At 43.0% G+C, this 72,089-nt stretch overlaps 2 protein-coding genes and 1 pseudogene across 2 annotated transcripts; 1 reads left to right on the top strand and 2 right to left on the bottom strand.

The window, feature by feature from the left end:
* Window positions 1-36,796: 36,796 nt before the first annotated feature.
* Window positions 36,797-47,906, bottom strand: LOC124656438 (probable alpha-mannosidase At5g13980). The gene is made up of 29 exons (XM_047195184.1): window positions 47,694-47,906; window positions 47,255-47,338; window positions 46,892-46,980; window positions 46,627-46,801; window positions 46,016-46,135; window positions 45,817-45,903; window positions 45,670-45,741; window positions 45,168-45,281; window positions 44,461-44,561; window positions 44,282-44,375; window positions 43,993-44,160; window positions 43,821-43,910; window positions 43,657-43,722; window positions 43,508-43,564; window positions 43,097-43,316; window positions 42,873-43,006; window positions 42,632-42,700; window positions 42,481-42,540; window positions 42,291-42,362; window positions 42,057-42,104; window positions 41,804-41,923; window positions 41,511-41,576; window positions 38,777-38,889; window positions 38,167-38,251; window positions 37,750-37,860; window positions 37,551-37,646; window positions 37,232-37,279; window positions 37,082-37,150; window positions 36,797-36,997 (listed from the first exon to the last, which is right to left on the bottom strand). Exons 1-29 carry the CDS (start codon window positions 47,904-47,906, stop codon window positions 36,797-36,799), a joined length of 3,042 nt encoding a protein of 1,013 aa, XP_047051140.1.
* A 14,806-nt stretch (window positions 47,907-62,712) lies between these two features.
* On the top strand, window positions 62,713-64,794 carry LOC124656437 (putative pentatricopeptide repeat-containing protein At3g08820). Its single transcript, XM_047195183.1, has one exon. It carries the CDS (start codon window positions 62,713-62,715, stop codon window positions 64,687-64,689), a length of 1,977 nt encoding a protein of 658 aa, XP_047051139.1. The 3' UTR covers window positions 64,690-64,794.
* A 5,768-nt stretch (window positions 64,795-70,562) lies between these two features.
* LOC124656436 overlaps window positions 70,563-72,089 on the bottom strand; it is a 2,215-nt pseudogene continuing 688 nt past the window's right edge.

Genomic DNA, 72,089 nt, shown 5'->3' with positions numbered 1-72,089 from the left:
ATTTGTTCTAATGATAGAATCATAAGGTACCTTCATTCTCTTTCTAGGGAAGTGTTCCATACCTTTCTTGAGAGGAAATTGATATTTTATATTACCTTCCCTCATATCAATAATAGCACCAACAGTTCGAAGAAAAGGTCTTCCCAATATAATTGGACAAGATGCATTGCATTCAATATCCAAGACAACAAAATCAACGGGAACAAGATTATTGTTAACGGTAATGCGAACATTATCAACTTTACCCAAAGGTTTCTTTGTAGAATGATCAGCAAGATTAACATCCAAATAACAATTTTTCAGCGGTGGCAAGTCAAGCATATTATAAATTTTCTTTGGCATAACAGAAATACTTGCACCAAGATCACATAAAGCATTACAATCAAAATCTTTAACCTTCATCTTAATGATGGGCTCCCAACCATCTTCTAGCTTTTTAGGAATAGAGGCTTCGCGCTCTAGTTTCTCTTCTCTAGCTTTTATGAGAGCATTTGTAATATGATGCGTGAAAGCCAAATTTATAGCACTAGCATTAGGACTTTTAGCAAGTTTTTGCAAGAACTTTATAACTTCAGAGATGTGGCAATCATCAAAATTCAAACCATTATAATCTAAAGCAATGGGATCATCATCCCCAATGTTGGAAAAAATTTCAGCAGCTTTATCGCAAGCAGCTTCAGCAGCTTTAGCAGTTTCAGGCAGTTTTTCGCGCTTTGCATTAGAAGTGGAAACATTGCTAACACCAATTCTTTTATTAGTATGAGTAGGAGGTGCAGCAACATGTGTAGCATTATCATTACTAGTGGTGGTAATAGTCCAAACTTTAGCTATATTCTTCTTTTTAGCTAGTTTTTCATTTTCTTCTCTATCCCACCTAGCACGCAGTTCAGCCATTAATCTTATATTCTCATTAATTCTAACTTGGATGGCATTTGCTGTAGTAACAATTTTATTATGGTAATTCTCATTAGGCAAAACTTTTGATTTCAAAAGATCAACATCAGCAAGCAAGACTATCGACTTTAGAAGCAAGTATATCAATTTTACCAAGCTTTTCTTCAACAGATTTGTTAAAAGCAGTTTGTGTACTAATAAATTCTTTAAGCATGGCTTCAAGTCCAGGGGGTGAATTCCTATTATTGTTGTAAGAATTCCCATAAGAATTAGCATAACCGTTACCATTATTATAAGGATATGGCCTATAGTTATTACTAGAATTGTTCCGATAAGCATTGTTGTTGAAATTAGTATTTTTAATGAAGTTTACATCAACATGTTCTTCTTGTGCAACCAATGAAGCTAACGGAACATTATTAGGATCAACATTAGTCCTATCATTCGCAAGCATAGACATAATAGCATCAATTTTATCACTCAAGGAGGAGGATTCTTCAACAGAATTTACCTTCTTACCTTGTGGGGCTCTTTCCGTGTGCCATTCGGAGTAATTTATCATCATATCATCAAGAAGTTTTGTAGCCGCCCCCAATGTGATGGACATAAAGGTACCTCCAGCAGCTGAATCCAATAAATTCCGCGAAGAAAAATTTAGTCCAGCATAGAAGGTTTGGATGATCATCCAAGTAGTCAGTCCATGGGTTGGGCAATTTTTAACCAGAGATTTCATTCTTTCCCAAGCTTGAGCAACATGTTCAGTATCTAATTGTTTAAAATTCATTATGCTACTCCTCAAAGATATAATTTTAGCAGGGGGATAATATCTACCAATAAAAGCATCCTTGCATTTAGTCCATGAATCAATACTATTCTTAGGCAGAGATAGCAACCAATCTTTAGCTCTTCCTCTTAATGAGAAAGGGAACAATTTTAGTTTAATAATATCACCATCTACATCTTTATATTTTTGCATTTCACATAGTTCAACAAAGTTATTGAGATGGGCAGCAGCATCATCAGAACTAACACCAGAAAATTGATGGTTCATGACAAGATTCAGTAAAGCAGGTTTAATTTCAAAGAATTCTGCTGTAGTAGCAGGTGGAGCAATAGGTGTGCATAAGAAATCATTATTATTTGTGGTTGTGAAGTCACACAACTTAGTATTTTCAGCGTTGGCCATTTTAGCAATAGTAAATAAAGCAAACTAGATAAAGTAAATGCAAGTAAACTAATTTTTTTGTGTTTTCGATATAGCGAACAAGATAGCAAATAAAGTAAAACTAGCAACTAATTTTTTTTTGTATTTTGATTTAGTGCAGCAAACAAAGTAGTAAATAAAATAAAGCAAGACAAAAACAAAGTAAAGAGATTGAGAAGTGGAGACTCCCCTTGCAGCGTGTCTTGATCTCCCCGGCAACGGCGCCGGAAAAGAGCTTGATGGCGTGTATTTCACACGTTCGTTGGGCAACCCCAAGAGGAAGGTATGATGCGCACAGCAGCAAGTTTTCCCTCGAAAGAAACCAAGGTTTATCGAACCAGGAGGAGCCAAGAAGCACGTTGAAGGTTGATGGCGGCGGGATGTAGTGCGGCGCAACACCGGAGATTCCGGCGCCAACGTGGAACCCGCACAACACAACCAAGCTACTTTGCCCCAACGAAACAGGTGAGGTTGTCAATCTCACCGGCTTGCTGTAACAAAGGATTAACCGTATTGTGTGGAAGATGATTGTTTGCAGAGAAAACAAGTAGAAACAAGTATTGCGAGTAGATTGTATTTCGAAGAAAGAGAATTGGACCGGGGTCCACAGTTCACTAGAGGTGTCTCTCCCATAAGACGAACAGCATGTTGGGTGAACAAATTACAGTTGGGCAATTGACAAATAAAGAGAGCATGACAATGCACATACATATCATGATGAGTATAGTGAGATTTAATTGGGCATTACGACAAAGTACATAGACCGCCATCCAACCGCATCTATGCCTAAAAAGTCCACCTTCGAGGTTATCATCCGAACCCCCTCCAGTATTAAGTTGCAAAACAACGGACAATTGCATTAAGTATGGTGCGTAATGTAATCAACAACTACATCCTTAGACATAGCATCAATGTTTTATCCCTAGTGGCAACAAGCACAACACAACCTTAGAACTTTCGTCACTCGTCCCGTGTGTCAATGCAGGCATGAACCCACTATCGAGCATAAGTACTCCCTCTTGGAGTTAAAAGCATCTACTTGGCCAGAGCATCTACTAATAACGGAGAGCATGCAAGATCATAAACAACACATAAGCATAACTTTGATAATCAACATAACAAGTATTCTCTATTCATCGGATCCCAACAAACGCAACATATAGAATTACATATAGATGATCTTGATCATGATAGGCAGCTCACAAGATCCGACAATGATAGCACAATGGGGAGAAGACAACCATCTAGCTACTGCTATGGACCCATAGTCCAGGGGTAGACTACTCACTCATCACTCCGGAGGCGACCATGGCGGTGTAGAGTCCTCCGGGAGATGAATCCCCTCTCCGGCAGGGTGCCGGAGGCGATCTCCAGGATCCCCCGAGATGGGATCGGCGGCGACGGCGTCTCGGCAATGTTTTCCGTATCGTGGCTCTCGGTACCGGGGGTTTCGTCACGGAGGCTATTTGTAGGCGGAAGGGCAAGTCAAGAGGCGGCACAGGGGGCCCACACCACGAGCCGGCGCGGCCAAGGGGGGCCGCGCCGCCCTAGGGTTTGGCGCCCCGTGGCCCCTCTTCGTCTCTCCTTCGGACTTCCGGAAGCTTCGTGAGAAAATAGGCCTCTCGGGCTTTTATTTCGTCCAATTCCGAGAATATTTCTTTACTAGGATTTCTGAAACCAAAAACAGCGAGAAAACAACAGAATCGGCACTTCGGCATCTTGTTAATAGGTTAGTTCCAGAAAATGCACGAATATGACATAAAGTGTGCATAAAACATGTAGATAACATCAATAATGTGGCATGGAACACAAGAAATTATCGATACGTTGGAGACGTATCACTGCGTCACCTTATTTAATGGGCCAGGCCCATGTATTTTCGGATTAGGTTTTTTAGGGGATTTTAAGAGGCCATATAAGTGGAGGAAGGCCCATTTAGGGGTGTTTTTGGCCAACCCTAGCTGGTTGGACGAAAATCCCTTGACTTCCCCATATATATCCCTCTCGTAGCCGTCATTAGAACTTGGATTTTGATTAGATTAAAAGTTAGCCATCGCTGCAACTCTCGTGTACTTCTTTTGAGGCCAACGCCCGAACAAGACCGACTATTCGGAATCCCACCTTATTCAATAAAGCTTTCATCTTTCATCCGCAATATTCTGATTGCAATATTAGTTCTTACTTGTTCTCGATTTCAGGTAGGAATTAAGACCCTCGCTGGTCGGGCTGATCGTGCATCCGCAAGATCAGTAACTCCCGGAGATTGTCCTAGCGATTGCATTGGCGCACGAGCTTTGCACGTGTAGTCGGATCGTCAAGCACGAACTCCACCAACAAATCGACGCTATCATACTCTCATCGAAAGATCGGCCACCTTTGCCCTATCAAGTGGTATCAGATTTCAGGTTGCTCGGTGAGATTTACTGTTTTCCTAGTGTAGATTTGTTTTTACCTATAACCCAGAAAAAGCCCCACAAAAAGAAGTTTAGATTAGATCATCCGTCCCATAGCCCCTGCCAAGCCATTGCATGATCTTTTCAGTTTTTGCTTTTTGAGTCTTCGTCTGCAATCTCGTGTCGCGTGCTGGTCTTAGCGTCTAGAGTCGTTAGAGTTTCGAGTTCTGGTCATAGTAGTCACGTCGCCGCCGCACCATCTCCGCTTGCAGTCCTCGCCATATCACCGCCACCATACACTTCCGCCACATCTCGCCATCAACTCTTTGTTGTTCCCCTTTGATTCCCATCATCGTAGGGTCTTTCTTGATCTTTGTTTCTGAGTTTTTCCGGGTTTTAGATCCGTTTTCTTGGTCAATTTCGCGTTTTCCGTCGGAATTCTGATAGCAGTCTAGCTGCAAAAAAAAAAATCAAAAAAAAATCAAAATTTTTTTTTTTCTGGGCGCCCGACCATAGAGACCTCTATGGTCCCGACCATAGAGACCTCTATGGTCTAGCGCCAAAGGGAAGATTCTGAAAAAAAAAAAATCGAAAAAAAAAAATTCTGGGCGCCCGACCATAGAGACCTCTATGGTCTAGCGCCAAGGGGTAGATTTCGCAAAAAAAAAAAAAAAAATCCGCAAAAAAAAAAAAAAATCTGGGTGCCCTACCATAGAGACCTCTAGGGTCAGGCGCCAAGATTGAGTCAAAAAAAAAAAAACCTGGGCGCCTTACCATAGGTGCCTCTATCCTCAAGTGCCAGTTTCGCTGCCTCTTGTATCTTGTGCCGCGTCGTGATCTCGTTGGTGATTTAGGCTCGCGTCTCTAATACGATCTAGCCTAGGACCAGCACAGTACCGTCGTTGAGCGTTTACTCAATTTGCATCGCTGATTTGATTATCGTGCCACCATATCACTATACTTTGCCTTCCCGAACTCCACGGATATCTCCACGTGCACCGTGTCGACCCCTCGGTAATCGCTTTGGCAATCTTTGGAGAAGCTGATCTTTGCTGGTTGCCATATCGCCTTCCTCCTGTTTGGTAAGAACTCGTAAGAGCTTTGTATTTTGCTTGACGAATTGCGCGTGAACCACCATATTCCGTAGTTTGTAGGCATATATATTTGTGCTTTTTAGGTACTAACCATGACAGGAATTGAGGACCAAGCCATCGACCCGAGTACCATGACGACTACGGAGCTGCATGTGCAACCATTTACAAGAGATCATGATCAGGTTATATCTTTACCAGTTTATGAGGGTAGATATAATACGGATGGTTATTTTGATTGGGAGTTTGAGGTTGACAATATTTTTGGATGCCATGATTTTAATGAACATGAGAAAGTAAGAATTGCCGCCCAAACTTTTATTGATCTTGCTTCCATTTGGTGGGACTGGAATTATAAAGAAAATGTCGATAATAAACCTACTACTTGGGTAGATTTAAAATCTGTTTTGAGACGTAGATTTGTGCCGCTTTCTCATCAACGTGAAATGCTCCGAAAACTTGAACGATTAGAACAAGGTAGTAACACCGTGCATGTTTACTATCAGGAATTTAAATTTTACATGTACCGTTGTGATATAAATGAATTTGAGGAAAGTACTAGAAACTTGTTTTTCAACGGCTTAAACCCTTATATTAAGGTTATGTTTAGGTATATTCCTCGTTCTACTATTGGTATATATGTTCGCGCTTGTGCTTTTGAGAAACACATACAGGAGAAAACGTTGGACCATTCCAACTCCTTGAAGTCATGCACACTAGCACCGGTTGTTTCTTCCAACGTTCCACGCATGGATATTGTTGTGCGAGTCGCCCAGCCACAGACTTGTGACACATCGCTGCGAACATCTTCTACGTTGGAGTCCCAAGGTAAAAATAAAGGTACTGATTTTGTCCTTCCACATGTGACTGATGAATTCCATGATGATCTACATATGTCATGTGATGATTTGTCTATTGAGTTGATTGAGGATAGAGTTGTCACTTTGAAACAATCTCATGATCAAACAATGGAGATGCTTCCTAGTTTTGTTAATAGACTTGAAATTGGTCAATACCATGTTGATATTAATATACCATGTGTTGAGTTCGCTGATGATTTGGCCACACCGCCTATATTAGAGGATCATACTACTGATTTGCAAGTACCATGTGATCATACCACTGAAATTATCATTGATATGACTAGCAATCTTTTGGCTGACTCTAGTTATGACAAACCTACAGATTTGTGTGTACCATGTGCTGTTTTTCATTCCTCTATTGATATGAGTGTACCAACGGAGAATTTTGTTTCCAATGATGACCATGTGTTAGGAACTTGTGTAAATGATATACCAACTATGTTGAGTACACCTACTGTACAAGTTAATTCTTCCATATCTATGAGTGCACAAACTGAAATTCTTGCTCCTGATAATGAACCTTGTGACTTGAAAGATGACTCTAGTTTGGATCATATAAAACTGGTTATGAACAATGAAGTGTTGGCTAAGATTTCTCATGCTAATTCTTTGTTTTCTGTTGTGGTGGATCCACCTATATCTTTGTCACATGCTAGACATAAAATTGATGAACTTCCTTGTTTAAAGAGTGTCTACGCCCCTGATGTTACATTTAATTTGGTTGGGGAGTATGTCAGCACCAATGTTTTTTATGGTACATAGGATTTGCATCATGTGTGATGATTCTTCTAGTCGATGTTCCAACAAACCTGAATTTGTGTATATGCTTTCTCATTTTGATATGACCTCCAATGTTGGTATTCATTCTATACCAGATAACTTGCTGCAAAATTGTTTAATTCAACATTGTGTGGCTAGTAAATTTGAGACCTTACGTTTTGGTTTACCAACTTTGGGATGGTTTAATGATGAGCATTATAATTTGAAACGAGTTAATATGTGCTTCACTTATATCTGCAAACTGAGTTGTGATAAATGTTTAATGGGGACTAATAAGCTACTACGCTACTACAATACTGAAATATGTACAAACTTAAATGGGAAACATGAGAGATCTGTTAAAACGGATGACATATACATATACCATGCATATACCTTGTCTCTTTTGTTAGCATGTTTACAGAATAAACATCGCCGAGGACGGCTTTTCTTTCAAGAAAGGGAGGATGATGAGGACATGATTACCTGCGATTTGAAGGCATATCTTGGTGAAAGAGATGAGACTACGTCGAGGACGACTTCAATTCAAGTAGGGGAGGATGATGAGGACATCTCTATGATAGATACAACCAATACTCCTACAACCACATCTCGGGTACATTCGTTACTAGGAATCCTTCCCGATATATATGAGAATATGATGTTGCCTAAATCAAATGTATTTATATTATTTAGGAATGGATCTAGCATGGACGCCAAGCATTGGATTAGGAACGTGCATGGAGATGGCAGCGGACTCGCAAGGATTCGGGATGGCGTTGCAAGCGAGGATTTCAGAACATTGAAGCCACCATAGTGAAGCAACGATGCTTGGATGAATTATACAAGTTACTCCATCATAAAATTCGTCCAAAGAGTTATTTGTGGTGCTGCGTCACCTTATTTAATGGGCCAGGCCCATGTATTTTCGGATTAGGTTTTTTAGGGGATTTTAAGAGGCCATATAAGTGGAGGAAGGCCCATTTAGGGGTGTTTTTGGCCAACCCTAGCTGGTTGGACGAAAATCCCTTGACTTCCCCCATATATATCCCTCTCTAGCCGTCATTAGAACTTGGATTTTGATTAGATTAAAAGTTAGCCATCGCTGCAACTCTCGTGTACTTCTTTTGAGGCCAACGCCCAGAACAAGACCGACTATTCGGAATCCCACCTTATTCAATAAAGCTTTCATCTTTCATCCGCAATATTCTGATTGCAATATTAGTTCTTACTTGTTCTCGATTTCGGGTAGGAATTAAGACCCTCGCTGGTCGGGCTGATCGTGCATCCGCAAGATCAGTAACTCCCGGAGATTGTCCTAGCGATTGCATTGGCGCACGAGCTTTGCACGTGTAGTCGGATCGTCAAGCACGAACTCCACCAACAAATCGACGCTATCATACTCTCATCGAAAGATCGGCCACCTTTGCCCTATCAGTAGTGGACATCCATATGGATATCAATATGGCAGGGGTGGAGGACAGCAACACACTATATCACCCAAGGCACATATGGCAGCAACTTCAGAGCCAACTACCAGTACCTCTCAGGGACAATCAAAGGAAGAAGGACAAAATGAAGCAACCTTTGGAAACTTTGCTCACTATGTCTACAAAGATGAAGGTAATATTGATAGAGTTTCTATAGCCACTCATAATGCTAATTCAGATTGGATTCTTGATTCTGGAGCATCCAAACATGTTACTCGGAAATATTAGTGAGTTTGACTCTTATACTCGGTATCCTCCCACACATAGAGGCACTATCCAAACAGCAGATGGCACAAGCACAATCTATAAAAGGGGAGGGGTCGGTGCAATGTACACCCAACATAAAATTGTCATCGGTTCTACATGTTCTCGCTTTTCCAGTAAATCTGCTATCTCTAAGTGCCCTGATTGATCAGCAGGACTACCGTATAATAGTTGATAGATATATGTGTTTAATTCAGGAAAGGGAGAGCAGCAAGAAGATTGGGACTGCAACCAGGCATAGAGGTCTTTGGCACATAGATCGTGACAAGATGGGGCATGATGCTAGCTCTGTGCTTGCTGCGATTGTTGGAGGAAAGGAGAGTATGACACTAGTTCATCATTGTCGAATGGGCCACATGGCATTTGATAAAATGTTTCGAGTTTTTCCCGATGTAATGAATGGAGTGGACAAAATCAAATTATGTTGTGATGCCTGCGAATATGCTAAGCAGACGAGAACCTCTTATGTTAGTAGAGGGATCAGAAGTGTATCCCCATTTGTGTTAGTGCACTCTGATGTATGGACGTGTCCTGTTGTGTTAGTAAGTGGCATGAAGTACTTTGTGACTTTTATTGACTGCTATTCCAGAATGACTTGGATTTATCTTATGCGTCACAAAGATGAAGTGTTCACTTGTTTCCAGAGTTTTTGTGCCTATGTGAAAAACCAATTCAATGTTCTGGTGCAAGTGATCGGAACCGATAATGGTACTGAATATATCAACAAACCTTTTGCTACTTTCTTATCTTCGGAAGGTATATCGCACCGGACTTCATGTCCCGACACTCCTCCCCGAATGGAGTTGCTGAGCGGAAGAATAGGCACATTCTTGAAGTGGCTCGATCTCTTATGTTCACCATGAATGTTCCCAAATTCTTATGGAGTGAGGCAGTTATGACTGCTAAATATTTGATCAACAGAATGCCTTCAAAGATTCTAGGTATGCAGTCTCCTTGCCAACTCCTTCTACATAACAATGACTTTGTTGTACCACCCAAACTCTTTGGTTGTACATGTTTTGTAAGGGATCACAGGCCATCTGTTGGCAAGCTAGATCATCGGGCTATCAAATGTATCTTTATTGGCTATTCCTCCGGATGTAAGGGTTACAAGTGTTGGAGTCCCACCGACGGGAGGACATTTGTAAGCATGGATGTTACGTTTCGTGAGTCGGAACCATTTTATGACGGTGACGGTGATCTTAGTGGCTTGTTCCGAGGGCTTGACCATCTTGGTGATGCTCAAGAGGGGGAGCAACAGCAAGATGGTGATCAAGAGCAGCAAGATGGTGACCAACAACAACATCAACAAATTCCTATTGTTGCGGAGATTCCTGCAATTCCTGGTACACCTAGACCTGTACCACCACAAAGATGGCTGCAGAATCCACTTGTGTACTCTAGAAGACAAGTACAAAGGGAACAAGTAGATGCACTGGAGGAGCAACAAGACCAGGGGCAGGGGGAGCAACCCATTGGACCAGAAAATCAAGGAAGCACAAGTGTAGATTCTGCAGAGGAGAATCAATCTCAGACTGAGTCCAATAATAGCCTAGACTTGCCAATTGCAATAAGGAAAGAGATAAGGAAAGTTGGCCCCCCCAAGCGACTGAGTTCTGATGACTATGACATAGGAAATTATATTTCTTACGAGGCATTGTCACCCACTTTTCGAGCTTTTGTTGCTTCACTGCAAACTGTATCTGTTCCTAAGGATTGGAAGGCAGCTAGGTTGGACCCGAGATGGTGCAATGCTATGATGGAAGAGTTAGAGGATTTGAAGAAAAATAAAACATGGGAGTTGACAGATCTCCCTAAAGGAAAGAATACAGTAGGTTGTAAGTGGATCTATTCTGTAAAACAAAATGCAGAAGGAAAAGTGGAGAGATATAAGGCAAGACTTGTGGCAAGAGGATATAGTCAGACTTATGGCATTGACTATGATGAGACATTTGCACCAGTGGCAAAAGCACTGTCAGAATATTGATCTCTTGTGCAGCAAATTTCGGATGACCCTTGCATCAACTTGATGTCAAAAATGCATTTCTGCATGGTGATCTTCAAGAGGAGGTGTATATGGAGATGCCACCAGGATTTGTCGGACCTGAAACTAAAGGGAAGGTATGTAGACCGAAGAAATCTCTATATGGTCTCAAACAATCCCCACGGGCCTGGTTTGACGAGGTTCGGACAAGTGGTGTGTGGCATGGGTTATGGTCAATGCAATGGAGACCATACCTTATTTTACGTGACATTCGGAGCGAGAAAATCACTATCCTTGCTGTGTATGTTGATGATATTATCATCACGGGAGATGATGTTGTGGAAATTGCAAAACCGAAAGGATGCTTGAGTCGGGCCTTTGAGGTGAAAGATTTGGGAAAACTTAGATACTTCCTTGGAATAGAAGTTGCAAGATCGTCAAAAGGGATATCACTATCTCAAAGAAAGTATACATTGGATCTCTTAGATGATATGGTCATGTCGGGGTGCCGAGTGGCTTCAACACCTATTGACCGTAACACAAAAATCACAGCAGAAGTCCGGAGAACCCATTAACAAGGAGAAATATCAAAGACTTGTTGGAAGACTAATATACTTATGCCACACGAGACCAGATATATCATTTGCAGTGAGTGTAGTGAGTCGCTATATGCATGATTCGAGGGATGGACACTTGGAAGCAGCTCAAAGAATCTTGAGATACTTAAAGGGCACTTCGGGAAAAGGAGTGTTGTTTAAAAGTAATGGACACCTAAATGTAGATGGATATTGTGATGCGGATTGGGCTAGCTGCTTAGATGATCGAAGATCCACCTCAGGGTATTGTGTTTTTGTTGGAGGAAATTTGGTGTCATGGAGAAGTAAGAAACAATCTGTTGTCTCGAAATCAACAGCCGAAGCTGAGTACAGAGCTATGTCACAGGGCCTGGGTGAAGTGTTGTGGGTACGAAACCTTCTAAGAGAGCTGAAAATTTTAAGGCAAGAAAGCTTAAAAGTGTGGTGTGATAATATGTCTGCCATAAACATAGCAAATAACCCTATCCAGCATGAGCGAACTAAACATGTGGAGATAGACAGATTCTTTATTAAAGAAAAAATTGATGCAGGGATTATCTCATTGGCTTATGTGAGATCAGGACAACAAGTGGCAGACTGTTTAACAAAGGGACTGGGCTCAAAGGAGTATAATCTTGCTCGTGCCAAGATGGGGATGATTGACATTTATCACCCATCTTGAGGGGGAGTGTTGGACAAGCTGTTGGTGTATCCGTTGGGCTGTCTTCTTGTTCTCTCGTTGTGGCCCATTTGGCCCAGCCCAGTCCTGACCTATATAAGGTGCTTCCATCTCTGTAACCCTAAGAAGAGAGAGTTCCTCCCTGCAGCCTCCTTCTACCTCAGGTTGGGCCCTCACCTCTGTCCACATATCCCACCATCAAAAGACAGTGGTACATATGCTACATCATAGGATCTATTTCTTGTAACATTAATTTGGAAGATACAACTGCTACAGTTACCAAATTCAACATATATAAGTGTGTTTGTGATATGGATATTACCGGTTTATGCTTTGATTGTGAAGTGGGAGATGAAAGCACGACATGCACGCAAGGGCTTTGGGCATCTGATAACCCTGAAAAGCCGTGGGATTGGAAAAGGAAGCACAATGTGAGACATGAGAAGAGATCTGATAACCCTGATAAGACAATGGAATGGAGAAGGAAGACTACACAATGCGAGATACAAGAGCACCCTATTTCAGTTATCCTTATGGACCTGAATCTCAAGTGGCGAGTTCTTGAATGATACGAAGTCAAACGAGTCTAGTAAAGATGGAAATTTAGCGAAATGCAGCAAGAGCCAAAATTTCCATTCTCTTATTCGGGCTTAACCTTATCCTTAAGTAAACTATGTACAGTTTATGTGTAAATGAATTGTGGAGAGCACTCGCATGTATACTATTGCAATAAGAAGTAACTTGTACCAGTTCAGGCAGCAGAAATGCAATAACCCGAACGCCAGATTCTGAAAGTAACAAATAATTCTGTGGAAGGAAGGTTATGCAAAAGACTGAAACTGGTTGACAAAGACATGAGTAGAGCGCTAAAAATCTTAACCATCAACCAAACACCTAAAGAGAAACAAAAAAAAATCAGCAATATTTAGATTTTTTTATTTCTGTAATAAACTGAACCTAAGCATAAGAACAACCAAAACAGGGCTTTAAGTTTCAAAAAGAGGAAATACACTTCTCATTCCTTACAGCAGAAACAATCGAGTGATAGAAAAATTATCAATTTGTTAGTTTTTTGCTACAATTTTAGCAGTTAAACGGAGATGATTCCATGCAGAAGACTTGAACTGATAGAGTCTACAGGGTTGAGAATGACATGAGTTATACGATAAAACTCTTAACCATCAACCTAACACCTAAAGAGAGGCACAAAACAAGAACTTGTGCCTGAAATAAACTGAAGCTACACAAAGGAATAGATAAACCAGAAGTAAAAAAAATGATGTGTAGCTGCCATTTTGAGCAGTGTGTAGTCATCTCCATTTGGTGGGTAAATTTGAGCCAGAGAGATAGATGTACTTACAGAAAAGTCCATCAAATTGATGTTTTTTGTCTCACCGTTGGAAGGAATCAGATGTTTTCTCTTATTTTAAACTAAGGCACTACCAGTAGTCGTTGCAAGAACAACAGCCATCCCTAAACCAATTAAATCGGTTGTTATCTCGAATAATTATCTCCCTGTGAGCAATCCTCGATCTAAGTTTAATAGTGGTGTGACAATGCAAACTCTGAGGTTCTTGGTGACCCTAATGGCCTCCCCAGGTGCTGTGATGAACTAGAGCCTGCTCCTTCTCCTCATCTTCAACATCGAACATAACCACATCGGTAGTTGGTTTGTAATCCATGTTCTTCATTTCCATGACTAATTCATCGAGCTTTTGGTAAATTTGATCCATGAGGGCATGTGACTTGTCTCCAACACAGAACTCGTGAACCTTACCACTAAGCTCAACCCAGCTATATGCAGGGACCTTCTCGACCCCTTGCAGCATCCTCCCATCTACTGCTCTTAGAGTAGATGTTAGAGAGGATGACATAAGTCCCCAAATTCCGGTGCTCTAGCAGGATGAGCTGCTTCAAGACATGCTCTGCAAGCTCCGTGTCTCGGTGGATCTTGCAAGCACCAAGAAGTGCACCCCACACGACAGCATTTGCCTGCATTGCCATGTCATTAATAAGCTGATGCTCCTGATGTTGATGTGCTTCCTGCTTCCTGGAGCAACCCAGAATGGCTGAGCATGTCAATCATGCAACCGCAGTTCTCAACCCGAGGGATGATGTCGCATAACTGAATCAAGTTACGGAAGTACCGCCGTCCATCTTTTACAATGCCAGTATGAGCACAGCTGCAGAGAATGCCGATGAAGGTATTGACATTCAGTTTCACGCCGACTTTTCCATCTGGCCAACAAGGGCAGACGCACTCGTACCATTTTCCAGTGATGCCTAGCCCCAAGACCATCGTGTTCCAAACAAGAACGTCCTTCTTCCTCATCTGCTGGAACACAACCCATGCCTCTCCTGTGCTCCCACACTTGGCATACATATTTATCAGTGCAGTCTCGAAAACTCGATTGTCAAGAAACTCATCCCCGTCCACCACCCCGACTGCCTGCCGTCCCAGATCAAGGGCACCCAACCCAACCGCGTGCAACTGTGCAAGCTACGGTGTAGCAATCTGGCCTCACTCCCTGAGCCTGCATTGCGAAGAGGGAATCTGCGGAGCCGAAATCAAAGAGTACAAAACCCTTGGATCTGACGATCCCTCGCCGTTGACGGCCTTGGATGACGCGCCGCTAGCTTGACGGACTCCAAATTTCTCCCAGGTCGATGTGTTAGATTTCTAGGACCTCTAGTTGTTGCATCTAGTTAGTAATTGCATCTAGCCTAACCGGGATGAAACTAGAGGGGAAAACAGTGGGGTTCATACCGTCGGTCTTCGTCGACGAGGAACTCGCCATGGCGGCGACGGAGGGGCGGCGGTGATGTCGGTGGAGCTTCCCGCCGCTACAGCGCCTCACCAGATCAGGTGGCTTAGGGTTTGTATGTCGGTGGGGAGGACGGCAACAGACGAACCTTAGCGTCCGTGCCCCGGCCCCCACCTCTTTTATATGTGGCGCTGGCGACAGGGGCCCACCAACCAGACGTGGTTGGGCGCCCCCGATCAGGGCGCGAGATAGGGTCGTACGACCGTTGGGTCGTACGTGGAGATCAAACTAACATTCTCCCCTTGATCTCATCTTACTTTAATCTTAATCTTAGACTTAAACTTTTCTTGGTATCCATTTTATCACAGATTAGCATATAGAGCATGTCTCGTCATGATAGCCAGTTACGCACCATCAGATTCAACAGCTACTACACACCTTTCCATTTTAAAATAGATTCTTCCTCTAGGCCCTTAATATCCAGGTATCATAGGCTTTCCCGTAAACCCATGCCGGCTACGTGTTCTCTGATCACACTGGGTGGTAAGCCTTTCGTAAGCGGATCCGCGAGCATTCTCTTTGTGCTTATATGCTCTAAACTTATGGTATGATCCTGGATTCTATCTTTCACAACATAATACTTGATGTCAATGTGCTTGCCGGCATCACTTGACTTATTGTTGTGAGCATAAAATACTTGCTGGCTCATTGTCACAGTACATTCTAAGTGGTCTTTGAATGCTGTCTACCACTCTCAACCCGGGTATAAATTTCTTTAACCAGTTTGCCTGCCCCGATGCCTCATAACATGCTACATACTCAGCAACCATCGTGGACGGTTCCGTGATAGATTGCTTGAAGCTTTTCCACGATATAGCTCCACCTGCGAGAGTGAATACATAACCTGATGTGGATTTTCTGTCATCTACATCTCCCGCAAAGTCTGCATCTGAAGACCCTTCTATCTCAAGGGAATCAGTTCTTCTATATGTCAGCATGAGGCCGTTCGTGCCTTGCGCATAACGCAAAGCCTTCTTCACCATTTTCCAGTGATCTATTCCTGGATTACTTTGGAATCTGCCAAGTACCCCGGTAACAAAAGCTAAGTCTGGGCGCGTACATACTTGAGCATACATTAGGCTTCCAACAGCTGAAGCATATGGAACCGCTTTCATTTGATCGATCTCATATTGGTTCCTGGGACATTGAAAATCCCCAAATCTATCGCCCTTAACTATAGGAGCAGGCGTGGCATTACTCGCATGCATACCATACTTCTTTAGAACTTTCTCTAAGTATGCCTTTTGCGATAATCCTAAAACCCCTCTTTGTCTATCTCGGTGAATTTCAATTCCTAGAACGAATGAAGCTTCACCAAGATCTTTCATATCGAAGTTCGAGGACAAGAACTTCCTCCAATAGTAGACTAACATCACTACTAGCAAGCAGAATGTCATCCACATATAGGATAAGGAAAATGAATTTCCCTTTCTTAAACTTTGCATATACGCAATTGTCCTCTCTATTCTCATCAAACCCAAAACTTTTAATTGTCTCATGGAACTTGATACGTCTCAAACGTATCTATAATTTCTTATGTTCCATGCTACTTTTATGATGATACTCACATGTTTTATACACATTATATGTCATTATTATGCATTTTCCGGCACTAACCTATTGACGAGATGCCGAAGAGCCGATTCTTGTTTTCTAGCTGTTTTTGGTTTCAGAAATCCTAGTAAGGAAATATTCTCGGAATTGGACGAAATCAACGCCCAGGGGCCTATTTTTCCACGAAGCTTCCAGAAGTCCGAAGAGGAGACGAAGTGGGGCCACGGGGCGCCGCCACAGTAGGGCGGCGTGGCCTACAGGGGGTCCGCGCGGCCCTGTTGTGTGGGGCCCCCGTGACACCCCTTGACCTGCCCTTCCGCCTACTTAAAGCCTTCGTCGCAAAACCCCCAATACCGAGAGCCACGATACGAAAAACCATCCAGAGACGCCGCCGCCAATCCCATCTCGGGGGATTCAGGAGATCGCCTCCGGCACCCTGCCGGAGAGGGGAATCATCTCCCGGAGGTCTCTTCATCGCCATGATCGCCTCCGGATCGATGTGTGAGTAGTCCACCCCTGGACTATGGGTCCATAGCAGTAGCTAGATGGTTGTCTTCTCCTCATTGTGCTATCATGGTAGATCTTGTGAGCTGCCTATCATGATCAAGATCATCTATTTGTAATTCTACATGTTGTGTTTGTTGGGATCCGATGAATATTGAATACTATGTCAAGTTGATTATCAATCTATCATATATGTTATTTATGTTCTTGCATGCTCTCCGTTGCTAGTAGAGACTCTGGCCAAGTTGATACTTGTGACTCCAAGAGGGAGTATTTATGCTCGATAGTGGGTTCATGCCTCCATTAAATGCGGGACGAGTGACGGAAAGTTCTAAGATTGTGGATGTGCTTGTTGCCACTAGGGATAAAACATCGATGCTTTGTCTAAGGATATTTGTGTTGATTACATTACGCACCATACTTAATGCAATTGTCTCGTTGTTTGCAACTTAATACTTGGAAGGAGTTCGGATGATAACTCTGAAGGTGGACTTTTTAGGCATAGATGCATGCTTGGATAGCGGTCTATGTACTTTGTCGTAATGCCCCGATTAAATCTCATAGTACTCATCATGATATATGTATGTGCATTGTTATGCCTTCTTTATTTGTCAATTGCCCAACTGTAATTTGTTCACCCAACATCTGTTTATCTTATGGGAGAGACACCACTAGTGAACTATGGACCCCGGTCCAATTCTTTACATCTGAAATACAATCTACTGCAATTGTTCTTTACTGCTCTTTGCAAATAATCATCATCTTCCACACTATACGTTTAATCATTTGTTTACAGCAAGCCGGTGAGATTGACAACCTCACTGTTATGTTGGGGCAAAGTACTTTGATTGTGTTGTGCATGTTCCACGTTGGCGCCGGAATCCCTGGTGTTGCGCCGCACTAAACTCCGCCGCCATCAACCTTCAACGTGCTTCTTGACTCCTACTGGTTCGATAAACCTTGGTTTCTTACTGAGGGAAACTTGTTGTTGTGCGCATCACACCTTCCTATTGGGGTTCCCAACGGACGTGTCAACTACACGCATCAAGCAAATTTCTGGCGCCGTTGCCGGGGAGATCAAGACACGCTGCAAGGGGAGTCTCCCACATTCAATCTCTTTACTTTATTTTTGTCTTGCTTTGTTTTAATTTTTTTACTACTTTGTTTGCTCTCTATATCAAAAACACAAAAAAATTAGTTGCTAGTTTTACTTTATTTACTGTCTTGTTCTCCGTATTTAAAAACACAAAAAAATTAGTTACTTGCATTTACCTTATTTAGTTTGCTTTATTTACTACTGCTAAAATGAATACTCCTGGAAATACTAAGTTGTGTGACTTCACTAGCACAAATAATAATGATTTCTTATGCACACCTATTGATCCACCTGCTACTACAGCAGAATTCTTTGAAATTAAACCTGCTTTACTGAATCTTGTTATGAGAGAGCAATTTTCTGGTGTTAGTTCTGATGATGCTGCTGCCCATCTTAATAATTTTGTTGAACTTTGTGAAATGCAAAAGTATAAGGATGTAGATGGTGACATTATAAAATTAAAATTGTTTCCTTTCTCTTTAAGAGGAAGAGCTAAAGATTGGTTGCTATCTCTGCCTAGAAATAGTATTGATTCTTGGACTAAATGTAAGGATGCTTTTATTGGTAGATATTATCCTCCCGCTAAAATTATATCTTTGAGAAGTAGCATAATGAATTTTAAGCAATTAGATAATGAACATGTTGCTCAAGCATGGGAGAGAATGAAATCTTTGGTAAAGAATTGCCCTACCCATGGACTAACTACTTGGATGATCATCCAAACCTTTTATGCATGATTGAATTTTTCTTCGCGGAACCTATTGGATTCAGCTGCTGGAGGTACCTTTATGTCCATCACTTTGGGGGCGGCAACAAAGCTTCTTGATGATATGATGACAAATTACTCTGAATGGCACACGGAAAGAGCTCCACAAGGTAAGAAGGTAAATTCTGTTGAAGAAACCTCTTCCTTGAGTGATAAGATTGATGCTATTATGTCTATGCTTGTGAATGGTAGATCTAATGTTTATCCTAATAATGTTCCTTTAGCTTCATTGGTTTCCCAAGAAGAACATGTTGATGTGAACTTCATTAAAAATAATAATTTCAACAACAATGCTTATAGGAATAATTCTGGTAACAACTATAGGCCATATCCTTCTGCTAATGGTAATAGTTATGGTAATTGTTATGGGAATTCTTACAACAATAATAGGAGTGTACCCCCTGGTCTTGAAGCCATGCTTAAAGAATTTATTAGTACACAAACCGCTTTTAACAAATCTGTTGAGGAAAAGCTTGATAAAATTGATATTCTTGCTTCTAAGGTTGATAGTCTTGCCTCTGATGTTGATCTTTTAAAATTGAAAGTTATGACTAATAAGGATATTGATAATAAAATTGTTACTAGCGCAAATGCCATCCAAGTTCGAATTAATGAGAATATTAGATTGATGGCCGAATTGCATGCTAGGTGGGAAAGAGAAGAAAACGAAAAACTAGCTAAAGAGAATAATGTAACTAAAGTTTGGACTATTACCACCACTAGTAATGATAATGCTTCACATGTTGCTACACCTCCTACTATCAATGGTAAAATAATTGGTGTTGCCAATGTTACTACTCCTAGTGCAAAGCGTGCAAAATTGCTCGAAATCGCTAAAACTGCTGAAATTGATAAAACTGCTGAAATTTTTCAAAATATTGGGGATAATGATCCCATTGCTGTAGATCATAATGGTTTAGACTTTGATGATTGTCACATCTCTGAAGTTATAAAGTTCTTACAAAAACTTGATAAAAGTCCTAATGCTAGTGTTATAAATTTGGCCTTTACAAAACATATTACAAATGCTCTCATAAAAGCTAGAGAAGAGAAACTAAAACTTGAGACTTCTATTCGTAGGAAGTTAGAAGATGGTTGGGAGCCCATCATTAAGATGAGGGTCAATGATTTTGATTGTAATGCTTTATGTGATCTTGGTGCAAGTATTTCTGTTATGCCTAAGAAAATTTATGATATGCTTGACTTGCCACCATTGAAAAATTGTTATTTGGATGTTAATCTTGCTGATAATACTATAAAGAAACCTTTGGGGAGGATTGATAATGTTCGTATTATGGTTAACAATAACCTTGTCCCCGTTGATTTTGTTGTCTTGGATATTGAATGCAATGCATCTTGTCCCATTATATTGGCAAGACCTTTTCTTCGAACTGTTGGTGCTACCATTGATATGAAGGAAGGTAATATTAAATATCAATTTCCTCTCAAGAAAGGTATGGAACACTTCCCTAGAAAGAGAATGAAGTTACCTTATGATTCTATTATTAGAACAAATTATGATGTTGATGCTTCGTCTCTTGACAATACTTGATACACACTTTCTGCGCCTAGCTGAAAGGCGTTAAAGAAAAGCGCTTATGGGAGACAACCCATTATTTTACTTCTGCACTTTGTTTTATATTTGAGTCTTGGAAGTTGTTATTACTGTAGCAACCTCTTCTTATCTTTATTTTATTGCATTGTTGTGCCAAGTAAAGTCTTTGATAGTAAAGTCAATACTAGATTTGGATTACTGCGCAAGAACAGATTTCTTGCTGTCACGAATTTGAGCAGTATTCTCTGTAGAAAATTTATAAAAATTTGCCAATTTACGTGCGTGATCCTCAGATATGTACGCAACTTCATTCAATTTGGGCATTTTCATCTGAGCAAGTCTGGTGCCTCTTAAAAATTCTTCTTTACGGACTGTTCTGTTTTGATAGATTCTGCCTTTTATTTCGCATTGCATGTTTTGCTATGTTTGATGGATTTCTTTGCTCCATTAACTTTCAGTAGCTTTGTGCAATGTCCAGAAGTGTTAAGAATGATTATGTCACCTCTGAATATATGAATTATGCACTGACCCTCTAATGAATTTGTTTCGAGTTTGGTGTGGAGGAAGTTTTATAGGGTCAAGAGAGGAGGATGATACAATATGATCAAGAAGAGTGAAAATTCTAAGCTTGGGGATGCCCCCGTGGTTCATCCCTGCATATTTTAAGAAGACCTAAGCGTCTAAGCTTGGGGATGCCCAAGGCATCCCTTCTTCATCGACAACTTATCAGGTCACCTCTAGTGAAACTATATTTTTATTCCGTCACATCTTATGTGCTTTACTTGGAGCGTCTGTTTGTTTTTGTTTTTGTTTTTGTTGAATAAAATCGGATCCTAGCATTCTTTATTTGGGAGAGAGACACGCTCCGCTGTTTCGTATGAACACATGTGTTCTTAGCTTTATCTTTAATGTTCATTCCGAAAGTTGGACTATTTCATTCATTGTTATATGGTTGGAAACGGAAAATGCCGCATGTGGTAAATGGTATAATGTCTTGAATAATGTGATACTTGGCAATTGTTGTGCTCATATAGATCATGTTTATGATCTTGCATCATGTACCTTGTACCCATTAATGAATAACTACATAGAGCTTGTTAAAATTTGGTTTGCATGATTGATCTCTAGAGTCTAGATATTTTCTGGTTGAGGTGTTTGAACAAAAAGGAGACAATGTAAAGTCTTATAATAGTTACAATATGTTCATATGTGAGCTTTGCTGCACCTTTTATACTTGAGTTTGCTTCAAACAACCTTGCTAGCGTAGCCTTGTATTGAGAGGAATTCTTCTCGTGCATCCAAATCCTTGAGCCAATAACCATGCCATTTGTGTCCACCATACCTATCTACCACATGGTATTTCTCCGCCATACCAAAGTAAATTACTTGAGTGCTACCTTTAAAATTCTATCCTTTGTCTTTGCAATATATAGCTCATGGGAAAATAGCCTTAAAAACTATTGTGGTGAAGAATATGTACTTATGTGTCTTATTTCTTAATAAGTTGCTTGTTGAGCGGTAACCATGTTTCGGGGACGCCATCAACTTTTACCTTTGTTGAATATCATGTGAGTTGCTATGCATGTTCGTCTTGTCCGAAGTAAGGGCGATTTTCATGATCAAATGGTTTGAGTATGCATACTCGTTAGAGAAGAACATTGGGCCGCTAACTAAAGCCATGATTCATGGTGGAAGTTTCGGTTTGGACAATTAATCCTCAATCTCTTATGAGAATTTTAACTGTTGTTGAATGCTTATGCATTAAAGAGGAGTCCATTATCTGTTGTCTATGTTGTCCCAGTATGGATGTCTAAGTTGAGAATAATCAAAAGCGAGAAATCAAATGCGAGCTTTCTCCTTAGACCTTTGTACAGCCGGCATAGAGGTACCCCTTTGTGACACTTGGTTGAAACATATGCTATGCAATGATAATCCATGTTAATCCAAGCTAATTAGGACAAGGTGCGAGCACTATTGGTATACTATGCATGAGGCTTGCAACTTATAGGATATTTTATACATAACACATATGCTTTATTACTACCGTTGACAAAATTGTTTCTTGTTTTCAAAATGAAAAGCTCTAGCACAAATATAGTAATCAATGCTTCCCTCTGCGAAGGGCCTATCTTCTACTTTATTGTTGAGTCAGTTTACCTATTCTTTCTATCTTAGAAGCAAACACTTGTGTCAACCGTGCATTGATTCTTACATGTTTACCTATTGCACTTGTTATACTACTTTGTGTTGACAATTATCCATGAGATATACATGTTGAAGTTGAAAGCAACCGCTGGAACTTATATCTTCCTTTGTGTTGCTTCAATGCCTTTACTTTGAATTTATTGCTTTATGAGTAACTCTTATGCAAGTCTTATTGATGCTTGTCTTGAAAGTATTATTCATGAAAAGTCTTTGCTATATGATTCATTTGTTTACTCATTATCTTCATCATTGCTTCGAATCGCTGCATTCATCTCATATGCTTTACAATAGTATGATCAAGATTATGATAGCATGTCACTTCAGAAATTATCTTTGTTATCGTTTACCTACTCGGAGGCGAGTAGGAACTAAGCTTGGGGATGCTTGATACGTCTCAAACGTATCTATAATTTCTTATGTTCCATGCTACTTTTATGATGATACTCACATGTTTTATACACATTATATGTCATTATTATGCATTTTCCGGCACTAACCTATTGACGAGATGCCGAAGAGCCGATTCTTTGTTTTCTGCTGTTTTTGGTTTCAGAAATCCTAGTAAGGAAATATTCTCGGAATTGGACGAAATCAACGCCCAGGGGCCTATTTTTCTACGAAGCTTCCAGAAGTCCGAAGAGGAGACGAAGTGGGGCCACGGGGCGCCGCCACAGTAGGGCGGCGCGGCCTACAGGGGGCCCGCGCGGCCCTGTTGTGTGGGGCCCCCGTGACGCCCCTTGACCTGCCCTTCCGCCTACTTAAATCCTTCGTCCCGAAACCCCCAGTACCGATAGCCACGATACGGAAAACCTTCTAGAGACGCCGCCGCCAATCCCATCTCGGGGGATCTCCCAGAGGTCTCTTCATCGCCATGATCGCCTCCGGATCGATGTGTGAGTAGTCCACCCCTGGACTATGGGTCCATAGCAGTAGCTAGATGGTTGTCTTCTCCTCATTGTGCTATCATGTTAGATCTTGTGAGCTGCCTATCATGATCAAGATCATCTATTTGTAATTCTACATGTTGTGTTTGTTGGGATCCGATGAATATTGAATACTATGTCAAGTTGATTATCAATCTATCATATATGTTATTTATGTTCTTGCATGCTCTCCGTTGCTAGTAGAGGCTCTGGCCAAGTTGATACTTGTGACTCCAAGAGGGAGTATTTATGCTCGATAGTGGGTTCATGCCTCCATTAAATCTGGGACCGTGACAGTAAGTTTAAGGTTGTGGATGTGCTGTTGCCACTAGGGATAAAACATCGATGCTTTGTCTAAGGATATTTGTGTTAATTACATTACGCACCATACTTAATGCAATTGTCTGTTGTTTGCAACTTAATGCTAGAAGGGGTTCGGATGATAACCTGAAGGTGGACTTTTTAGGCATAGATGCATGCTGGATAGCGGTCTATGTACTTTGTCGTAATGCCCTGATTAAATCTCATAGTACTCATCATGATATATGTATGTGCATTGTTATGCCTTCTTTATTTGTCAATTGCCCAATGATACGTCTCCGACGTATCGATAATTTCTTGTGTTCCATGCCACATTATTGATGTTATCTACATGTTTTATGCACACTTTATGTCATATTCGTGCATTTTCTGGAACTAACCTATTAACAAGATGCCGAAGTGCCGATTCTGTTGTTTTTTGCTGTTTTTGGTTTCAGAAATCCTAGTAAAGAAATATTCTCGGAATTGGACGAAATAAAAGCCCAGGGGCCTATTTTCTCACGAAGCTTCCAGAAGACCGAAGACGAGACGAAGAGGGGCCACGGGGTGGCCAAACCCTAGGGCGGCGCGGCCCCACCCCTGGCCGCACCGGCCTATGGTGTGGGCCCCCCGTGCCGCCTCTTGACTTGCCCTTCCGCCTACTTAAAGCCTCCGTGACGAAACCCCCAGTACCGAGAGCCACGATACGGAAAACCTTACTGAGACGCCGCCGCCGCCGATCCCATCTCGGGGGATCCGGGAGATCGCCTCCGGCACCCTGCCGGAGAGGGGAATCATCTCCCGGAGGACTCTACACCGCCATGGTCGCCTCCGGAGTGATGAGTGAGTAGTCTACCCCTGGACTATGGGTCCATAGCAGTAGCTAGATGGTTGTCTTCTCCCCATTGTGCTATCATCGTCGGATCTTGTGAGCTGCCTATCATGATCAAGATCATCTATATGTAATTCTATATGTTGCGTTTGTTGGGATCCGATGAATAGAGAATACTTGTTATGTTGATTATCAAAGTTATGCTTATGTGTTGTTTATGATCTTGCATGCTCTCCGTTTCTAGTAGAGGCTCGGCCAAGTTTTTTACTTTTAACTCCAAGAGGGAGTACTTATGCTCGATAGTGGGTTCATGCCTGCATTGACACTAGGACGAGTGACGAAAGTTCTAAGGTTGTGTTGTGTCTGTTGCCACTAGGGATAAAACATTAGTGCTATGTTCAAGGATGTAGTCACTAGTTACATTACGCACCATACTTAATGCAATTGTCTGTTGCTTTGCAACTTAATACTGGAGGGGGTTCGGATGATAACCTCGAAGGTGGACTTTTTAGGCATAGATGCGGTTGGATGGCGGTCTATGTACTTTGTCGTAATGCCCAATTAAATCTCACTATACTCATCATGATATGTATGTGCATTGTCATGCTCTCTTTATTTGTCAATTGCCCAACTGTAATTTGTTCACCCAACATGTTGTTCGTCTTATGGGAGAGACACCTCTAGTGAACTGTGGACCCCGGTCCAATTCTCTTTACTTGAAATACAATCTACTTGCAATACTTGTTTTTACTATTTTCTCTCGCAAACAATCATCTTCCACACAATACGGTTAATCCTTTGTTACAGCAAGCCGGTGAGATTGACAACCTCACTGTTTCGTTGGGGCAAAGTGCTTTGGTTGTGTTGTGCAGGTTCCACGTTGGCGCCGGAATCCCTGGTGTTGCGCCGCACTACATCTCGCCGCCATCAACCTTCAACGTGCTTCTTGACTCCTACTGGTCCGATTAAACCTTGGTTTCTTACCGAGGGAAACTTGCCGCTGTGCGCATCACACCTTCCTCTTGGGGTTCCCAACGGACGCGTGTCGAACGAAAAGACAATACGTCAATCACGCGCATCAAGCAAATTTACTGGCGCCGTTGCCGGGGAGATCAAGACACGCTGCAAGGGGAGTCTCCACTTCTCAATCTCTTTACTTTGTTTTTGTCTTGCTTAGTTTTATTTACTACTTTGTTTGCTGCACTAAATCAAAATACAAAAAAATTAGTTGCTAGTTTTACTTTATTTGCTATCTTGTTTGCTATATTGAAAATACAAAAAAAATTAGTTACTAGCATTTACTTTACTTATTTCATCATGTTTCCTTTTAATTTTACCACAAAGAACATACCGGTAGGACGTGGGTCTATAGTTGGGAGAAATAACATAGAAGAATTCTTCAACCATGTTAGTACCATTGAAAATTTTGAAGATAGACACTTGGTAGACCTTGCGCCTACTTATGAAATTGCTGCTGCGCATTTAGTTCGCTTGTTGGAAACCAAATTTGTTAATCTTAATCCTATAATCCAACACATGTTTTTCACACTTGGTGATATGGAAGAAGGTGAAAAGAAAGATTTTGTTTTAGAAACCCTTCTTAGAGAATTTGGTTGTCTAGCAAGAGAAGCTAGAAAGGTCTTTGCTAAATTTAATATGCTTGGTTCTCCTACTAATTTTATTAGTTTCCTTGAAAAGATGGATATGGATAGAATAAGATACACTAATAATATTGATGATGGTGGGGAGATCAAGGCACCAATACCATGCAAGCTCCTAGCTATGAATGATGCACTAGAAAATAATTATGCTTGGCTTGTTCCTGAAAATTTGTTTGATGAGAGTAGCACGCCTAAGACTAATGAAAAAGGAGATGCTAAAACTTATGTATCTAATATAATATGCCTGGTTGAGAAGAGCCCACACCCCGCTGTAGAAGTACCACCCTTTGATAATACTTGATACACACTTTCTGCGCCTAGCTGAAAGGCGTTAAAGAAAAGCGCTTATGGGAGACAACCCATGTTTTTACCTACAGTACTTTGTTTTTATTTTGTGTCTTGGAAGTTGTTTACTACTGTAGCAACCTCTCCTTATCTTAGTTTTGAGTTTTGTTGTGCCAAGTTAAGCCGTTGATAGAAAAGTAAGTACTAGATTTGGATTACTGCGCAGTTCCAGATTTCTTTGCTGTCACGAATCTGGGTCCACCTCCCTGTAGGTAGCTCAGAAAATTATGCCAATTTACGAGCATGATCCTCAGATATGTACGCAACTTTCATTCAATTTGAGCATTTTCGTTTGAGCAAGTCTGGTGCCATTTTAAAATTCTTCAAAACGAACTGTTCTGTTTTGACAGATTCTGTCTTTTATTTCGCATTGCCTCTTTTGCTATGTTGGATGAATTTCTTTGATCCATTAATGTCCAGTAGCTTTATGCAATGTCCAGAAGTTTTAAGAATGATTGTGTCACCTCTGAACATGTGAATTTTTATTATGCACTAACCCTCTAATGAGTTGTTTCGAGTTTGGTGTGGAGGAAGTTTTCAAGGATCAAGAGAGGAGTATGATGCAACATGATCAAGGAGAGTGAAAGCTCTAAGCTTGGGGATGCACCCGGTGGTTCACCCCTGCATATATCAAGAAGACTCAAGCGTCTAAGCTTGGGGATGCCTTGGGCATCCCCTTCTTCATCAACAACATTATCAGGTTCCTCCCCTGAAACTATATTTTTATTCCATCACATCTTATGTGCTTTTTCTTGGAGCGTCGGTTTGTTTTTGTTTTGTTTGAATAAAATGGATCCTAGAATTCACTTTATGGGAGAGATACACGCTCCGCTGTAGCATATGGACAAGTATGTCCTTGGTTTCTACTCATAGTATTCATGGCGAAGTTTCTCCTTCGTTAAATTGTTATATGGTTGGAATTGGAAAATGATACATGTAGTAATTGCTATAAATGTCTTGGGTAATGTGATACTTGGCAATTGTTGTGCTCATGTTTAAGCTCTTGCATCATATGCTTTGCACCCATTAATGAATAAATACATAGAGCATGCTAAAATTTGGTTTGCATATTTGGTTTCTCCAAGGTCTAGATAATTTCTAGTTTTGAGTTTGAACAACAAGGAAGACGGTGTAGAGTCTTATAATGTTTTCAATATGTCTTTTATGTGAGTTTTGCTGCACCGGTTCATCCTTGTGTTTGTTTCAAATAAGCCTTGCTAGCCTAAACCTTGTATCGAGAGGGAATACTTCTCATGCATCCAAAATACTTGAGCCAACCACTATGCCATTTGTGTCCACCATACCTACCTATACTACATGGTATTTTCCCGCCATTCCAAAGTAAATTGCTTGAGTGCTACCTTTAAAATTCCATCATTTACCTTTGCAATATATAGCTCATGGGACAAATAGCTTAAAAACTATTGTGGTATTGAATATGTAATTATGCACTTTATCTCTTATTAAGTTGCTTGTTGTGCGATAACCATGTTTCTCGGGGAACGCCATCAACTCATTGTTGAATTTCATGTGAGTTGCTATGCATGTTCGTCTTGTCGGAAGTAAGGGCGATCTACACTGAGTTGAATGGTTTGAGCATGCATATTGTGAGAGAAGAACATTGGGCCGCTAACTAAAACCATGATTCATGGTGGAAGTTTCAGTTTTGGACAAATATCCTCAAATCTCTAATGAGAAAAGAATTAATTGTTGTCAAATGATTAAAGCATTAAAAGAGGAGTCCATTATCTCGTTGTCTATGTTGTCCCGGTATGGATGTCTAAGTTGAGAATAATCAAAAGCGAGAAATCCAAATGCGAGCTTTCTCCTTAGACCTTTGTACAGGCGGCATAGAGGTACCCCTTTGTGAAACTTGGTTAAAGCATATGTATTGCGGTGATAATCCAGGTAGTCCAAGCTAATTAGGACAAGGTGCGGGCACTATTGGTACACTATGCATGAGGCTTGCAACTTATAAGATATAATTTACATGATGCATATGCTTTATTACTACCGTTGACAAAATTGTTTCATGTTTTCAAAATCAAAGCTCTAGCACAAATATAGCAATCGATGTTTTTCCTCTATGAGGACCATTCTTTTACTTTCAATGTTGAGTCAGTTCACCTATTTCTCTCCACCTCAAGAAGCAAACACTTGTGTGAACTGTGCATTGATTCCTACATACTTGCATATTGTACTTGTTATATTACTCTATGTTGACAATATCCATGAGATATACATGTTACAAGTTGAAAGCAACCGCTGAAACTTAATCTTCTTTTGTGTTGCTTCAATACCTTTACTTTGAATTATTGCTTTATGAGTTAACTCTTATGCAAGACTTATTGATGCTTGTCTTGAAGTGCTATTCATGAAAAGTCTTTGCTTTATGATTCACTTGTTTACTCATGTCATACACATTGTTTTGATCGCTGCATTCACTACATATGCTTTACAAATAGTATGATCAAGATTATGATGGCATGTCACTCCAGAAATTATCCGTGTTATCGTTTTACCTGCTCGGGACGAGCATAACTAAGCTTGGGGATGCTGATACGTCTCCGACGTATCGATAATTTCTTGTGTTCCATGCCACATTATTGATGTTATCTACATGTTTTATGCACACTTTATGTCATATTCGTGCATTTTCTGGAACTAACCTATTAACAAGATGCCGAAGTGCCGATTCTTGTTTTACGCTGTTTTTGGTTTCGAAATCCTAGTAAAGAAATATTCTCGGAATTGGACGAAATAAAAGCCCAGGGGCCTATTTTCTCACGAAGCTTCCGGAAGACCGAAGACGAGACGAAGAGGGGCCACGGGGTGGCCAAACCCTAGGGCGGCGCGGCCCCACCCCCGGCCGCGCCGGCCTATGGTGTGGGCCCCCGTGCCGCCTCTTGACTTGCCCTTCCGCCTACTTAAAGCCTCCGTGACGAAACCCCCGCATCGAGAGCCACGATACGGAAAACCTTACTGAGACGCCGCCGCCGCCGATCCCATCTCGGGGGATCCAGGAGATCGCCTCCGGCACCCTGGCGGAGAGGGGAATCATCTCCCGGAGGATTCTACACCGCCATGGTCGCCTCCGGAGTGATGAGTGAGTAGTCTACCCCTGGACTATGGGTCCATAGCAGTAGCTAGATGGTTGTCTTCTCCCCATTGTGCTATCATTGTCGGATCTTGTGAGCTGCCTATCATGATCAAGATCATCTATATGTAATTCTATATGTTGCGTTTGTTGGGATCCGATGAATAGAGAATACTTGTTATGTTGATTATCAAAGTTATGCTTATGTGTTGTTTATGATCTTGCATGCTCTCCGTTTCTAGTAGAGGCTCCGGCCAAGTTTTTTACTTTTAACTCCAAGAGGGAGTACTTATGCTCGATAGTGGGTTCATGCCCGCATTGACACCGGGACAGATGATGTAAAGTTCTAAGGTTGTGTTGTGCTGTTGCCACTAGGGATAAAACATTAGTTCTATGTTCAAGGATGTAGTCACTAGTTACATTACGCACCATACTTAATGCAATTGTCTGTTGCTTTGCAACTTAATACTTGGAGGGGTTCGGATGATAACCCTGAAGGTGGACTTTTTAGGCATAGATGCGGTTGGATGGCGGTCTATGTACTTTGTCGTAATGCCCAATTAAATCTCACTATACTCATCATGATATGTATGTGCATTGTCATGCTCTCTTTATTTGTCAATTGCCCAACTGTAATTTGTTCACCCAACATGCTGTTCGTCTTATGGGAGAGACACCTCTAGTGAACCGTGGACCCCGGTCCAATTCTCTTTACTCGAAATACAATCTACTGCAATACTTGTTTTTACTATTTTCTCTCGCAAACAATCATCTTCCACACAATACGGTTAATCCTTTGTTACAGCAAGCCGGTGAGATTGACAACCTCACCGTTTCGTTGGGGCAAAGTACTTTGGTTGTGTTGTGCGGGTTCCACGTTGGCGCCGGAATCCCCGGTGTTGCGCCGCACTACATCTCGCCGCCATCAACCTTCAACGTGCTTCTTGACTCCTACTCGGTCCGATTAAACCTTGGTTTCTTACCGAGGGAAACTTGCCGCTGTGCGCATCACACCTTCCTCTTGGGGTTCCCAACGGACGCGTGTCGAACGAAAAGACAATACGTCAATCACGCGCATCACCCAACTGTAATTTATTCACCCAACATCTGTTTATCTTATGGGAGAGACACCACTAGTGAACTGTGGACCCCGGTCCAATTCTTTACATCTGAAATACAATCTACTGCAATTGTTCTTTACTGCTCTTTGCAAACAATCATCATTTTTCACACAATACGTTTAATCCTTTGTTTACAGCAAGCCGGTGAGATTGACAACATCACTGTTACGTTGGGGCAAAGTACTTTGATTGTGTTGTGTAGGTTCCACGTTGGCGCCGAAATCCCTGGTGTTGCGCCGCACTAAACTCTGCCGCCATCAACCTTCAACGTGCTTCTTGACTCCTACTGGTTCGATAAACCTTGGTTTCTTACTGAGGGGAACTTGCTGTTGTGCGCATCACACCTTCCTCTTGGGGTTCCCAACGGACGTGTCAACTACACGCATCAGAACTTCAAGTACCATTGCCTGGAGGCTTGTTTTAACCCATAAATGGATTTCTTCAGACGGCATCCCATGTGTTCTTTTCCTTCCACGACAAAACCCTTGGGTTGTGCCATGTAAACATTTTCCTCCAAGTCTCCATTTAAGAAGGCCGTCTTTACATCCATTGATGCAACTCTAAATCATAGTGTGCCACTAAAGCCATTATAATTCTAAAAGAATCCTTACATGAGACCGGAGAAAAGGTCTCATTATAGTCTATTCCTTCTCTTTGAGTAAAACCCTTTGCAACAAGTCGTGCTTTATATCTTTCAACATTCCCTCTAGAGTCACACTTTGTTTTGTAGACCCATTTACAGCCTACTATTTTGGCTCCTTTAGGAATTTCTTCTACATCCCAGATTTTGTTGCTACTCATTGATCTCATTTCATCAACCATGGCCTCAATCCACTTCGATGAATGAGCACTTCTTGAGGCTTCTTAAAATGTGGTGGGATCACCCTCCATTTGAACTTCTTCACTGACATAGATCTCAAAATCGTCAGGAATAGCTGGCTTTCTTGCTCTTTCAGACCTTCTAAGGTTCTCGATCTCTGGCGCACTTTCTATGTGGGGCTGTTGCAGCTCTTCCTCATGTGTGGTAACATTCTTTCTATTTTCATTAATTGTTGCCACAGGAGAACTAACAACAGGTGTCGCAATGACATTGTCCTGTGTCGGTGCAGCAGGTATCGAGAAAATGGTTCCTGGATCATCGGAGTGGGTGCATACACCCGCTTCTCCTCAAGGTTGATTTCTCAGGATACCGTGCTCCCCCTGATCATCTCATCCTCCAGAAACACAGCGTGTCTCGTTTCTACAAACTTAGCGAGTCTGTCTGGACAATAGAAACGATAACCTTTCGACTTGTCTGGATATCCAATAAAATGGCAACTTACTATCTTAGGATCTAATTTCCCAATGTTCGGGTTAAAGAGTTTAGCCTCAGCTGGACAGCCCCACACTCGCAAATAATTGAGTGAAGGTTCTCGACTAGTCCACAATTCATATGGTGTTTTAGACACCGACTTACTAGGAACTCGATTAAGTATGTGAATAGCGGTTTTTAACGCCTCCATCCACAAACTAACCGGTAAAGTGGTGTAACTTAACATGCTTCTCACAATATCCATCAGGGTACGGTTTCGTCTTTCAGCTACTCCATTCTGCTGAGGCTCGCCCGGTGTAGAATACTGGGCAACTATGCCATGTTCCTGTAGGAACCTTGCAAAAGGTCCAGGAACTTGGCCATATGGGGTGTGCCGACCGTAGTACTCCCCACCACGGTCAGATCTTACTATTTTAATCTTTATGCTATGCTGATTTTCTATTTCAGCCTTAAATATCTTGAATTTATCCAATGCTTCTGAACGCTCTTTAATTGGATAAATATAACCATAACGCGAATAGTCATCCGTGAATGTTATGAAGGAATCATAGCCATCCACAGATCTCACAGGAAACGGACCGCATATATCCGTATGAATTATTTCTAAAACTCCTGTGCTTCTTTTGGCGCCCTTCTTTATGTTCTTTACATACTTTCCTTTAATGCAATCGATGCATTGTTCTAAATTCTAAAATTCCATAGGCGGAAGGATTGATTCTTTTACTAAGCGTTCTATTATCCCCCTCGAAATATGACCTAAACGACAGTGCCATAATTTCGAAGAGACTTCATCAATTCTCTTATGCTTATTATTTTCATTCAGGGATGTGGAGACATTCTCATTATCAGCGCTTAAAACATTCACATTCTCATCACAAAATGACAATAAATAAAGCTTGTCTTGTCTGAAGGCAAGACCAACAATCTCATTATTAAACTTGATCTTACATTGACCATCACCAAAATGGCAAGCAAAACCATCATCATCTAAGCGCGATACACTTATTAAGTTCCGATGCAAAGAGGGTACATAAAGCACATCTACTAATAAAAGTACAAAGCCATTAGCTAATACTAATGGGAGATCTCCAATGGCTTCGACTTCAGTTTGGACGCAGTTTGCTACTTTAATGCATCTTTCTCCTCTTTGCAGGGTCTGTCTCATACGGAATCCCTGTAATAAATTTGCAACATGAACAGTTGCACCTGAGTCAATCCACCAAGTAGATTTTACATAACTTAAAAATAAGGATTCATCTACAAATGTAATTAAATCCTCACCTTTCTTGCACAGATGTAAACAAAAAAAAATTGAGCAGGTCTACGCCGAGGGCAATGCCGTCGGCATAGACCTCCTTCGGCGTAGACCCCCGCCTGGCAGCCGCGCCCAGCGTGACGCGTGCCCACTGCATGGGCCATGCAGAAGCCGAGGGCCTGGCCGTCGGCGTAGACGCCGCACGTGGCAGCCTCGCGACGCGCCACGTCGCCCCACGGCGCCCAGATGGCGTGGCTATGCCGAGGGCACGGCCATCGGCGTCTGATGGAGCACCGTTAACGGCGATGGCGCGCCGTGGCCAAACGTCGAGAGCAGATACGCCGAGGGTGAGGTCGCACCGTCGGCATAGGCGGCGTACGCCGACGGCCGAGCCTACGCCGACGGCACGGTGCCAGGTGCCGAGGGGCCTCGACGCCGAGGCGCTATGCCGAGGGCTGCCGTCGGCGTAGCCTACGCCGAGGGCCAGGCGTGGCTACGCCGAGGGCAGCCGGCCGTCGGCGTCTTCGTTGATTCCTGTAGTGAGCATTAATCTCCGAGCTGCAAAGGATCTGAGCCTCGGCAGGTGCAACAACGATTGTCGTTAAGATGCGCTAGATGGAGATGAGCAGGCGCTCGCAGGTGGAGGCGAGGCTGCTGGAAGCGGGTGGGGTTGGGAGATCGCCATGGATGGTGGATTTCTAGGTGGTCTCGAAACAAATAGCCATGGACGAGGTGGGCGAGGCACGCGCAGTCCTTCCGTACGACGGATTTCTAGCATCCTGTTTCCGTCTGCTCGCGTAGCTTTTTTTTTTTTTTTGAGAAGACTGCTCGCGTAGCTCTTGGCAGGACTTTTAATTTGGGCCTAATGACAACCACGGACCAATACTAACTGGCCCACTTCATTCTATGCGATTTCTCCCAACAGAATGGCGTGCACTAATTATTGTGGTAAAAATAAGCTCATATAAAATTAGGAAATTATCCTAATTAATTAGGCAACCATGCCCAAATTAATCCGATAATTGTTAAATAGGGTAATTGGACTAAATTAATTCAGAAATTACTACTCCCTCCGTCCTAGAGTGTAAAATTAGTCCAATTACCCTATTTGTACAAACGAATCTGGCAGTTCCAGCTAATTAATCGGGTATTTAGTGCTAATTAACCTGGCATTTATTTCTAATTAATGTGGAAACTGGTAAAGTAGACCTAATTAATCCGGTAATTATCACTAATCAATCTGACAAAATTACCTACTACCTCTGTCCATAAATAGATGTCTTAGATTTATCAAATTTTAGATGTATATAGACACTGTTTAGTGTATAGATTCATCTAAATTTAAACAAATATAAGACATCTATTTATGGCCAAGTCCCCCGATGCTCCCCTACGTGAAGATGGTGGCCACGCCCATCAACCCTTCGGACATCCCTAGATTAAACGCCGGAAACCTCTCGGAAGTAGCCCCCTCCTGCGCGGTGGCGCCCTCCCCACCGTGCTCGGCCGCGGCGCCCTCCCCGTCGTGCTCGGCCGCGGCGCCCTCCCCACCATGAATGACCGTGGCGGCACCCTCCCCACTGCTTCGAGCTTGGCCGCGGCGGTGCCCTCCCCATCGTGCAGGGCAGCGGCCGCTCTCTCCCCCGACGTGCATGGCCACGGTGGCCTCCTCCATCGTGCATGGCCGCGGCAGCCTCCCCTGCTGTGCTCCGTGGTGTAGGCGGAGCCAGACCCTGGCTGTGGAGCTGTAGAACGCCTCTGCGCGAGCGCTGAATCATGCACTTGCGTGCCAAGGACCTTCTCCTCAGCCACCTCTTGCAGCTCGGAGGCCTTCACGACAAGTTTGAATGCCTCCTTTTTGTCCAACCTGGGTGGCATGCGGGGGAGTTGGTCCTCCATGCCCTCTTCATTGGATTGCTTGTAGCGAGGTAGCCTAGATAGTTGTCCATGTTGTCCCATACCTCCTCTCTCGGGACATGCTCGTCGAAGAAGAGTTCCTCCCCTCCTTCCCATCTTGACATCTAGGGGCAGGCTAACGCTGTTGTCGTATTCATCATCGTCAAGAAACCCGACGCGGCGCTGCGGATCCGACTCTACGTTGTGGCATGTGTCCCACATCACCGAGTCGATGCTATAGGCGACGTCCGCGAGTAGATCAGGAGGCAGGAGGGCCCAGCGCAAGATCTCCACTCGCCGAATCCTAGTGCGACAGCGGCAGCACTGCCACCTTACATGCGTTGAGGTGCCAGCCACCGAGAAAGTGCACATCGTCCCACCCGACAGATATGTTGTGTTGGTACAGTGCCCGCGCCACCTCGACGGTGATGTTGACGCGGACACGCATTGGCTTGGGCCGCGAGGACCTGGCTTCATCGCCGTGCTTCATCTTCTTCCACGGCCAACCCTTGCCCATGGTCCTCTCGCCCCTTTCGTTGCCGGCATTCTGGAGACAAGAGGGGATGTAAATAGAAGTGGTTTGGACCGCTGTGGGCGAAGGTAGTCATGACCGCATACCTTTAAAAGGACACTGACGTGGCTGCCATTGATGGTGGTGCAAAGGCCCGGAGGTGGCCGCTAGTCCTAGCACACACGGAAGGCGAAGCGAGGCCATTGATGATGGCATAGAAGGTCCAACGCATGGAAGATGAAATGAGGCCATTGATGGTAGTTCAGAAGGGCCAACATTGAAGACGGAGCGGCCCACTGCTAGGTGGGCTTGGGCCGAAGAGGGAAGACATGCACGGTCGCGTTGCGTCTACGACAACACATTTGCAACCCAAATTTGGGCTTGGAGTGGGTCAGCGCTGACATGTTGGTCTATCTCCATCGAGCCGCTGGGTTGGGTTTTGATGTGTGCATATCCGCGCAGACCAAAACGGACCGCGGCGGTCCGTTTGGGTCGGGCTGCTAGAAATACCCTCAGATCCACCTTGAGTTTGAGAGCATTTTATGATTATTAATGAAAGTTCAGGTGTACATCTTGTACCACGTCTGTTTCGAAATATAAGTCTTTTTAGAAGGATAATTTATAGCTTTCTAAAAAGTCTTGCATTACTAAAGAAACTAATATGTGTAGAGTGAAAGCACATTAAGCCCTTGTAGTTGCTCTCTCTATGAAATTGAGAAAATCGATTTGACGAGTTGACACTAGTCAGGGTTAACATAATAACATTACAACAGCGGCACATAAAAAAAACATTACAACATTAGAGTAAGGGGCTGTCTTCTTGCAGAAGCTCAGACCTTAGTTCACCGGTGGTTGAAGCTTATAATGAACGTGCGGATCTCCATGGGCCCGAGCTGGACGATGAGCTTGGAAGGATCCACAGGCCCTCCACGGACCACATTTTGGTCGGGGAGAGGCCCTTCCACCTTCCATTTCAGCCTCTTCTTCTCCATGGCAGCGCGCTCTTGGTTTGCTGATAGGTTTGTTTCGATGATCTTGCCAATCTAGATCATTGGAATTGGAAAAGGATTGAGAATATTGATGAAGATTGAAATGGTGTAAATTTAAACAAGTTTAACAAACAAAACCTTTCTATCTCGGAATACTCTTCTGAGGTCGACGCTCGATAGAGCAGAAAGATCCTTATGTTCTCCAGCCTATATGCACCGGACACGAATTACAATCGAAAATTATGATCTTAGCTGGAGGGAGGGAAAGAAAGGGAACAAGAATGAAACCTCATATAGGTGAGCCAACCGAAGCAGAACACTTGCATCTTCAAGCTCCTGTAAAATGGTCAAATTATTATTAACCGAAGCAGAAATACATTTTCTTCAATTTTTCAGGAAAAATGAATTACCTAGACTAATGCAGAAATATCCAAATAAATGTAAAATACTACACTATGATCATCAATCTCTTGGTCAATCCATAGATTTTTTTTTTTTTTTTTTTTTGGCTAAGTCATGGTTCACAAACTGTACATTGTAGCCATGTACTATATTAAATCATTTTCTAGAATGAGCAGCATCTTCAGTTCTCCTAGGAAGGACATACCTCAAGGGTAATCAATGCAACATTATCAGGTAAGCTGTAAGTCGGATCCATTGCAGAGAATTTGGGAACATGCGAGCTCACCCAATCGCCTCTATCCTGAATAAACGAGTAGGGGAATGTTCAAAACGAGAATAACCTACTGCAGAATGTGAGAGTAACTGCTAGATCAACCATGAGTAATACAAACTCCATACTGTACCTGCTCTGAGAAAGCAACGAGAAGAGGGGAGTATATTTCCTGGCCGAATGTACGACGCCACCTAGCTCCTTCTCCCCGTGGGTCAAATTTCATATAGTATTTTCCTTGAATCTGTCAATATCATATTAAGTTGCTTTAAATGCTACTTATACACAACACTGTGTGCTTGTAAATGTAATACTATACCAAATTGATCTGTAATGCCACACGAAATATATCTCAATATATGTGCCAACATGATTCGGTAAGATGTAAATTGCATCCTCTATGAAGATAAGTTGATCAGGCCAATTGTTTAGATAATGGTTGACCAAGGCAATAGGTTATAACTAGTGGTATTTGTTTCATGCCATAAATTCGTCCGAGTAGAGAAAAAATTGTTTTGACTTCTCAGGAAACGTATCTCCTTTTACTTACAACTAGTCCTTCGCATTGATCATTGACACAGACAGGTTCATCTAATGCTTCGGCAACACCACGGCCGTCATCATAGACTAGCCTCCTACAGTGAGTAAGAAGGATTTTAAAAAGCATATGTAGAAAAGGGGAAATACTAAATTATGAAAGAAGTATAGCAAAATACTGGACATAGATTTTTCGATCTTGGACACCAGTGCTCCTGCTATTTTAAAAAAATTAAAAATAACATTTATGTGTTTCAAAAAAATTATAAAAAAAATTATGGTGTAGCAATGAATTATTTCATAAACGTGCAAAATTTCAATTCAAATACAAAATATTCTAGGCTACACAAAAATGACAAACGTGTGGATATGAGTATGCATATTTCAAATCTCTAAATTTCAACATATTTTGTCATTTTTATGTATCCTACAATATAAAGAATTTCATATTAAAATTTTACATGCTTGTAGGTTACGTCATTGGCTATGCCCAGATTTATTTTTAGATTTTTTAAAACAAATATGTATAATTTTCGATTTTTTTAAATAGCAAGAGCATTGGTGCCGAAGAGCCAAATCACTTTTCGCAAAATACTGCACAACTGTGCTCCTTGACGCTGTACCTGTGCAGCATTAGCTCTATCTGCCCATCCTTTATGCTGGAACCTCCAACAGACCTGTCTACAAGTATGGACAACTCCTTTCCACCATCTTCCACATAAATGCCAAGATTAACCTGAAATAAATACAGTATCATCAATCTGCGCATGAATCAGTGCAACACAATCTTCAAATAAAATGCAGAATAATCTACAGATATAAAAATATTGGAAAAACTATGAAATAACTTGGCTCTATACATTGTAGTTTCTGGTCATTTATAATCACCAATAACCCCTTACCTACCAATGTACTCCAAATACCACTAAATGTTACTCCCTCCATTCACTAATACAAGACGTTTCAGTAAACTGATTTAGTTTGCCAAAATGTCTTATATTAGTGAAAAGAGAAAGTAATTTATTATGCCATGGAGATTTCAACTGGTACCTTAGTAAAGGACTAGTCCTAACAAAAGACAGTTTGGCTAAGTTTAATTGGTAGGGTAGCATGAAGTATCTGTTCTGTGATTGCAACCAAACGATCAACCACCTTTTTTTTATCCTACTATATCCTTTTGAGGTGTTATTATGGAAAACCGTGCAGTTCACTTTCAATATACCACCACCTATCACTATCAGTATCTGAAATGCCCTACGCCTTGCTCGGACCAGACCCTCCCCTCCCCTCCCCGAAACCCTACCCTCCCCTGCCGCCGCCCTCCCAGGCGGCAGCGGAGGCCCCTAGGCTCCAGCCCCCGGCGGACCCTCATCCCCCACCCCCTCAGGCCACCGCTGCTGCCGTCTCCAGTGGCGGTGGCGGCGCCCCTCCCATCGAAGGACGATAGGGTGGAGAGGGCTTCCGCAGCGGCGTATCATGGGAAGCGATGAGGCGCATCCTGAGGACACCGGGCATCATGGGAGGCAATGAGGCGCATCATGGGAGGCGATGAGGCACAACCTGATGCACTTCGCCGGTCGCCATGGAGGAGTGGGTGGAGCGTGGCGGCTTTCGCCCCCGGCGGCGGATCGGCAGTGGCGGCGATCTACGCATGATTTGGGTCCTCTTGGACCCAATCAACGCATGATCCATGGCTTTTGCCAAGCCATCGTCGGTGCTCCGCGCCGCCTTTTTCTTCTCTGGTGATCCGGCGAGTGACTGGCGGCGTGGGGGCTGCTGGTCTAGCTTTGATGGTGGCGGTCCTCGGGTTTCTCTCATGCGAAGATGAAGACCTGCCGGAGGCCAGTCTACTTTGATCTGGCTGGAGTGATGAGTTCCGGAAATCTTCTGCCGGCGAATGGAATAGTGCATCTTTTGCCTGGAGTTTGCTAGATCGGGTGGTATTCGGTCGCGCGTACCCATGCTTTTATTCCGACCATTTGGTTCTGGAGGGAGCGGCGCGAAGCTCTATTATGTGCTGACATCAAGTGACTTTTTGGTCCATGGTGAAGTGAGAAGAAGGAATATCATGAAGGACGGATTGGAGGACTAGCTAAGGGAGGTTCAAGTCTCCGCGATGTTGAGGGACTTGCTTGGCGTTCCGGGCTCCGCAGCAGTGGTATGAAAGTGGGGGCGACAACACAGGTGAAGTTCTGCGTCCTACCTTTCAGGGTGAAAACCCAAGGTCTGGCCTTAACTGGTTGTGCATGGCAATGACTTTATTGGAGGCATTATTTTGAGAGTGGGAACTATCTTCAGGGTGAAAACCTAAGATCTTTGGTCGGGCGACGACGGCGCTTGTGCACCGTTTCCTTCTTGGAGGCGTCGCTTTTGGAGAGTCTGTATTTAGGTGTTGTCTTGGTGGTGGATGTATTGAACCTTGCTAGGTCTGGGATGTTGTAGCGGGACTTTTGTTTCTTAGTTTCTTTTCCCTTTTTTGGCTGTGCGCATCCGTACTGCTCTTAGGCTGATGTGTTGTTGCAGAGGCTAGGTGTAATTGGTATCTTTTAATATTAATATATTTTCTTTATCGAAAAATCAGTATCCGAAATATGTCTGGGAACTGGTTGAGAGGAGTTAGCAAGCCAATAAAGTCACATATCCACGTGGGGACGTGGGGTGGGTCCTTTAGCTTATTCTATTTGGAACCACCGTAGCGATATTGTCTTCAACAATGAAAAATCTTGTAAATTTTTGCAGTTTGTCCAAAATATCACCTATCGGATCTGTACGTGGTCCTCACTTCACCGTAAACTCTGGGTGAACCTACGGAGATGGTCGAATGGGCTTTGTTCAACCAATTTGGTTGGCGGTTTAGGAATAAGATTAGCTATGCACGAGTGCTTTTTATAATACTGTTTCTGGGAGAAGGATCCCGTGTGTATCTTTTTACTTTACAACTTTGAACCTCCATAAACTTTGTTATAAATGGGTTGTGTGCATCAACCAATGCAGAAGTTGGGGTTTTTGCCTCCTTTAAAAAAAATTAAAGTACAAAAACAAAAAGGAAATACTAATGCCACCAGTTGAAGAGAGCTGATTTAGCTGGCATCAAATGTTTGCTACCATCTTCAAGTAGAACCAATAAAAAACATAATGACTTTAAGATAACCCAAACATCCTCTAAGAAAAATGATCAAAAAAACCAAATCAAGTAAAAAGTGCATAAACTGAGTAAAAAATGCCAAGTGAACTACCGCTTTCAATAATTGACTCAATGATAAAAAAAGATGAAATAAACCAATTTATAATGCTGCTAAACTTCCTTACTGAAAACATGACACATCACACAATAGTTATATCAGAGGAATAACTTACAGGATAATAGTTTCCAGCAACAGGTTGGTGCACTTCGAGCTTCCAGTCCGACCGATAATCTCGTACCTGGAGGAAAAAGGCAACATATATCTTAATATAAGTATGACATAATCGTGAACCATTACAATACTTATTTTCACTCCATCATCCTTTCGGACATGTTTTCAGTAAAGTAGCACTGTAATCGTTAACATTTTTACATGTCAACTATTTTTACGTTCACAGTATATTTATAAGAAAATACAATAAATATGTGTTGTCTAGAGATCAGATAAACTTCCGATTCATCATACCCTTTTGATGAAGTCACGACCACTGGAATCGGTATAAAATGTTCTGTTTGTTGCCATGTTTGTAACTATTTCAGTTGCTAGTTCCTTTCCATTTCCATCGTCTACTGGTATTGGTCCAATCTATGAATAAGAACATTTAGTCATAATATGATTAAAACTGCAATTGGAAAAAAATTGAGGAGCAAATTATGATGGAAAATATGAAGCCCTTGAATAGGAAACCAACGGTGAATTTTATTGACAGAGCACTCACTATGAATTCGGTTTCCACATAGTCCTTTCCCTTGTAAACTCTAGTGATCTGTGCAAAGGAGAGAAACCCATAAATTTCTGAGTCCAAGTTGTACAATATTCATAATGAATACCATCACAAGCAAAGGGCTATTTTCACTTGAAACCTTAAGATGTGGATTGTGGAACAAAACGAAGCAACTAAAAGCTACGGAGTGGGCATTAACTTGAGACAATAAAGTTTCATATTAACAACCTGATATATCCATGAATTGATCTGCTGATGAACTTCATCCAGTATGGGCCCACGCAGAATTGTGAGAGGAACCTTTCAGTGGGAAACATAGAACTGAAGTAAGATGATTGTTGATACATCCTTAAGATTCTTAACATATGCTGGTGATGTATAATGTTATTCTAGAGATATTTTGATCCCTTCATCATACCTGAACACCAGTCTTGATAGGAACGGTATCTTTAGGGCGAAATATGTATGCTCCAGAATTCTACAATACAGGAAAAATGTAAGAAAACATTGGTAAATTAATTGCTACTTTTGGGATAAAAATGGAAATACTTGTAAAACACCTAGTGCACCTGTGTGTCACCTCCACTTCCATCATCTCCTATGTAATACTTGTACTTCTGCTCGAAATTTGCTTCAACCTTGAAATATGTTAGTGGTGTATGAGTACGATTGATTTTAGATCACAAGTATTAGTAAAACTTGATATGTCCATATGAAAATTTATATAACTTGGAGTAATCTTGTGAGTTAAAAGAAAGGAAGACATAAGTTGTTCTCGATTGAGAATAATACTGGACTTTGGCAAATTACCCTAGTCTTGCTATCTGAATACACAGATAATGCCCCAGCTGCATTGTATTGAAGTTTCAAATGCCCTTGCCCAACTTGAAAATTGCTACTTTTATTTCCCTGGAAGTAAAGAGTGGACGTCGAAGAGACAGATTCTGCAAAGTATTCACAAAAGAAAAAGTGTCAAGCTTTTGAGTAATTCTTCCTGATATCGGTACGTATCAGGATGAAAGACAGGAATTTACCTGATCTCTTCCCACTCGAAACAAAATAAGTGTTGAAACCAAGTGGTGGTACAGAAGCAGGGAAAGCAAGCCAAAATTTTGGTTTTGCAGCAGGCAATGTACCCAAGTAAGCCTTTGTATATTTGTCCCGTATGTTCAATGAGGAATTAGCTATGGGCAGAAGTTGCGATTCAATTACTCTTCCCTCAGAATCATGAACAACAACTGAGTCACTCATAACCTGTTAATTCCATAAATTGCCGCATTCAGTTTCATCCTAAAGGGGATCAGACTCATGGTAGTGGTCTTATTCATTAACTGAACACATATTATGTAAATCCAAAATAGATGGATGCAATATGGACGGATCTGTGAATGGGAAAACGTAAACCAACAAAAAAAATTGTGTTCCAGGAAACAAAAAGTGCATACTGGTATGCGAAGGACATCCTCTCGCTTCCATCCAAGAGAGTTGTATACAAGAACAACCTGCAGGAGAGATTTGTATCACGAGTGAATTGAAAACATAATACAAATTTCATCCTAAAAAGAGTCATGCATGAGTTGAAAACAGAACTCACGAGGCTTCTACCCTGAGAGAAGTTCATCTCGGAAGGGGGGCAGTATGTAATGTTTAGGAGAGGACACTGGAAAAAGGTGATATCAGTCCATAGTAAATACTGTAACTCATTTGAAGTAACACGGTAGTTTCGTATCAAGAGAAAAAAAAACCCTGCAAACCGACCTGTCCAAAGTTCTTTGTTTTGGACGAACAAAGAGATTTTGAGCCGGACTCACTCAAACAAGCAAGAGAACTCGAGACAAGCTCCTCGGCCTGGAAAAGAAATCAAACCAAATGGATCCATCATATCCTAAACATCTAATATAGGTTTCAACAATTCCCCTGTGAAGCTTACTTTCTGATATCCAATTGATAATCTCTTTGCATAATCATTTGCAACATGTTGCTTCTCTGTTCCTGTAACAGCATCGTGATGCTGAGCAAGAGCTAGAGCATCAGCTAAACTATCGGTTGTGACACCTGAGTTGCTTCTCCCTTTGAAAAATTCCAGCTGCCTAGCTGCCTGAAAAGTGAAAATATATTGACCTTTATGTAAGCATATGATATGAACTTTACAAAGTGCGCAAGAAGGTAGGTATGTTACATCTGGAGGCAAACATAGTGAAAGAGGGAGTCAAGACTACCAAGTAATATCCGCTCATCAAGCGGACATATCGTTTTAAGGCAGGTCTGCTTGTGAAGTAACCTGTCCAGTATGAATTGGGTTTATCTGCATATCTGGTGGATCAAATATACTCACATGAATGCCAAAGAAGAAAAGCAAAGTCAACCATACCAATTATGAATACAGAATATAACATACGGGAAAAAATCATCTGTCTTGAGAGGCCATGCCACATTTGCAGCAAATTTTGCATCAGTGTAAATGGAAGGTGTGGAATACAAAGCATTGACACGGCCATCCTGAGGTATTGGTCAAACAGAAAAAGTATCGTGAGTTCTATAATAATGCTTTAATAGTTATTATAGATAAATATTTTGCGTACTCCCTCCGGCCAAAGTTAACTGGCGCAGCTATATACTATGTCCAGTATAAGTTTACTCCGGAGTTGCATCAATTAATTTGCGCCAGAGGGAGTATTTTCCACTTTAAAATGTTCAAAATATATGAAGTTGCATCAATAGCAAGAAACATAAAGCATGGAACCCTTTCTTAAACATTTATGTTCTTATCAAATTAAATGACACAGGGGAAAAAAATCTAATGCATCCCACGACTAGTACATATATATTACTGTGAGAAGTTTAGCATATTTCAAATATATTGTATGATCCATAACCGAAACAATTATCATGGTATCTCAAAATATATGATTATGTAGTGCAGTGAAATTTTATTTATGTTTTATGCTTTATGTGTTAGGATTGAAACTTCACAATAAAATGGATGTCTGCGTGTCAATGGATCCATCAATTCTGAGGCCGGGGATATAGCCTTTTCAGGAAAAAAAATCACGATGGAACAAAAAATAAATACAGAAATATTCCAACTTCAGACCCATCCTTTACCTTATTCACATAGTGAATTAATTTGTCCATCTGTCTGAACCAACTTTCAGCATATTGATATTTGAAGTCTGTACCCATTGTAAACATGATATGGTTTGTCCTTGTGATGTTTGCCTACAAAATAGATAGAAACAAGTTTAGTAAGGATGATCAGCTGTATAGCTGAATGGAACAACTTTAAGTATGAAATGGTACAGTCTAGATAATAATTTTTCAGCACTAATGCAAATAGGTCTCAGTAACATAGAACAACCTTTTCGAAAAAGTAGCATAGAACAAAGCTGTACTCTCAATTTCAGATAACAACTTATGATCAAAGTTTTAAATAGCCGGCTATAGCCTGGCTATAGCTGGCTATAGCCTTCCGGGACACCTGGCTGGCCATTCTAATTAAATAAGAAGTTTGTAGTACACATAGGCAGCATAAAACTTCTTGTAATGTATATAACTGGCAAAGATATATATCATCGTAACAGTATGAGCATATGAAACCCTAATGTACCTGTGCCAATGCTGCAGCAACAAAATCATTCACCCTTCGTTCAACATTGTAATCAAAGAGCTGGGGGTCATCCTGCATTGACAAAAGTGATCAAGTTCGCCTCTGGTGTTGAATATAATGTAATAACTGAAGTTCTCATTCATTTACCTGGACAAGGGGGGATTCATCATCAACTTCAAAATAGAACTCACCAGGTGGTGGTTCATAGTTTATTGGGAAAATACCAGAAAAGATCTGAAAGAAAATGATCAGATTTCCAACATTCAAATAAAATATGGTTTACCAAAATTTGTAGAACAACAATTTTATTTTATGACATTTACAATAGAAAGAAAATGTTACTTACATCAGCGGACGACCCGAAGGTCTTGGAACTCCTCCAGACAACTTCCAGTTTTTTTGTTCCCTTCCTTACCTCTCGATCTTGGTAATCAATCCGGGAAAAATACAAAGCATCGAACCCGACCTGAAAGATAGTAAAAGATTTGGAACAAGAGAATCTTGTGAGATACAATATTGTGGGATATGGACCAAGGTTGTTCTGTATCAAGAGAATCTTGTAAAAAGAACAAAACTAGCACAGGCAAAACAACCAAGACGGGGTAAAAGAATCTTGTGCTCCTAATTGCTTTTATCTAGCTTTGGATGAGATCTTGGCTCCTCAGCATACCTGAACTCTTAAGATAAAGTACTATAATTACATGTACTAACACTCTAACAGTACCTTATCTCAAAAGTTTAGGTATTACTGTATTGCGGAGTTCAGAACAGCTACGATGAGTGATGCCTAGTTACTATATCATAATGGTACACCGTTGTCATCTTGAGTGTGAAATTCATCTTGTTATGCAAATGGGGAATTCACTATATAAGGAACTTCAGTTTAGTTTTTTTCTGTGGAAGCGTCAAAATTACACGAAACTTGAAATTATGACACAAATGGATAGAATAAGCTACTTGTGCACCGAGGAGATAAGCCTGGACCGCAGAGTGACCAAATGGATCGATCTGCCAGCCAATCCTTGGGATCTGGCCGAACTCCTCCTTGATGAACCTGTGGCCCAGTGTAGTCTGATCTATCATGTCGACGTAGTGTACAGTGGCCTCATCATGCATGCACATGCCCCCATTTCTTCAACATGACAAGCAGCAAATATGTCAGCCAATACATAACAGAAACACAACCTAAAAAAGGAAAACTTTGGAACAAGAAGGAGCATACATGAATTCCAGCCTTCCAGAGCTGACCAGCCCCTTCACGGTATCCTTGGTACTGTTGCTCTGCTGCCTCCACCATCTCTGGAAAAACGCCTACAGATCACAGTACAGAAACTGTTACTGAATAAAAATTCACACCATCGAAACCCAAAAAAGTACACATACTTGCAAGTCAACACCGTCCATTTAGATGTAGAAGTGCTGATTTACATCTACATCTCTTTTTTTTTGCTGATGTAGCTACGATTCTTGAAACGAACAGCAAGGGGCAGGATTTTAAATTCTTATAGAAGCAACAAAAAGAAGCTAATTGCTTCCGACCTCAGATTCCTTCTTTTTTACCTTGCTTCCATGTAAATTTCCTTACCTGCTCGACGTAGATGAATTTGCGGTTCTTGTCCTTGAGCAGCGCAGGCACCAACGAATCCAGCACGTTCTGCACGCACGCAGCCTGCGACCAGATGTATCCAAATCATGTACTGCAGTTTTTCATTCCCAAGGTTGTCCGAATGAACTACAGACAGAAATGTAAATGTGGAAGTTCACTGTTCACTGTAAGAATAACGAAAACCTAGCAAGATTTACATGACATGAAAGTATGACACAATTCCAAAGATGCCAGAACAAGGGTAAACAGGCTAATTAAAAACACAAATGGTTAAAAGAAAAACCTCAGGAAACACCAAGTTCTGATTCAACAGACGAACAAGAAACGGTAGAATAAGAAGACACCCAAACCATTTGACAGAAATCCCATAACAACGGTAAGTACTAGTATAAGATACGGAAAAAAAATGACGGAAAACCTGGATGGAGTTATTGGATCCGACGTAGTACTGGTCCACGGTCTTGAGCCAGCCAACGTCGTCGTGCGTGTGGGGAACCACGTGCACGTTCAGCTTCCCCTTCACCACTCCCACCGATGTGTTGTAGGGGATGTACACCCCATGGGCGGCGCCGCCGGGGCCGAGCAAGACGACGGCGGCGAGGAGAAGGGCTAGCCGCCGGAACGGATACATGGCGTGGCGGCAGCTGCCACACGCCAGGAAAAGATCCTAGAAGAGCGCGAGCGGGGGAGCGGGCGGTTGGTGGCGGCCTGTCCGACCGGCGATCGAAGTCGAGTTTCTGAGAGCAGTGTGTGGGAGCGACGCCCACCTGGCGGCGTGCGAGCTTGCGGAGCCGCGTGGGCGGTTGCGAGCTCCCTAGCCTGTGCCCACCTTGGTTTTTGCGGGTATGCAGGATGCCGTTACTTGCTTTTATCCTGTTGACGAGTATACTAAAGCCATTGAGGTCCTCTAATATTTTCCTATTCGTAAACAGGTGACCTCTATGTTTGAATCTCATGTCATTCATTCATTGTGCGTATCCAGTGATTCTTCTCTCCTCGCTACTATAATTCAATCACATCCTTTTACTAAAATCTGACAAATATTTAGTAAATATATTAGACTAGTCACGGTGCATAATATCATATAGTAATACCATGCTTATGATACTAGAGTATGATATTATAGTATCATATAGTCACAATGCATACTACCATATAGTAGTATCATGCATAAAGCGCATCTGTTATTAAAAAAAATATACAATAGTATCATGCATATGATATTATTGTGTGATATTAGCTCTATAATGTACAATATCATGTACTAGTATCATAGTTTTATTATATATATTGATTTGTAAAATCTCAACACAAAATTATATATGTACAAGATCTGTCTGACATTTATTTTTAAAATTTTATATTTATGATACGGTATTTATCTATCATACCACTATGATCTCTCATTAATTATAGCGGCACGTCGCGTGAAATGCATGAAACTACCTACCTCATGGTGGGAACTATTATTGAGACCCTTCCAAAACTTTAATTAAAATCCGCTGGAAGTACAATTAATGAGAGAGACCTGATATGATATTAGCTTTAAAGGGAATGTATAATGGTAGCAAAGATGTGCATTTTCTGACTCCCCCATCTAGAGAATGCAATAGATATAACTCATACGAATATTATCTGTTATATCCATCCCTAGCAACTAATGACAATTAATTAAATTTTGGTAGAAAATTATCTAGCTAAGGGAAGACATGTGTGGTACAATGAAAAAAAATAGTCTTCTTTTATTTTCTAAGAGATAATCCCTCATCTAAGGAAAGACAATCCTCTCTTTTTTCATTCTCTCCTTCAACTAAGCAAAAGTGCGGCGTGACATCTCTAAGGAAAGCTCATGTCCCTATTGTACGCCCTAATGTATGCTATCATGTAGTACTATCATAGTTTGCTTATATTTATTGGTTTGTAGAATTTTAATGCAAAATTATATACAAGATCTATTTAACATTTATATTTTAGATTTATATGTAATGATACAGTATCTACCTATGATAGCATTGTGATCTCTCTCACTAATTATAGTGACACATCAGCTTTTTATGTACGCAGAATACAAAATACAGTCTACGATAGTACTAGTGCTAGGTAGTGATACGTCTCCAACGTATCGATAATTTCTTGTGTTCCATGCCACATTATTGATGTTATCTACATATTTTATGCACACTTTATGTCATATTCGTGCATTTTCTGGAACTAACCTATTAACAAGATGCCGAAGTGTCGCTTGTCGTTTTCTGCTGTTTTTGGTTTCGTAAATCCTAGTAAAGAAATATTCTCGGAATTGGACGAAATAAAAGCCCGGAGGCCTATTTTTACACGAAGCTTCCGAAGACCGAAGACGAGACGAAGAGGGGCCACAGGGTGGCCAAACCCTAGGCGGCGCGGCCCCCTCGGCCGCGCCGGCCCGTGGTTTGGGCCCCCGTGCCGCCTCTTGACCTACCCTTCCGCCTACTTAAAGCCTCCGTGACGAAACCCCCAGCACCGAGAGCCACGATACGGAAAACCTTACCGAGACGCCGTCGCCGCCGATCCCATCTCGGGGGATCCCGGAGATCGCCTCCCGCACCCTCGCCGGAGAGGGGAATCATCTCCCGGAGGACTCTACACCGCCATGGTCGCCTCCGGAGTGATGAGTGAGTAGTCTACCCCTGGACTATGGGTCCATAGCAGTAGCTAGATGGTTGTCTTCTCCCCATTGTGCTATCATTGTCGGATCTTGTGAGCTGCCTATCATGATCAAGATCATCTATATGTAATTCTATATGTTGCGTTTGTTGGGATCCGATGAATAGAGAATACTTGTTATGTTGATTATCAAAGTTATGCTTATGTGTTGTTTAAGATCTTGCATGCTCTCCGTTATTAGTGGATGCTCTGGCCAAGTAGATGCTTTTAACTCCAAGAGGGAGTACTTATGCTCGATAGTGGGTTCATGCCTGCATTGACACCTGGGACAAGTGACGAAAAGTTCTAAGGTTGTGTTGTGTCGTTGCCACTAGGGATAAAACATTGATGCTATGTCTAAGGATGTAGTTGTTGATTACATTACGCACCATACTTAATGCAATTGTCTCGTTGCTTTGCAACTTAATACCGGAGGGGGTTCGGATGATAACTCCGAAGGTGGACTTTTTAGGCATAGATGCGCTTGGATGGCGGTCTATGTACTTTGTCGTAATGCCCAATTAAATCTCACTATATTCATCATAATATGTATGTGCATTGTCATGCTCTCTTTATTTGTCAATTGCCCAACCGTAATTTGTTCACCCAACATGCTCGTTCGTCTTATGGGAGAGACACCTCTAGTGAACTGTGGACCCCGGTCCAATTCTCTATACTCGAAATACAATCTACCGCAATACTTGTTTTTACCGTTTTCTCTCGCAAACAATCATCTTCCACACAATACGGTTAATCCTTTGTTACAGCAAGCCGGTGAGATTGACAACCTCACCTGTTTCGTTGGGGCAAAGTACTTTGGTTGTGTTGTGCAGGTTCCACGTTGGCGCCGGAATCTCCGGTGTTGCGCCGCACTACATCCCGCCGCCATCAACCTTCAACGTGCTTCTTGGCTCCTCCTCGGTTCGATAAACCTTGGTTTCTTTCCGAGGGAAAACTTGCCGCTGTGCGCATCATACCTTCCTCTTGGGGTTGCCCAACGAACGTGTGAAATACACGCCATCAAGCTCTTTTTCTCGGCGCCGTTGTCGTGGAGATCAAGACACGCTGCAAGGGGAGTCTCCACTTCTCAATCTCTTTACTTTGTTTTTGTCTTGCTTTATTTTATTTACTACTTTGTTTGCTGCACTAAATCAAAATACAAAAAAATTAGTTGCTAGTTTTACTTTATTTGCTATCTTGTTTGCTATATCGAAAACACAAAAAAAAATTAGTTTACTTGCATTTACTTTATCTAGTTTGCTTTATTTACTATTGCTAAAATGGCTACCCCTGAAAATACTAAGTTGTGTGACTTCACAACCACAAATAATAATGATTTCTTATGCACACCTATTGCTCCACCTGCTACTACAGCAGAATTCTTTGAAATTAAACCTGCTTTACTAAATCTTGTTATGAAAGATCAATTTTCTGGAATTAGCTCTGATGACGCTGCTGCCCATCTTAATAATTTTGTTGAACTATGTGAAATGCAAAAATATAAAGATATAGATGGTGATATTATTAAACTAAAATTGTTCCCTTTCTCATTAAGAGGAAGAGCTAAAGATTGGTTGCTATCTCTGCCTAAGAATAGTATTGATTCATGGACTAAATGCAAGGATGCTTTTATTGGTAGATATTATCCCCCTGCTAAAATTATATCTTTGAGGAGTAGCATAATGAATTTTAAACAATTAGATACCGAACATGTTGCTCAAGCTTGGGAAAGAATGAAATCTCTCGGTTAAAAATTGCCCAACCCATGGACCGACTACTTGGATGATCATCCAAACCTTCTATGCAGGACTAAATTTTTCTTCGCGGAATTTATTGGATTCAGCTGCTGGAGGTACCTTTATGTCCATCACTCTTGGTGAAGCAACAAAGCTTCTTGATAATATGATGATTAATTACTCTGAATGGCACACTGAAAGAGCTCCACAAGGTAAGAAGGTCAATTTCGTTGAGGAATCCTCTTCCTTGAATGATAAGGTTGATGCTATTATGTCTATGCTTGTGAATGATAGGACTAATATTGATCCTAATAATGTTCCGTTAGCTTCATTGGTTGCACAAGAAGAACATGTTGATGTAAACTTCATTAAAAATAATAATTTCAACAACAATGCTTACCTGAACAATTCTAGTAACAACTATAGGCCATATCCTTATAATAATGGCAACTGCTATGGTAATTCTTATGGAAATTCTTACAACAATAATAGGAATTCACCCCCTGGACTTGAAGCCATGCTTAAAGAATTTATTAGTACACAAACTGCTTTTAACAAATCTGTTGAAGAAAAGCTTGGTAAAATTGATATTCTTGTTTCTAGAGTTGATAGTCTTGCCTCTGATGTTGATCTTTTGAAATCGAAAGTTATGCCTAATATGGATATTGAAAATAAAATTGTTACTACAGCAAATGCCATTCAAGTTAGAATTAATGAGAATATAAGATTAATGGCTGAACTGCGTGCTAGGTGGGATAGAGAAGAAAATGAAAAACTAGCTAAAGAGAAGAATATAGCTAAAGTTTGGACTATTACCACCACTAGTAATGCTAATGCTACACATGTTGCTGCACCTCCTACTAATACTAATAAAAGAATTGGTGTTAGCAATGTTTCCACTTCTAATGCAAAGCGCGAAAACCGCCTCGAAACCGCTAAAACCGCTCGAAACCGTTCGTGATAAAGTCGCTGAAATTTTTTCCAACATTGGGGATGATGATCCCATTGCTTTAGATTATAATGATTTGAATTTTGATGATTGCCACATCTCTGAAGTTATAAAGTTCTTGCAAAAACTTGCTAAAAGTCCTAATGCTAGTGCTATAAATTTGGCTTTCACGCATCATATTACAAATGCTCTCATAAAAGCTAGAGAAGAGAAATTAGAGCGCGAAGCCTCTATTCCTAAAAAGCTAGAAGATGGTTGGGAGCCCATCATTAAGATGAAGGTTAAAGATTTTGATTGTAATGCTTTATGTGATCTTGGTGCAAGTATTTCTGTTATGCCTAAGAAAATTTATAATATGCTTGACTTGCCACCGCTGAAAAATTGTTATTTGGATGTTAATCTTGCTGATCATTCTACAAAGAAACCTTTGGGTAAAGTTGATAATGTTCTCATTACCGTTAACAATAATCTTGTTCCCGTTGATTTCGTTGTCTTGGATATTGAATGCAATGCATCTTGTCCAATTATATTGGGAAGACCTTTTCTTCGAACTGTTGGTGCTATTATTGATATGAGGGAAGGCAATATAAAATATCAATTTCCTCTCAAGAAAGGTATGGAACACTTCCCTAGAAAGAGAATGAAGGTACCTTATGATTCTATTATTAGAACAAACTATGATGTTGATGCTTCATCTCTCGATGTTACTTGATACACACTTTCGCGCCTAGCCGAAAGGCGTTAAAGAAAAGCGCTTATGGGAGACAACCCATGTTTTTACCTACAGTACTTTGTTTTTATTTTGTGTCTTGGAGTTGTTTACTACTGTAGCAACCTCTCCTTATCTTAGTTTTGAGTTTTGTTGTGCCAAGTTAAGCCGTTGATAGAAAAGTAAGTACTAGATTTGGATTACTGCGCAGTTCCAGATTTCTTTGCTGTCACGAATCTGGGTCTATCTCCCTGTAGGTAGCTCAGAAAATTACGCCAATTTACGAGCATGATCCTCAGATATGTACGCAACTTTCATTCAATTTGAGCATTTTCGTTTGAGCAAGTCTGGTGCCATTTTAAAATTCGTCAATACGAACTGTTCTGTTTTGACAGATTCTGCCTTTTATTTCGCATTGCCTCTTTCGCTATGTTGGATGAATTTCTTTGATCCACTAATGTCCAGTAGCATTATGCAATGTCCAGAAGTGTTAAGAATGATTGTGTCACCTCTGAATATGTCAATTTATATTGTGCACTAACCCTCTAATGAGTTGTTTCGAGTTTGGTGTGGAGGAAGTTTTCAAGGGTCAAGAGAGGAGTATAATGCAACATGATCAAGGAGAGTGAAAGCTCTAAGCTTGGGGATGCACCCCGTGGTTCACCCCTGCATATATCAAGAAGACTCAAGCGTTTAAGCTTGGGGATGCCCAAGGCATCCCCTTCTTCATCAACAAATTATCGTGTTCCTCCCCCGAAACTACATTTTTATTCGGCCACATCTTATGTGCTTTTTCTTGGAGCGTCGGTTTGTTTTTGTTTTTGTTTTGTTTGAATAAAATGGATCCTAGCATTCACTTTATGGGAGAGATACACACTCCGCTGTAGCATATGGACAAATATGTCCTTGGTTTCTACTCATAGTATTCATGGCGAAGTTTCTCCTTCGTTAAATTGTTATATGGTTGGAATTGGAAAATGATACATGTAGTAATTGTTAAAAATGTCTTGGGTAATGTGATACTTGGCAATTGTTGTGCTCATGTTTAAGCTCTTGCACCATATGCTTTGCACCCATTAATGAAGAAATACATAGAGCATGCTAAAATTTGGTTTGCATATTTGGTTTCTCTAAGGTCTAGATAATTTCTAGTATTGAGTTTGAACAACAAGGAAGACGGTGTAGAGTCTTATAATGTTTTCAATATGTCTTTTATGTGAGTTTTGCTGTACCGTTCATCCTTGTGTTTGTTTCAAATAACCTTGCTAGCCTAAACCTTGTATCGAGAGGGAATACTTCTCATGCATCCAAAATACTTGAGCCAACCACTATGCCATTTGTGTCCACCATACCTACCTATACTACATGGTATTTTCCCGCCATTCCAAAGTAAATTGCTTGAGTGCTACCTTTAAAATTCCATCATTTACCTTTGCAATATATAGCTCATGGGACAAATAGCTTAAAAACTATTGTGGTATTGAATATGTAATTATGCACTTTATCTCTTATTAAGTTGCTTGTTGTGCGATAACCATGTTTACTCGGGGAACGCCATCAACTCATTGTTGAATTTCATGTGAGTTGCTATGCATGTTCGTCTTGTCCGAAGTAAGGGCGATCTACACCGAGTTGAATGGTTTGAGCATGCATATTGTGAGAGAAGAGCATTGGGCCGCTAACTAAAGCCATGATCCATGGTGGAAGTTTCAGTTTTGGACAAACATCCTCAAATCTCTAATGAGAAAAGAATTAATTGTTGTCAAATGCTTAAAGCATTTAAAGAGGAGTCCATTATCTGTTGTCTATGTTGTCCCGGTATGGATGTCTAAGTTGAGAATAATCAAAAGCGAGAAATCCAAATGCGAGCTTTCTCCTTAGACCTTTGTACAAAGCGGCATAGAGGTACCCCTTTGTGAAACTTGGTTAAAGCATATGTATTGCGGTGATAATCCGGTAGTCCAAGCTAATTAGGACAAGGTGCGAGCACTATTAGTACACTATGCATGAGGCTTGCAACTTATAAGATATAATTTACATGATGCATATGCTTTATTACTACCGTTGACAAAATTGTTTCATGTTTTCAAAATCAAAGCTCTAGCACAAATATAGCAATCGATGCTTTTCCTCTAAGAGGACCATTCTTTTACTTTCAATGTTGAGTCAGTTCACCTATTTCTCTCCACCTCAAGAAGCAAACACTTGTGTGAACTGTGCATTGATTCCTACATACTTGCTTATTGCACTTATTATATTACTCTATGTTGACAATATCCATGAGATATACATGTTACAAGTTGAAAGCAACCGCTGAAACTTAATCTTCTTTTGTGTTGCTTCAATACCTTTACTTTGAATTATTGCTTTATGAGTTAACTCTTATGCAAGACTTATTGATGCTTGTCTTGAAGTGCTATTCATGAAAAGTCTTTGCTTTATGATTCACTTGTTTACTCATGTCATACACATTGTTTTGATCGCTGCATTCTTTACATATGCTTTACAAATAGTATGATCAAGATTATGATGGCATGTCACTCCGAAATTATCTTTGTTATCGTTTTACCTCGCTCGGGACGAGCGTAACTAAGCTTGGGGATGCCGATACGTCTCCAACGTATCGATAATTTCTTGTGTTCCATGCCACATTATTGATATTATCTACATGTTTTATGCACACTTTATGTCATATTCGTGCATTTTCCGGAACTAACCTATTAACAAGATGCCGAAGTGCCGATTGCTCGTTTTCTGCTGTTTTTGGTTTCGTAAATCCTAGTAAAGAAATATTCTCGGAATTGGACGAAATAAAAGCCCGGAGGCCTATTTTTACACGAAGCTTCCGTAAGATCGAAGACGAGACGAAGAGGGGCCACGGGGTGGCCAAACCCTAGGGCGGCGCGGCCCCCCGGCCGCGCCGGCCCGTGGTTTGGGCCCCCGTGCCGCCTCTTGACCTACCCTTCCGCCTACTTAAAGCCTCCGTGACGAAACCCCCGCATCGAGAGCCACGATACGGAAAACCTTACCGAGACGCCGTCGCCGCCGATCCCATCTCGGGGGATCCTGGAGATCGCCTCCGGCACCCTGCCGGAGAGGGGAATCATCTCCCGGAGGACTCTACACCGCCATGGTCGCCTCCGGAGTGATGAGTGAGTAGTCTACCCCTGGACTATGGGTCCATAGCAGTAGCTAGATGGTTGTCTTCTCCCCATTGTGCTATCATTGTCGGATCTTGTGAGCTGCCTATCATGATCAAGATCATCTATATGTAATTCTATATGTTGCGTTTGTTGGGATCCGATGAATAGAGAATACTTGTTATGTTGATTATCAAAGTTATGCTTATGTGTTGTTTAAGATCTTGCATGCTCTCCGTTATTAGTAGATGCTCCGGCCAAGTAGATGCTTTTAACTCCAAGAGGGAGTACTTATGCTCGATAGTGGGTTCATGCCTCGCATTGACACTCGGGACAGATGACGTAAAGTTCTAAGGTTGTGTTGTGTTGTTGCCACTAGGGATAAAACATTGATGCTATGTCTAAGGATGTAGTTGTTGATTACATTACGCACCATACTTAATGCAATTGTCTGTTGCTTTGCAACTTAATACCGGAGGGGGTTCGGATGATAACCTCGAAGGTGGACTTTTTAGGCATAGATGCGGTTGGATGGCGGTCTATGTACTTTGTCGTAATGCCCAATTAAATCTCACTATATTCATCATAATATGTATGTGCATTGTCATGCTCTCTTTATTTGTCAATTGCCCAACCGTAATTTGTTCACCCAACATGTTGTTCGTCTTATGGGAGAGACACCTCTAGTGAACTGTGGACCCCGGTCCAATTCTCTATACTCGAAATACAATCTACTCGCAATACTTGTTTTTACTCGTTTTCTCTGCAAACAATCATCTTCCACACAATACGGTTAATCCTTTGTTACAGACAAGCCGGTGAGATTGACAACCTCACTGTTTCGTTGGGGCAAAGTACTTTGGTTGTGTTGTGCAGGTTCCACGTTGGCGCCGGAATCTCCGGTGTTGCGCCGCACTACATCCCGCCGCCATCAACCTTCAACGTGCTTCTTGGCTCCTCCTGGTTCGATAAACCTTGGTTTCTTTCTGAGGGAAAACTTGCTGCTGTGCGCATCATACCTTCCTCTTGGGGTTGCCCAACGAACGTGTGAAATACACGCCATCAGGTAGTTTTATGGAAATCTCACAAAGATTTCTAATTTTTTTTGCTACAATCCGCTGGAAACGGTAAGAGCATCACTAGCAGTGCCCTCATACTTGCAACCCTCAAAACCAGTTTGAGGGCCGAGAAATTGTGATTTTGAAGGCCCAAAACAACCGGCGCAGATCAGTGCCCTCAAACCAAATATTTTGTTTTGAGGGTTGGTTTGAGGGCACTGATCTACGCCCCGGCCTTCAAACCCTCAAAACAGGATCCGACGGGAGGCGGCGCGGAGGCGGGGCAAGCACAGCGACGGGCGGGGCCGGCCACCAGCGGCGGGCTGCCGCGAGCGGAGGAGGCGGCGGCGGTGGCTCATCCGTGCGTGGGGGATGCGGGGCGAGCTCCGTGGAGGCGGGGCGAGCACATCGACGGGAGGGGCTGGCCACCGGCGGCGGCCTGCTGTGGGCCGTGCGCGGGCTGCCGCGAGCAGAGGAGGCGGCAGCGGTGGCGGATTCGTGCGTGGGGGAGGTGGCCAGCGGCGCGGAACGGGAGGGGGCGGGGCGAGCTCCGTGGCGGCCGAAATGGGCTGCGGCACGAGGCCATGAGGACGAGGAAGCGAGGAAGATGGCGGTTGCTGAAAATTCACTCCCGCGAGCGAGCGTTGACCGAAAATGAAGGACCCATTCAATTTTGCCTCCCAACCTTGAATAGTGCAGGTCGAGTGTGGATTTGAGGGTTCGGCTTTCAAAAAAAATTAAGGGTTCAAGGGTCTGAGGGTTCTATTTCGTGTCTCGTTTCGGCCTCAACTCTCAAAAAACAGTTATTTTAAGGATTTGGCCAGTTTAGGGTACTGCTAGTGATGCTCTAAGCATCTCAATGGTGTGTAACACCATATATGTCCTCGTAGAGACGACATGTCCAAGAATACACCCGCATATAAATGAATGAAAACGAATGCAGATGGGACCGTGGACACTATGAGTCTATGATTCGGGCGCTCAATGTAAGGTAATGCACGTGTGAGAGTCCGCCAAATCAAGATCGGACTCTTCCTAAAGAAAATACAAGATCGGGATAAGGAGATTGATTATTTTAGAGCTTTTATAAGTTGTTGCAAGGTTCCAGCGAATAATAATTGAGATTGTCCTTGTCCACTTGAGAAGTCTTAAAATACTCCTTTGTTGGCAGACCCCAAGTAAATAAAAAGGACTGTAGAAAAAAAAAACGAGATTGGCTCGTTCTTTTAGAGCTTGAGAAAATAGTAGCAGATCGAGAAATAATCGCTGGCAGATCTACCAGCTGGTTACTTCGTCCCAATCATCGTCTCGAGTCGAGGACCACGCATTTGTTTCCGCACTAGAGGCTGGGGCTGGATCTGAATGATAAGGAACAGTATTCGTTATTCGATCTGGCTGCGCTGCATCAACACCAAAATGGTTGGAAAATATCTCGTTGATCGAGACCTTATCCTCTTATCATCCATCATGAAGAGAAACTGTTACACATTTGATGTGCTGCACTGCACATGTACTGAATCTAATAGTACAAGATGGATTGAAAACTATAAAGTCTGACGGGACAATATTAGAGAGAGTGTGAAATTTATTAGAAATTCTCAGTCTAGAAAGAGAAGTTGTTCGTTTCAGTTCTCGGCGAAACTCTGCGCAGCGCAGGTCGACATGGAGGTTGCCGGCGATCCTGGCGGCGGGTTCCCAGAGTTGAACGACAACCAGATCGTTCCCAGAGGTCCGCGGCAGCCCATGTCTATGACCGATGCCGTATCGGGAAGACATTGCGTAGGCATGCGCGTACTGACGTCTCGGCTTGCCACACGGCGTGGTTGGCGGTGGTTCCATCAGCACACTCAACCCGGCCGGCATGGTATCACCGAGTGATATCTATTGTGGTGGTGTGTTCATCCAGATGAAACAGAAATTAGGCATCTTAATTGGTTGCTGATTTACTTTCTGATAATAATAATAATGACTGCATTCTCATCTCTCAGGAGCATATGCTGAACAAGGGCCATGCATGGCACTACAAGATCAGAATTTGCAGAGGTGAGAAATTATAGTGCACCTAAATGTCTTTTTGTGTAGGGCAACTTGTATTATCAAAGACACATTTCATATAAACTTGATGTCGGGGGGAAGACCCCGGGTAGGGCAAAAGACTGAGAACAGCTGGCTCAAGGCTGGCTGCCCCACGGGAAAGGCCGACTGAGGAGCAGCCGGCTGGAGCCGTGGCCGGCTGCCTTGGGAGCCGGCTGGTTCAAATTCCACGTCGGTCTGGCCATGGCCGTCTGCGCTATGGCTGGGCCGGCTTCAACTTGTCATATCCGGCTTGGTTGTCTCTCCCCTGATCGGCTCGAAGCTGGTGAGCTTTGCAGGAGAAGGAACTGGAAAGGTGATCCGGCTGCTAAAGTCCACGATGATCTCACCCTCCGTAAAGTACGGGGCACTGTAGAGCAACAGTGCCTCCGCCGAACACGCCATCATGGCTCACGCCGCGCCGTACGACTACAGGCCATCGATGGCGACAAGGACACTTCCTCTCCATACCGCTGACTTCAGCGGGAGACAAGACAGGGCCTCAACGCCTCAAAGGCTCCTGACACCAGCGCCTCGGGAAGGAGCGGGAAGCCGGCGCCGGTCAGCCGGCGACTAGGTCATAGAGACTTCTTTGTATAACGCCAGCATCTATATAAGCTGCGCTACCCCTCTCGTGCGAGGGGACGATCGATCCTTCCATCCATTCTAGTCTTAGCGCTACCCTGTGAGAGAGACCTTCGTCTACCTTAGCTTCCCAGGAGCAGCCGGATATAGCTCAAGGAGCACCATTGTACTGTAATATAGTTTATACACTCATAGCAGGAGTAGAGGTGTTACCTCCACAGGAAGGCCTCGAACCTGGGTACGTCGCCGTGTCGCTCGTGCCCATACCCGCATCCGGATACCGCCGTAAGACCATAGTAGGAACCACTCTCATTAGCCACCCTATGGCATATGCCGTGATGATACCACGACAGTTGAGCTTGGCATGCTTGCAATTTAACAATTACTAATACCTAAGGAGCCATATCCACCTAGAGTAAACCAACAATTAAGTGCATACATGAAAATCACATAGGTTTTAGTACAAAATAACAATATAAACTATGAAAAAATGCTTTAGTATTTCTGAATTTAGTACATCATCATTTAAAGTTATAAAATCATTCTATGGTAGTTGTAAATCCTTACGAAGTAAAGTACATAAAAAGGAACTGCAGTTTCTTACATAATGTCTCACTGTTTGGCGTCGTAATGTATAAGTTTAAATCTGAATGTTAAAATATGGTTAAACACTCAAGACAGAATGTCCCATTTTAGCGCAGAATTTTTCAGAGTGAGTCAATGTCTGCCCCGGCTGTTGCAAGCTTGATCAGATCAGACCTGGAGCTTCTTGAGTTAACTAGGGTCGGACATGGAGAGTTTTTGCCTGTTAGTTAGTCGCCGTCTGTGGCAAGTGTGGGGTTTTTATTATTCATGTTCAGTTTCTAGGTGTCGCTGCTCTTTTCAGTCAGCCTTCTCCCTGTAAAACTTTTGTTCCCTCTTCTTCAATGTATAAGCAGAGCACCTGCTATTCACCGTCAAAAAAAAAAAGAATGTCCCATTTCTTTAGATACATTTTGTGTTGATTTGGCACTTATGCAAACTGGTTTTGATGATGGTTTCTACTAGTCACTGGATATGTCATACGTCCCACCATCTACATATGCTACATGCTAGGATCTATTGCTTGTATATAACACTAATTTGGAAGATACATCTGCTACAGTTACCGAATTCAAGAGATATGAGTCTATTTGTGATACGGATATTACCGGTTTATGCTTTGATTGTGAAATGGGAGATGGAAGCATGGCATGCACGCCAAGGGCTTTGGGGATCTGATAACCCTCAAAACCATGGGATTTGAAAAGGAAGCACAATGTGAGACATGAAAAGACGTCTGATAGCCCTGATAAGACAATGGAATGGAGAAGCAAGATTGTACAATGTGGGATACAAGAGCACCCTATTTCAGTTTTACTTTTTTTAAACATAAGGCTATAGTTCCGGCTTTATATATATAAAACCACACGGCAACCACAATATTCGAATAGCATACAAGCAGGTTCTTGAACTCAACACATCTTACAACTCAAGTCCGCACAACAGGATACAAGAGGCCAACACACACACACGGCACCACAGAGTTCGGGTAGATATCTGGCTTCATCCGTCTTGTGCTCGCGTCGTCGTCTGGAGCCTCCTAACCCCTTCCATCACCACGTCCAAAGTCGCACGGTCCCTCTGTATGACCAGAGCCCTCCAGCGCTGCATATACGAGTGGAAGAAAATATCAGCGGGGTTGTTGATAAGCTTTCCTTCCATAGCTAATTTGTTCCTAATATTCCAAAGCGCCCAACATTGGGCCGCGAAGATGAACCAAACTAGCCTACGTAAGGACCCTGAAAGACTCTGGACTAAAGCAATGAACTGCCCAGCCCCTGCTGGGTTCCAGTTATACTTACGGACCTGAAACTAAAGTGGTGAGCTCTTGAATGATTTGAAGTCAAACAGCCGGAAATTTAGCGAAATGAGGCAAAAGCCAAGTTATCCATTCCCTTATTCGGTACTAACCTTATTCTTAAGTAAAATATGTAGTTTATGACTTTATATATAGATGAACTGTGGTGAGCACTGCATGTATACTACATATTTTGTGCCAGTTCAGGCAACACAAACGCAATCACCAAATCTGAAAGTACACATAATTTTGTGGAAGAAAGGCCCTGCCGAAGACTGAAACTGGTTGACAATGACATGAGTAGTGCTCTAAAACTCATAACCATCAACCGAACACCTAAAGAGAGGCAAACAACTTCAGCAATATTTAGATTTTTTTTCTGTAATAAACTGAACCTACACATAAGAAGAAGGCCAAATTTGCTACGTTACAATATGTTTTGGCAAACGCCACAAAATAACGGTGTACTGTAATAAATTTGCCCAATTTATAAAGACTTTAATTCCACAGAATTTTAAACCCGGATTTGGAAAGTTACAGAGGAACAGTTCAGAGGTTTTCTTTAGATTCTCCCGAGGAGAAGGGCTGTCTCCTACTACTTCGTGCCTGGTTGACTCTCCACATCCATGATTCATCAGCCTGCCGCTTTTGTGTCCGCCGCCGCCGCCGCCGCCGCGTCAACCCGCCGAGTCCTCCTCAGCGGCATCCACCCCAGCAACCCCCTCCCGCCCCTCACCGTCAGACTGCTCCACGGCCGCCTCCTCCGGCTCGACATCCTCGCCGACCTCTCCCAGTTCCTTCTCCGGGCGCTCTCCTCCTCCGGCCTCCACCTCCACGCCCTCGCCCTACACTCCCTCTTCCCCGACCCTCCGCACCTAACCTTGCCCTTTGCCCTCAAGTCCGCCTCCCGCCTCCCCAACCCTCTCCCCGTCGGCGAGCAGCTCCACGCCCGTTCCCTCAAGCTCCCCTCCCACTCCAACCCCCACGTCCTCACTTCCCTCCTAAGCCTCTACGCAAAATGCGGCCTCCTAGACCACGCGCGGCAAGTGTTCGACGAAATGCGCTGCCCCAGCACAGTTTCTTGGACTGCGCTCATCGCAGCCTACATGAACGCGGGGCGCGACAGAGAAGCCGTGGCTGCTGCGAGGGACGCGTTCGCGAGCGGGGTGCGTCCGGACAGCTTCACGGCCGTGCGGGTCCTGACGGCGTGCGCCCGGGTCGTGGACCTGGACACTGGGGAGGCGGTGTGGAGGGCGGCGGAGCGGGAGGGGATTGCGACCAGTGTGTTTGTGGCCACTGCAGCGGTAGATTTGTATGTCAAGTGCGGTGAGATGGCCAAGGCAAGGGAGGTGTTTGACAAGATGCCGGAGAAGGATGCGGTGGCTTGGGGTGCTATGGTCGGGGGATACGCTTCCAACAGTCACCCCCGAGAGGCTCTGGAGCTCTTCTTTGCAATGCAGGCTCAGGGAGTGCGGCCAGATTGCTACACGTTAGCTGGTGCGCTCTCGGCATGCACACGGTTGGGTGCGCTTGATCTGGGACGGCAGGCAGTTGGGGCGGTGAATGGGGATGAGTTTCTTGACAACCCAATCCTAGGGACTGCGCTGATCAATATGTACACCAAGTGTGGGAGCACAGGCGAGGCGTGGGTTGTGTTCCAGCAGATGAGAAGGAAAGACGTTATTGTTTGGAACACGATGGTCTTGGGACTCGGCATGACTGGACATGGCAAGACTGCGTTCGCCCTTGTTGGCCAGATGGAGAAGTCAGCTGTGAAACTGAATGACAATACTTTCATCGGCATTCTCTGCAGCTGCGCTCATACTGGCCTTGTAAAAGATGGACGGCGCTACTTCCGTAACATGATTCAGTTATACCACATCATCCCTCGGATTGAGCACTACGGTTGCATGGTTGACATGCTCAGCCGTGCTGGATTGCTCCAGGAAGCTCATCAGCTTATTAATGACATGCCAATGCAGGCAAATGCTGTCGTGTGGGGTGCACTTCTTGGTGGCTGCAAGATCCACCGGGACACGAAGCTTGCAGAGTGTGTCTTGAAGCAGCTCATCCTGCTAGAGCCCCGAAATTCAGGAAATTATGTCATGCTCTCGAACATCTACTCTAAGAGCAACAGATGGGAGGATGCTGCAAAGCTTAGATTGGATATGAAGGCGCATGGGGTTGAGAAGGTCCGTGCATATAGCTGGGTTGAGCTTAGTGGTAAGGTTCACGAGTTCTGTGTTGGAGACAAGTCGCATCCCCTCATGGATCAAATTTACAAAAAGCTCGATGAATTAGGCATGGAAATGAAGAACATGGGTTACAAACCAACTACTGATGTGGTGATGTTCGATGTTGAAGATGAGGAGAAGGAGCAGACTCTAGTTCATCACAGCGAGAAACTTGCCATTGCATTCTGCCTTCTCAGCACCCCAACTGGGGAGGTCATTAGGGTCACCAAGAACCTCAGAGTTTGCACTGACTGTCACACTGCTATTAAACTTATATCAAGGATAGCTGACCGGGAGATAATTATTCGAGATAACAACCGTTTTCATTGTTTCAGAGATGGCTCTTGCTCTTGCAACGATTACTGGTAGAAGTAAAAGAAAGTGATGTGTAGTTGCAAATTTTAGCAGCATGGAGCCATCTCCATTTGACTGGTAAATTTGAGCCAGCGAGATAGATATACTTACAGAAAACTCTAGCAAATTGATGATTTTTTCTCGCTAGGTTGTTTCTGCTGGAAGGAAGCAGAAGGTGCTCTTTACTCTCTTATTTGAAATGAAAGGCACTGGTTTCTTTGTTCTTTTGAGTAGCTTCAATTTATTTCAGGTATAAGCTCTTGTTTAGTGCCTCTGTTTGGGGTGTTAGGTTGATAGTTAAGAGTGTTATCGCATACCTCATGTCATTTCTCAACCCTGTAGACTATCAGTTCAAGTCTTCTGCATGGAATCATCTCTGTTAGACTGCTAAATTTGTAGTAAAAATCTAACAAATTGATGATTTTTCTATCACTCGATTGTTTCTGCTGGAAGGAATGAGAAGTGTTGTTCCTCTTCTTGAAACTTAAAGCGCTGGTTTATTTGGCAAAACTTTCCATTTTAAGCCAGGTGGTGTGTTGGCAAATGTGTCACAGAATTGTAATGGTACCTGGCGTATGTTTTGGCAAACGCCACAAAATAATGATATCCTATAGCAAATTTGCCATTATAAATTTGATAATGTTTATAGAAAAAGTTATATCAACATCACAATACCAAACGGATACCATTCGATCTATCATAACATCATGTGGACAAAAAAGAAAGACCCACGGAAGATACTACTATATGAATTTGGGTTTGGTAATTAATTGATATTTTCTCATATAAATTTGGTCATAGTTAGACCGTAAGGCCCCGATGGGCCTAGGTACCTTAATTATAAGCGGCGAGGATACATATTACAAAAGGGACCTCAGGAAATAAAATAGCAACATAATAACCCCTTACTTTTACAAGAAAACTCCGTAAGATCAAGAGAAAGCAATCAGGTTCGTCGCCGATGGTACACTAAGACTCTAGCTTAGACCTTCTTCATAGGCGTTGGGGACGAAGCCACTTGCCTCTTAGAAGAAGATGGGTTCCATCGCGGGTCCATTTAAGGGCCTCCTCCTGGAGGTTGAACAACCATCAGACAACTTTATTGGCGTAAAGACATGTCACAAGTTGGCCATCGGAGTCGGTGGCCGGACATCGGCCACCGAGATTGTTCTCCATCTAGCAGCGTTACCGTTTCCCCACTACCTAGCTATACCACCGAAAGCTCCAATCCACGCATTCTCCTTGTGCCACCGGGACAACACAGATGAAGGGAGCATACCAACATAACCTAAGCCCCATATGTTAGAGCGCATCGAGCTTATTGATCAATTCTCTAGTCTCCCAACTCCCCATCACCTTTGGCTCCGACCACCGGAGCACCGTGAATAGGAGGAAGAAGACCAGACGGTCGTGGGCGCCTCTCGGAGCTAGAGCTCGGGTTGCTAACGGCATAGAGCCATACTCCATATAGGACTCAAACCCTCACCTAGCTCAATGCCGCCAACCGTCAGAGATGAGGCGGAGGGGCCTAGTGGCCTAGATCCGAGGGGAGATATGTTTCAAGAGGAACCAGAGTAGAGGACGTGAAACATTGGTGAAAAATATGCTTTCATGTTAGCTTGGGAGCACCGGGCTATTGTTGATAAACATTATCTGAAAAGATTATACATCCGGGGCCTTTGGATAGAAAAAATTGTACATTCAAAAGATTGGGAGCGTCTTAAAAATGGATACTACTCACATAACAAAAAGAATGTAAGATTGTATTTGGATGCACTACAAATCGTGGGATGTGGCGAAACAATCAAACCAATACAGAATTGTGCAACGGGTAAGCTTTATATGCCCCATGTGACAAAAAAAAACATCCAGTGCCCTTCCCAACATCATAGGCACACGCTACATATATATTTTGAACTGTCCAAAATGTACTTCGTGTTTCTACAAGCATGTCGGTAAGCGAGACAAAAAAATGTTGGGACACAAATTATCCAATGGACTAGATGTATACAACTTAGACGAGTTCAATCTAAGAGTAATTTAATAAAAAAAAGAAATATAGAAACACATATTCTGCATCTTAATTGTAGTTCTTCCAACAGAGGACGCCGTTGGTAAGACTATAAGATGGTGCTTCTAAGATGATGAAGTTGTTCTGCAAGGGAGTGCATCAACATAGCAAGGACGGTAGGGAAAAGCAGCGTGAATGTCTCTAGCTTGTTGATTATCGTCATGAGGATATATGTTACCTAGATACTGCATTCTGAAAGTGTGGAGATGATACGCGACAACTGTGTCACTGAATTTGAGGAGGAGCACGTCCTTGTACGGATGGAATCCGACAATACTGCAACCCCACCCACAAAACTCTTGTTCTGGAATTGCATTGCTATCAAAGTCAATGAAGTTGTGTTGGTCCGAGTTAAATGAATTGTCGGAACCATCTCTACTCCCTAGTTCTTCAACTTCATTATCATGACAGCTAGATTGTTCTTCCTCCTCTTCGCATTGTGTCGTATTATCATAATCTTGTTCTTCCTCCTCTCCGCCAAGTGTCTCATCAGCATAATCTTGTTCTTCCTGCTCTTGCTCCTCAATGTCAACATAGTTATCATCTTTCTCTTCCTCGCTCTCTCCTTCCTCATACTCACCATCTGGAGTCTCATCATCACAATCATCATCGCTTTCATCATCACTATTATGTTTGAATAGGTTGATTAAGTTTTTGCTTCCTTCGACCACTGCCCATTGCATTCTTGGTTGCATACTCGTTTCTTTCCTCAGATAATGCATTGTGCGATCATACTCTTTTAAGTCGGCCTCATGTGCGAGTGTCCATTCTATGTGGTCATGGGCTGACTCCATGAGCTCCCATACTCCAAGTTTGAACTCTCTTAGCTCCGCATAGCAGATCCCTCTCTCGTTGCTTGCTAAGTACCTCATCGGCAGCGCCCCTTGATACAATCTCTCTCTGTGGGAAGGTTGCCGCGGGAGCTGAATCATGTCGTACGTCCTCTGTGAGCAACGGAGGATCACGAGGACGCCACTGTGGCAGTGAACGTAGAGCGAGCCTCTCCAGTACTCGGCCGACCACCACGTCCTGTCATCCTTAGCGCGTGGTGTGGTTACCAAATCGTAGAGGTCTCCCGTGGCGGTGTGCCCCGGCTTGAACTCCTGGCTCTCCCACTGGCATGTCCGTGAAGAGAAAACCAACACGTGGAATACCTTCTCCTGTCCCTCGGGCGGCGACTCGGGGTTGGACTGGCAAGCTGAACCGGCTGGCTCTTCTTGGGACTGTGACTCATGTTGCTGCTCTTCTTCAGATTCAGATGGTTCCTCTTCTCCAAACAAGTTCGGCAGAGACGTGCATTGCCACTCAGTTTCAGTCCAGCATGGAGCTTTAACGCGTGACCACTTATCTTCTTCTTTGTGAAGTAGCTTTTCCGTGGGAAAGAAGAACACCTTGTGATGTCGCGACACGGCTGGATCGAAGGCGAGGAACATACCCTCGGTGCTGCACGGCCATGGCGTCGGTGGAAGCGGCAGGCGGGCATACCGCGACGTGGCCGGATTGCACACGTAGGGATTCATGGACCGGTTGCTGAACATGTGATGCCCCGTGATGAGCAGCAATCCATTGCAGTGCTGCTGCAGGTAGCAATCCCAGTAGTCCCCGAAGAGACGTCGGTAGCGGGGCTCCTCGACGGCGTCACGCGGCAGGGGCGGGCCGAATAAGGCGAAATTGGTGTCATATCCGGAATTCTCATATCCGTGGTACCTGGCGAAGATGCCGGGGAAGTCGCGCGGGAAGATGTGCGGGAGGAGGAGGGCGTGGGCGTCGACGATGTCACGCCACGCGCGGCAGACGCACCGGGACACGGCGAGGCCGCGGCCCGGGAGGCGCCGGAGGATGTCGAGGAATAGGTCGTAGGGGAGGCAGATGCCGTCATTGGCGTGCTCTGCGTCCATCGGCGCCGGTGCGCACGGATAAACTTGCAATCTCGCCGGCGCGAGGTGTAGGCGGATCTGGAGATTATGTATTGTAGATTTGCAGTAGGTATCGATTTGCAGTAGTAGCAGGATCCCTCGGTATGCTTCAGAATTGGAAATAGCTTCCTTGTCTAACACCCTTGTTCCCCGCTATATGGGACAAGGTAAAATGCGTAGCCAAACCTAACAAATTTGAGAATTACAGCACTAGCGTTTCAGAATTAGAGCATCTCTAGTAGACTCCTTAAACCGTAAGGAGTAATTTGGAGGTGTCTGAACGCGTTTTTTAGCATCCCGTAAAAGAAATGCAAGACTTTTTTCAAGCCCGCATCGGCCGATATACATCGACATCGCAATTGAAGCGGTTGATGCGGGCCGAAACCCTTTCCCCGCTTCGCCGCTTTACCTACCGCTCCACCGCATCCACCACATCCATTCCGGCGTAGGTAAGTTCAATTGACCGCGACGTCGCCAGATCCGATCATCCCGCAGCGCCATGGTGTCCGGTCGTTGGGGCGAGAGCGTGAGCGGGCACGGCGGCAACAACGAGAAATCGGAGGCCGACAAGAAGCGCTCGGGCACGGCACACCCCCGCGGCCCCTACCGGTACACCAAGTATGGGTTGACCCCGCCGCCCGCGTTCTACCTGAGGGAGTCGAGCTTCTCCAGCCTCACTCTCTATCCGCTCCGCCTTTGCCTCCTCCGGGTCGATCTCGCACATGCCCCCGCAATCGATGGATATGGAGGTCGACGACGCGCCGAAGCCGGGTTTGCTCCCTTCAATTACGTCGAGGACGCGAAACTAGACATGATCCTCCCCACGCTCGACGATGCAACGAGCTTCAGGCCCGAGGATTTAGTCAATGACCACCACCTCCTCACCGTCCTCGGTCTTGTGTCGGAGACGAGCCGCCGTGAAGCTGAGAAGGCGGGCGAGTGGCAGCTGGTGGCGGAGGAGCAGGGCAAGGTCAAGTGGTCAACACGTCAACGATGACGAGTGAAGGCGTCGCCGCAAGGCTGCCCGCGTTGCCACCATGGCAATAGGCTCCAGTGAGCATCCGGAGCCCTACTGGTACATAGTATGTCATGGCAACGAATTCCGTAGGTTTAAGGCGCATTTTGTACAAAATCGCTCCACTTATGCTGTTATGCATGTATGCTGTATGCAATGATTAAATGTCGAACAGAACACATGATCTGTCTCTCGTGATTTTTTTTTAAAAAAACTTGCAGTTTAGTTTGCCGCTGCAAAACGCGATTATTATGACCTGCATCTGAATAAGATGCTCTGTGTTTTGGGGATCACGGCTGAGAATAGGAGTCCTATTCATTCACGACCTGACCACCAGACCGGATCCCTTTCGCCTTCATTTCCAACCGCGCGTCCGCAGCGCCGGCACAGTGATAGGCTACCGGCACAATGTCCCTAGTACAGGGAGAGGTTCCCGCACCAGCAATTTTAATAGCCTAGCTTCAATAGAATTTTTTTCCTAAAATAAATTTAAACTCACAAAGAGATATAGAAATTCAAATAAAGTTTTTAATTGAAACTCAAAGTCAAATTCGGAATCATGAACCATGTATCCTATGTGCTCCCATACTTGGCATACCTACCCATCAGAGCAGTCCCTAAGAACTGGGTTGTCAAGAAACTCATCCTCAGTTCCTCACTCCACCACCCCGACAGCTTGCCGTCCCAGATCAAGTGCATCTGATCGATATGGAGATGATTCCATGTACACCCAAGACATGGACCGATAGAGTCCTACACGGTTGGGAATGACAGTTGTGCCATACAACTCTTCACCATCAACTAAACTTAACACCTAAAGAGAGGCACAAATATTCAGCAACATTGGAACTTTTGTTTGAAATAAACCGGAGCTATAGAAAAGAAGAAAAAACAAACCAGCGCCTTCTGGTTCCTTCCAGCAGAAACATTCCAGTGAGAAGAAAGAAAAACATCAATTTGCTAGAGTTTTCTGTAAGTAAATCTATCTAGGTAGATCACATTTACCAGCCAAATAGAGATGACTTAAAAACTGCTCAAAATTGCAACTACGCATCTACTTTTCTACTTCTACCAGCAGTCGTTGCAAGAGCAACATCCATCTCTGAAACAATGAAGTCGGCTGTTATCCTGAACAATTATCTCCCGATGAGCTATCCTTGATATAAGTTTAATAGCAGTGTGAGAGTCAGTGCAAACCCTGAGGTTATTAGTGACCCTAATGGGCTCCCCTGGCCGGGTACTGAGAAGGCCAAATGCAATGGCAAGTTTCTCGCTGTAAGGAACTAGAGTGTGCTCCTTCTCGTGGTCTTCAAGATCGAACAGAACCACATCGGTAGTTGGGCTGTAACCCATGTTCTTCAGTTCCATGCCTAATTCATCAAGCTTTTTGTAAATTTGACCCGTGAGAGGATGTGATTTGTCTCCAACACGGAACTCGTGCACCTTACCAGTAAACACAACCCAGCTATATGCACAGACCTTCTTGACCCCTTTGGCCTTCACGTCCAATCCGAGCATCTTAGCATCCTTCCATCTGTCGCTGTTAGAGTAGATGTCTGAGAGCATGATGTAATTTCCATAATTCCTGGGATCTAGCAGGATGAGCTGCTTCAAGACATGCTCTGCAAGCTCCGGGTCTCGGTGGATCTTGCAGCCACCAAGAAGCGCACCCCACACGACAGCATTTGCCTTCATTGGCATGTCATTAATAAGCCGATGAGCTTCCTGGAGCAACCCAGCGCGACTGAGCAGGTCAACCATGCAGCCGTAGTGGTCAATCCGAGGGTGAAGTGGTATAGCTCAACCATGTAATGGAAGTAGCGCCATCCATCTTTGACAAGGCCAGTATGAGCGCAGCTGCAGAGAATGCCGATGAAAGTAGTGTCATTCAGTTTGATGCCTGACTTCTCCATCTGTCCGACAAGGGCAAACGCGGTCTTGCCATGTCCGGTCGTGCCGAGCCCCAAAATCATTTTGTTCCAAACAGCAATGTCCCTCTTTCTCATCTGCTGGAATACTGACCACGCATCAGATGTGCTCCCACACTTGACGTACAGATCGAGCAGAGCAGCCCCCAGAACTGGGTCGTCAAGAAACTCATCCCAGTCCACCGCCCCAGCAGCTTGCCGCCCCAGATCAAGTGCCCCCAACCGCGTGCATGCCGAGAGCGCATCTGCTACGGTGTAGCGATCTGGCCTCACTCCCCGAGTCTGCATCGCAGAGAAGAGCTCCAGAGCCTCTCGGGGGTGACCGTTGGAAGCGTATCCCCCGATCATAGCACCCCAAGCCACGGCGTCCTTCTCCGGCATCTTATCGAACACCTCCCTTGCCTTGGCTATCTGACCACACTTGACATACAGATTCACCGCCGCAGTAGCCACGAACAAACGAGTCGCAATCCCCTCACGCACAG

Source organism: Lolium rigidum, chromosome 5, assembly GCF_022539505.1.
Source record: "Lolium rigidum isolate FL_2022 chromosome 5, APGP_CSIRO_Lrig_0.1, whole genome shotgun sequence".
Lineage (NCBI taxonomy): Eukaryota > Viridiplantae > Streptophyta > Magnoliopsida > Poales > Poaceae > Lolium > Lolium rigidum.
Note: the sequence above shows the minus strand (reverse complement) of the source record. Positions and strands in the feature narration are given on the sequence as shown.

Bases quoted from the DNA above. Each gene is read 5' to 3' on its own strand.
- LOC124656438 (XM_047195184.1), bottom strand. From the start codon at position 47,906: ATGTATCCGTTCCGGCGGCTAGCCCTTCTCCTCGCCGCCGTCGTCTTG. The intron at 44,562-45,167 runs GTAAAGGATGGG...CCAATACCTCAG, and splicing joins TAATTCACTATGTGAATAAG to GATGGCCGTGTCAATGCTTT. The intron at 43,911-43,992 runs GTAAGCTTCACA...TTTCTTTTCCAG, and splicing joins TATCAATTGGATATCAGAAA to GCCGAGGAGCTTGTCTCGAG.
- LOC124656437 (XM_047195183.1), top strand. From the start codon at position 62,713: ATGATTCATCAGCCTGCCGCTTTTGTGTCCGCCGCCGCCGCCGCCGCC.